The sequence below is a fragment of the Zingiber officinale genome, chromosome 4B, assembly GCF_018446385.1.
Source record: "Zingiber officinale cultivar Zhangliang chromosome 4B, Zo_v1.1, whole genome shotgun sequence".
NCBI lineage: Eukaryota > Viridiplantae > Streptophyta > Magnoliopsida > Zingiberales > Zingiberaceae > Zingiber > Zingiber officinale.
This window is the reverse complement of record NC_055993.1, coordinates 122,713,525-122,785,613: the sequence shown is the minus strand read 5'-3', so window position 1 is coordinate 122,785,613 and position 72,089 is coordinate 122,713,525. Positions and strand designations below refer to the sequence as shown.

Genomic DNA, 72,089 nt, shown 5'->3' with positions numbered 1-72,089 from the left:
GGTTAACCAAGCTGAGTCTTGGTTAGGGTTTAGATGTTTGACAATAAGATATTGATCGAAGAAGAGTCAAGTAGGTCAAGGTTGACCGGATACGTGACTGGGAAGTCCTAACTGGCATGTTAGGCAGAAGGAAATCCTGGTGAGTGAAGCCAGGTGAAAGTCCTAGTGAGTGAAGCTAGGCAGAAAGAAAGTCCTAGTGAGTGAAGCTAGGCAGAAGGAAATCCTGGTGAGTGAAGCCAGGTGAAAGTCCTAGTGAGTGAAGCTAGGCAGATGGAAAACCCTAGTGAGTGAAGCTAGGTGAAAGTCCTGGTGAGTGAAGCCAGGCAAGGAAGGAAATCCAGATGGATCAAGGATGATCGGACATCTGGTGTTGGGAGGTCCAAGTAGATCAAAGGGATTGACTGGATACTTGGCAAGGAAGGAAGTCCAGATGGGTCAAGGTTGACCAGACATCTGGTAGAAGTCCAAGTAGGTCAATGGAGTGACTTGGCACGACGAGTAAAAGTCCAAGTGGGTCAAAGGGATTGACCGGACACTTGGTGGGAAGTCCTGGCAGGTCAAGGGAGTGACCAGATGCGAGGCATGATGTACCAACAGGTCAAGGTTGACCGGATGTTGGTTAGGGAGGTTTGGGACTTGGTTTTGGGCAAAAACCAAGTGCTGGATCGATCCGTGGATCGATCCAGGATGTGGATCGATCAGTGGATCGATCCAGATACTTCCCAGCGAACAGAAAGCTTCTGGATCGATCCGTGGATCGATCCAGAGGTCCCGATCGATCAGCCGATCGATCGGGACGATGCTGCTTCGCGCGATAAGCGCTGGATCGATCCGTGGATCGATCCAGGCGCGTTTCCAGAGCACAGAGGCGCTCTGGATCGATCCGTGGATCGATCCAAAGCCTCCCCGATCGATTCGGAACATTTGAATCGATCGGGATCCGACCGTTGCGTCGGGTTTAAAGCCGCAGGCGAGCGTGGTCTTCGGCATCTCTTCACGAGCTCTTCTCAGATTCATTCCAGCTCCTCCACAGCTCTCTACAAGCACGTGATCGCCAGTTCTTGAAGGTTCTTGGAGGCTTTCCAAGTCAAGAGGCGGATCTATTGCAAGAGGAAGAAGTTAGGGTTAGGGTTTTTACTGCACATCTTGTAAGCTTTTGCTTAACTTGTATTTCCCTTTCTTCTTCTTGTATTGAGAGTGTTGTAGGGCTTCTCCGCCTTCGGTAGTTACCGAAAAGGAGTGTTTCATAGTGGAGGGTGTGTGCGTGGTGTGGATCCTTGGATTAGTCACCTCCTTTGGAGGTGGATACCAAGTAAAATCCTAGTGTTAGCGTGGTTGTATTTGTTTCTGTATTTTCCGCTGCACATCCAAGAAGAAACAAGCAACGCCAAGCAACGAAGCGCACCGAGCGAACGCGACGAGCTATTCACCCCCCCTCTAGCTACTTTTGGTCCTAACAGTTACCACCCCCTATGACCTAGGGTTACCACCCCCTAGGGTTTTACCTTGCCTAACCGCAGTTAGGACTTTCCTGAAACACTTAGCAAAAGCTGTCAGATAACAAAGCACCTTAACTTTGAATCCTTTGCCATTATCAAAACTTAGGTTCGATCGTCGGATGCTTCCCGCACCAACAATCTCCCCCTTTTTGATTATGGCAACACGTAATTCAAAGTTAAGAAAAACAACATCTGTAATAACTGCATAAAGTTAACCCAGCTAAAGTAAATAAACTTCAAATGAAATAACAGTTAAGCTGGAAACTTTGTACTTTGTAATATTAGACTCCCCCTTAATAAAAAGCCCTCCTTTTATTAAATACTTTGAATTTAACTTTAATTTACCTACTCTCTGCTTTGAATTTTCCTTTAACTTTAATTTACCTACTCTCCCCCTTTGCCATATATCAAAAATAAACCAGTTTGAAAGTAGATTTGTATTTTTCTGAAGGAAAATTTTCAAAGAGGGAAAAAGATAAATTTTCTTCTTAGCAAAAACGACTTAGCTTTTTGAATTTTGGAATTTGCCAAATTTGAAAATACTTAGCTATATATTCAGCTTCGAAATGATTTGTATTGAGAAAATATTTTGCCAAATAGCTAAGTTTAGAGTACAATCTAACTAAGTCTAGTTAAAATAGTCTTAAAATTAACTAAGTTTGAAAATATGAGTATTTGAATTTTCAATAAAAGGATTTGCTTAGAAGTTATAAAATATGAGGTCACTTAAAAAAATAACTTTAAAACGTTATAAAAAGATGACTAGATTTGAATACTCAATTACATGGACAAGTTTTTTGAAAAACTGTAATTAAGTTTTGAATACTCATTTTGAAGAAACTTTGATATTAAAGAAAAATATTTAGTTTTAGGACAGAGGAAGTAGCAGTAGTTTGTTTTCTAGTCCAAGCATGAGTCAAATTAAATTATTGAGTTTAATTTGATTAAGTATCAGAGCCTTAAAATAATCAGGTAAGGTAATTTGATTAGAACCTTAAAGTACAATCATGCTTAAAAAAAATTGAAACACACTTTTCCCAATTGTCTAACCTTTAGCTACTTGCTGATTGCCTAGAGGGCAGTAGCTTTCACATGGTTAGTCAAATTAAGTCCATTTGGTCTAGTTAGAGTTGGCTAGAGCTGGAAGACTTGACTTGATTATTATTTATGATGTGTTTAACGCCCAGACTCATATCGATGCACAAATATAAGCATTCCTGAGTCCAGGCTGTACCCTATGCATCTCACGCCATTCTAAGTTTGTCAAACACAAGCAAGGTATACCTAGGTGATTGTGAGATGCTCTGGCTTTAATGTAGGGGTACATGATATCTAGGGGAAAACCTAGGCGTAGTCCGAATTTTTGAAAATTCTAAGAAATTGGAATTTTGAAATAAGTATTTTCCTAGAATTTAAAAGTAAATGATAAACCAAAAATAAAAAAAATTGTCTATTCTACCCAACACATTCCTATTTGTCTTCTAAGTGAGCTGAACTCAAGTTCAGGTAAGGGTTTTGTAAAGATGTCAGCTAGATTTGATTTTGACTCAACATAGTTGAGTATAATATCACCCTTAGCTACATGATCTCTTACAAAATGGTGCTTCACTTCTATATGTTTAGTCCTTGAGTGATGAATTGGGTTTTTTGTTAAATTTATGGAACTTATATTATCAATTGAGATTTTTGTGTTATGATAGTTCAGTTGATAGTCTTTAAGAGTGTGCATCATCCAAAGCAATTGAGATGTGCATTCACCTAAACCATTTTGTTGGGGGGGTTCTAGGACATGAAAATTCATGTTGATATCCATTTATTTTACAAAATTGGGTAAATTTATGATTTTCAAATTCCCCTCCGTGATCACTTCTTATTCTTTTAATTTTAGTATTTTTTTCATTTTCTATTAATTTACAAAAGTTACTAAATATTTCATAGGTTTCATCTTTAGTTTTTAGGAATTTTACCCATGAAAATCTAGAGTAGTCATCAATTATTACTAAGCAATACTGGTTCTTGCTTAGTGACTTAGCTCCATGTGAATCAAATAAGTCAAGGTGAAGGAGCTCAAGTAAGGAGCTGGTTCTTTCAAGATTTGTTGATTTGTGTGTTGACTTAGTTTGTTTTCCTTGTTGACAAGCATTACAGATAGAATTTTCAATGAATTTTAGGTTTGGTAAACCTTTAACTAGACCATTATGACTCATTTTTGAAATGAGTCTAGTGTGAGTGTGACACAATCTTCTGTGCCACAAAGCAGTTTCCTCTTCTTGTGTTAGAAAACACTTTGTTGAGGATCTCGGTAGATTAATTGAATACATATTATTTATCCTAAGTCCCTTAAGTAAGATTTCAGGATTTTCAATGTTTTTAACTAAACACCTGGTTTTGTCAAAAGTTACTAAGTATCCGCTATCACACAATTGACTTATACTTAGTAAATTAAACTTGAAATTTTCAACTAAAAGGACTTTTCGAATAATAAAATCGGAGTTGAGTTCGATATTACCTCTTCCGATTACCTTAAGTTGACCTTCGTTACCGAATGCAACTGATCCTAAGTTCTTGTACGTGAGTTTAGTAAACTTCAATTTATCTCCAGTCATGTGTCTGGAGCAGCCACTATCCAACATCCATTGATCCAATTCCTACATAGGAAGTGGTTGTTTTAATGGATTTCACGATAGTTAAATTGAAGTAAACTTGTTAGAGATAAATTTTGAAGGAGTTTTGAAATTGAATTTTTAAAATAATTTTGAAATTTAAGTTTTTAAAAATAATTTTGAACTTTAAGTTTTTGAAATTGAGTTTTAAAATAATTTTGAGTTTTGAAATTGAGTTTTGAAATAATTTTGAAATTGAGTTTTAAAATAATTTTGAAATTGAGTTTTGAAAATAATTTTGAAATTGAGTTTGAAAATAATTTTGAAATTGAGTTTTAAAATAATTTTGAAATTGAGTTTTGAAATAATTTTGAAATTGAGTTTTGAAAATAATTTTGAAATTGAGTTTTGAAAATAATTTTGAAAGGATTTTGAAAGGATTTTTTTTTTCTTAAATAATTTTCAAATGAATTTTATTACTTAATCATCTCACCCGATCTAAATTTTCAATCAGGGAATCCTATGATTGATGTGAGATGATTTATTGTTAAATTCAGGAGTTTGGTTTAACTTTGTGTTAGATTCAGATTTGGCTTTAGGTTCAACAAGTAAGCATTCTTTGGATAAACTTCTGGGCTATGGTGAGTCACAAGGAGCTCATTAAAGTAACCATGCCTTCGAGATTTTCCAAATAGTCCTACCCATTGAACTTAATACCAATCCTTGGTCTAACTAGTCAGGATCCATTTAAGGGTAGCTTCGGTCAGTTCCACTTGGCCAAATGCACCAGGTCGAAGCTATATCTTCCTAGACATGCGATGCCCAAGCTTCCCTAACGTACTATCATCCAAAAACTTCACCAGTACTGTGGTTCAAGTTAACCTTAGTCCGTTTTAATCTAACCTTAATTACCCTGCCGGGTAATCTACTCTTGTTTTACCCATTTCGGGTAGATTAGATTCAGTTACCCTGCCGGGTAGTTTAGTTGGGGGTGCCAGCGAGTCTGGATCCTCCATCTTTATTTTAATTTAATTTCGAATCTTGAATTTATAACTTAATTTTGAAGTTAATTTTAATTTTGAGTTTTGAATTTATAATTTAATTTTGAATTTCAATTTCGAATCTTGAATTTAACTTTAATTTTTAATTTCAATTTCGAATTTAATTTTGAATTTAATTTTTAATTTCAATTTCGAATTTTGAATTTAAATTTAATTTTTAATTTCAATTTCGAATTTCGAATTTAATTTTAATTTTAATTTCGAATTTTGAATTTTAATTTTAATTTTAATTTCGAATTTTGAATTTTGAATTTTGAATTTAATTTTTAATTTTAATTTCGAATTTTGAATTTAATTTTTAATTTCGAATTTTGAATTTAACTTTAATTTCAATTTAGAATTTAGAATTTTAAATTTTTAGGATTATTTTTCTTTTTGCTCCCCCTGGATCATGGCCTCGATATGGTCTATCGAGGTAGTATATTTGATCCTTCGGAACCCAATATTGGCCAAGTCCAACTTGATTGACCAAGTTAGACTTGGAGACCCATGCTTGGACTGATTTAATACTTTGTTTGTTTATTAGTGATAAATAAGATCTATATTTACTTTTGTATCCCAACCCAGTTCTGTTGTAGACGGTTCTTTGTGTCCCAAGAATCAAGTCCAAATTCTTGGAGCCCAAAGTAAACCGTTCTAAGGTATTTTCTAAATCTTTAACCTGATTTGTTAAACTTGAATTTCCTTCCTCAAGTTTTTGAACTTGAGTTGGAAATTCAGTTTGACTCTGGTCAGGTAAGGGTTTGGTGTTAGCCACTTCTTTAAGGACACTTACTTCCTTTAGAAGTGACTTAACTTTCAGGTTTGACTTAGCTAATTTGCGCAATAAATAGCTAACTAAAATGTTCAACCGGGAGATACTTACAGCGGGGTCTGGTCCTTCGAAAACGGATACGGATCCGTGGCTTTGCTCGGACTCTGCCTCAGACTCGCTCTCGCATCCGTATTCGACGACTTGGTCCCGGGCCATTAATGCGAGTAGACTCGTTTGTTCGAGCTCGTCGTCGTCGTCCTCCGATGAAGATTCGTCCCATGTTGCCTTAAGGACCTTTTTCCTTCTTTGCTTTTTGACCTCCTTCAGGTTAGGGCAGTTGGATTTGATGTGCCCTCTTTGGTTACACCCGTAGCATGTAACTTCAAACTTCATCTTTGTATTTTGTGGGCCTTCCTTTGATTTTACTGCCTTCTTTAGATCCCTTTTGTCGAATCCTTTCATCTTGTAGAGCTTCTTCACGAGGTTTACCAGCTCGGTTGTAATGTCACCTTCTTCATCGTCAGAGTCTGGTTCAGCTTCCGATGTTGGTTCGGTTCTCCGTCGTGGTCTCGGTTCCCGGGTTCGGCTTGTACCTGCAACCAACGCAATACCTTTCTCGGTAGGCTGTGCATTAGTCTGCTCATGAAGTTCAAATTCACTAAAAAGTTCATCTAGTTTTAAAGAAGATAAATCCTTGGAAACTTTGTAGGCATCTACCATTGATGCCCACAATGTATTCCTTGGAAACGAGTTTAGCGCATACCTTATTACGTCCCGATTTTCTATCTTCTGGCCAATTCCGTGAAGAGAGTTAAGGATGTCTTGTATTCTCGCGTGAAGAGAACTCGCCGTTTCGCCTTCCTGCATTTTTATATTATATAATTTATTAAGTAAAAGATCTCTTTTACTTACCTTGGTGTCGTCAGTGCCTTTGTGGAGTTCGATTAGCTTTTCCCAGAGCTCCTTTGCAGAGGAGAACGGGCCAACTCTGTTGAGTTCTTCCTTGGTAAGACCACACTGGAGGGTGCAGGTAGCTTTGGCGTCGGCTTCCACCTTTTTTATTAGAGAAGCGTCCTCGCAGGGTGTAGTTTTGCCGTCGTCATCGACTGGCAGTTTCAGTCCCGTCTTTATGATCATCCACGTTTCGAATTGTATCTTTAGATACGTTTCCATTCTTCCCTTCCAGTAGCCAAAATCCTCTCCGGAGAATAGCGGGGGGCGTACAGTGTTGAAACCCTCTTGTTGGGCCATTTATAATATGTAACAAAAGAAAACAACAGAATATGTTCCAAGACTAAGTCTTGGATTAGTAGTGCTGGAATAAAGAATAATAAAAACGAACTCGAGTGGTGTTACACCTACTTCGAGCAAAAGTCGATTCGAGGGAAATAAAAATTAGAATATAGCTATAAGGCTAAATTCTAATTCGACTCCGAAAATGAAAACAAAAACTGCGAAAAATTTGTTTTGAAAGGTGGTTGCACCAATTCAAAACGACCCCGCTCTGATACCAATTGTTGGATCGAGACGCGCTAGAGGGGGGGTGAATAGCGCTCGTGGCTATTTGTTCGATTATCGGAATCGTAAAACGTTCGTAGAGTAATTAAAGCAGCGGAATAAAGGAAACAAACACAAGAACACAGTTGTTTACTTCGTTCGGAGCCTAGGTCGACTCCTACTCGAAGGCCCGCGATCCTTGATCGCTTTCCGTGGGCAACAACTATAATTTCGTATGAATATTACAGATTAATTACAAAATGTAACTGCAATTAAAATTATACCGACAACAGTAGTAGAAAAGAAATCTGAGCTCCTGGTCGTCGGAATGTTGCAACAGCACTTCGGAAGCAGCACTTGAGCAGAACACAGCAGAATGGAAGCTTGGAAGTTGTATATTGAAGTTGCTGGTCGAGACCCCTTATAAAGGGGGTTCAAGGCGCCTTATACTGTTCACCAAGGCGCCTTGAACGAGCCGAGTCACCCGCGTGGATCAGCACGGACCTGGTCGAACTCTATCTGGTTCAAGGCGCCTTCAGCCTATCCAAGGCGCCTTCAACCTCCGGGCGCCTTGAACTCCATTCAAGGCGCCTCAATCTGCTGCGCTCTTTTCTGGCTCGCACCGAGGCGCCTCAAGCTCCATGGAGGCGCCTCGACTGTTCATCCGAGGTCTTTTTCCACTTTGGTCCCTGCAAGATATGTTAATCCCAAAAATATCCTGCAGCCAAAGTTAAAACAGTGATATAAGTATTGAAATATTTGACAGTCTCTGGACTGTCTTTCAGGTTTCCTCCGGAAACCCTAGGTCGACTCGACGCCTACTGTTCCCTCGAGGCGTCCTCACCTACTCCACTCAGGAGATTTACCTGTTGCCAGTACGATCCTCCAGATCGACTGGACTTTTGCTCGGCACTCGATGCTTCCGGACTTTCTGCTGAACATCCGCTTCACCGGCCAGTTCAGACTTTCACCTGGTTCGCGACACCAGGACTTTCCACCTAGGGTTACCACCCCCTAGGACTTTTGCCTGAAGTCATCGACCTGCCAAGACTTTCCGCATAGGGTTACCACCCCCTATGACCTAGGGTTACCACCCCCTAGGGTTTTACCTTGCCTAACCGCAGTTAGGACTTTCCTGAAACACTCAGCAAAAGCTGTTAGATAACAAAGCACCTTAACTTTGAATCCTTTGCCATTATCAAAACTTAGGTTCGATCGTCGGATGCTTCCCGCACCAACACCCTGGACCAAGGAAACAGTAACCGTCAGGCTACCGTTGCGAGAGAATAAAATCTTATCCTCTTGGAGGCACCCCCAAGTAATGGTAACATTTTTCCATGGGCTATAAAAAATCTCCTAGAGTTGAAAAATGAACAACAACTGAACTACAAGAATTGTATTTACTTCCTAGTCTTTCTTTTGAGCTGTTAACATCTGTAAGAGGTTACTCCACCTTCAACAAAGGAGATCTTCTAGTGGAACACTTTTAAAGTTTTGGATTAACAACCACTTAAGTTGCAATCAAGTAAATCGCTTTGCCTCTTCTTTATTAATTGTTCAGTTTTTAATTATTTCTTAATTATTTAGGTTGTAGCACCGTAGCAATGAGCATTTGGATGATTACTCAGGAAAGAATGGTTCCCATAAACATTGTTGCATGATGTAGCATTACTATAGCTACTGTAACAGTGAGTATTTCATTCCAAAAACACCATAGCAGTGCTGTAGCTACTGTAGTAGTGAGAATTTGGTTCCAGAAATATTGTAACATTACTATAACAGTGTTGTACTGTAGCATTTTGAGCACTTAGATTGCTCGAGAAATTAGAATAGTTTCCCAAACATTGTAGTAATACTATTACTGTAGCATTACTGTAACATCTAAGAATGTGATTGTTCAGGAGAATACTCCAGCGACTCGAGATGCTCGGGAATAAATATGGATGTCATTAGTAGATATGGTGAGAAATGTTGATTCAGAGTCTCCTATATGAAGTTATAGGTCCGTGTCAATTGGAGCAAAGTATGAAATTTTCTAAACCTTCGGAGCAATGCTGAGAATCTTTTACGATGATAACAGAGGACATCCTTGAACTCCAAGGAACTATAGAAACTTACAAGAGCTGGAATAATTCCAACCCTAGTCCTAATACACGTAGACGAAGTTATAATTGCATACCAACTAGCACAGATATGGTGCTGATTTTCGAAGACCAATACCATAGCGGTGCCTGTCTTCAGAAACCATTACCACAATGTTGGATGTGGGTTCAAGGGCCACAGTGGAAGTCAAAGTCAAAGGTCAACAACCAAGCGACGAAGGGATGAACAGAGGGCACCGATCAGAGTTGAATGGACGGAAGCGCTTCCGATCAGGTGAAGCAGATCTGAGGACCGACCCTCAACTGGCTCGGTCAATATTCTGGACGGCCGACGCTCCACATCATGCAGCAACACCAAGAACATAGGGCGTTGTTCTGACAAAGAGTGATAGCTACCGGCACGACCACCATAGAGAAGGTCGTTTGAGACCGAGCGGGCGAAGAATCCCAAGCTGAGCGGCCTCCCCGCTCGACTGTATACGAGAGGAGAAGACTAGGCCGAGCAAACTTCTCTATCAGCCGAATGCAACCAAAAGATCTGTCCCCATATCCTTTTGGTAGGTTGTACTGCCGATGTTGAGGATGATCTACAGGAGGATCGTACGGCGGAAGCTTCCACTGTCACTTCAGAGATATGCTCGACTTATTAAGGTATTGTGTCAGGGACATTTTACTGACAAGTCTTTTCAGGAAAATTTTGAGAAGCGTGCTCGCCTTGGGAAGTGTGCACGCGTGCTACAGGCACTCTATATAAAGGGGGTCCAAGCATCGGCGGAGGTACGCAACGTCTACTATTTGTGCTACATTGCTCGTTCCTATTGTTTCGTTTCATACTTCATCACCAGTGACAGACTTGAGCGTCAGAGGGCCAACGTCGAGGACCCCTTCCTGGCTCAGCACTAACGACGTCTATTTTATAGGGTAGGTCGGAGTCCGTGATCAGTCAGCAGGAGCACCACATCCCCAGTTTACCATCTCCCCGACTTTCGGACAGGATCATATTGGTGCCATCTGTGGGAGCGTAGCCTGCATCTAAAGGGAGAAGATGGAGGACGTTGGACGACTCACCATGGTGACACTTACAAAGGAGGAGCTTAACCTGCTCATATAAGCCCGAGCGGCGAAGATAGTCAAGCAACAGCAACAACAGGCTTTAGCCGAATGACAGGCACAATAGCCTGCGACATCCGCAGTAGGCGGATGAGTGGCACAAGAAGACCGAATGGAACAAGTTTCCGTCTGGGGATAGGACTGAAGGCCGACCGACACATATGGGGAAGGGCCTCATGTGCCGATCCCGTTTCATCACACGCTCTTCCAAACGCCCTTGGAAGAGCAGGCTCAGGCGAATCAGGAGCGGGGGTCATCGTCAGATGACACGCCAGTTTGGGACATATGGAAGGGCAAAGTACCAAGAAACAATGATTCGCCTGAGCGGATCAACCAACAATTCTCTCAAGAGATCTTACGAGATCCCTTGCCTAGGCGCTATACCCAATTGGCGATCGGAGAATACAATGGGGCGACCGATCCAGATGACTATCTGGATAAATTTGACAATGCCACCACACTTCACCAGTACATAGATGGGGTGAAGTATTGAGTCTTCCTCACCGCCTTCTCCAGATCGACGTAACGGTGGTTCAGAAGACTACCGGATGGCTCAATACGCAACTTCAAGGACTTTCGAGCTGCGTTTCTTTGCCAACAGCTGACACCATCAAAAGACGAGCGTTAGTCTTTTTGCCCTGAAGCAAGGACCTAAGGAAGTGCTTCGAGCCTACATCAAACGCTTCAATCAGGTGGCCATGGATATTCCATCAATTTCTTCCGAGATGCTGATGAACTCCTTCACCCAAGGACTTGTCGGGGGGAGTTCGTCCGGTCGCTCATCAGGAAGCCGCCCAGGGACTTCGACCACCTACTCAAGAAGGCCACCGAGTATGTAAACGTCGAAGAAGCCCAAGCGGCACGGAAGAAGGAGGCGCCGATTGAACCCGCAACGATAGCCGAACAACGAACACCGAGCAACCACCAACTACCCAGAGGACCAAGGGCGGAGGAAGAGCGGCCGCAGGAGCACAGAACGCATGCCATTTAGCACGTAGCGGCTAGTCACCCTAAAACCTTAAAAGGCAGAATGTGGACTCTATTATTTTGCTCTTTACACCAGTCGGTGACCCACAATACGTGGGACTGTTATGAATTGATGCCTACAGATAACAGGCCTGTTTCGAGGGGATACCACCGTCGATCCCCATCTCCTGATCGGCGCCATAGACATCGGTCAGTCAGGCGAACGGATGGAGGGAGGACGACGACTGAGTCACGCTGTCTTCAATCCCTGGGAAGAAACAACCAGAGTTTGAGTCAAGCCCCTATCGAACGAAATAGGCACTCAACTAGGGAGGAAGAGAATAGAAGCAATATTACCAGGGGAGAGATTGGGTTAGCGCCAGATGGTCGATCGGCGATGCACGGAAGATCTACACATGGAGGACAAAGGTGGAAGGCGTCTCAAGTGGCCAGGAAGCACAAAATCATCTTCAACCTTACATAGCAGGATGAGAGGTGCACAAATGAAATTAGATGTGGATGTATGCTCTTTTGAATGCATGATTAAAATAAATAAAAGTGCTCCATACTTTGGGTAGAACGACACGTCAAATCGTTGAGTGACGACGTTAAACCCCTGTCTTCACCGACGGTCGAGGGGTGACCTTAAACCCTATTCTTCACCGACGGTCGAGCAGCGACCTTAAACCCCTGTCTTCACCGACGATCGAGCGGCAACCTTAAATCTTGTCTACGCCAAATCGTCAAGCAACGACGTTAAACCTGTTGGATCGGATGAGTGCGATAGAGGGGGTGAATATCGCGCTTTTAAAAGTTTTCTTTTACTCGTTAAAGACAAAGTCGTGCAGCAAAAAAGTAGAGAACAATTCGGTTACTTGGTTCAGAGCCTATGTCGACTCCTACTCCAAGGCCCGCGATTCTAGACCATACCGATAAGCAATCCACTAAAACCCTTCTTTCCGAAAACCTCAGAAAGAAGTAGTACGTACAATATGCAAGATAGTAACACGCTACTATCTTGTAAGAGTTAAAGTACAATGCAAGTATGAATAAATGTACCGACAATAATAAAGAATGAAGCTTTGGTCGACACTTTTGGATGGAGCAGCTTGTGAGTTGTAGAACAATAGCACGATCAGCAGAAGCTTGCACGGTGATTAATTTCGAACCAAACAATGTTGTATTCAGCCTCAGACCTCGAGCTCTCTTGTATAAGAATCGTCGATGTTCGTGTTAGAATGTATACTAAAAGTCTAGCTTTTTGTATAAATATTTATTTTGAAATAAGAATCACATTGGCCAAATATCTACATTTATGCTAAGTGTAGTTGTTCATTTAATTTATATTGAAGATAACATGGTGTGTGGTGTCACACAGAAGATCATGTTATCAGTTCCTTATAAATTATAAATAGTAGCTCACAACCAAGATGGAATGGGACAAACCATTGGAGTGGTTGTAGTGTAATTTGATATTAGTTTATCTTGACTATAAAATTACACTAGTACACTATGAGTGTATTGAGTAGGACCATTTGAGGTAGATTCTTTTTATACTGACTATATAAAAGAATAAAACATATGTTATTATGGAAGTGCGTACTCTTAATCATGATATAATAACAAGCACGTATACTTAATATTTATTTCTTTAATTTATCAAAGGGTGAGATTTAGTTCGTTAAATCAATAGGCCCGATAAGTTGGGAAGTGATATTATTTATATGGTGTGTTGTTGATTATAGAATGAAACTGTGTCCTAATAATCTAGGTTGGTGATGTCCTCTTGAGGAGCTCATAAGGATTGTCATGTAAACCCTGCAGGTGGACTTAGTCCGATATGACAATAAGGTTGAGTGGTACTACTCTTGGAGCTATATATTGATTAAGTGAGTTGTCAGTAACTCATTTAATTGGTGGGCATTCGATATCTTAAACACAGGGAGACTAATGCACTCATGATAAGAAGGAGCCCATATTGTAATATGGGATTGGTACGGTAGTGCAATAATAACTCTTTAGTGATATGAGTTATTATTGATGAACTTGAGTTGGGTGTTCGGGATGAACACGGGAAGCTCAAGCTCATCGGGAGACCAAAACCAATTCCTCCTCTTGGTCCCTGTTGTAGCCTCTTATTTATAAAGTCTTATATCCACTTAAAGCTCAGCTTCTTATCCATCTTGATGTGGTCGGCCAAGCCAAGCTTGGAGCCCAAGCTAGGGCCGGCCAAGCCAAAGATTGGAGCCAAGTTGTGGCCGGCCAAGCTTGGAGCCCAAGCTAGGTGGCCGACTACATAAAATATAAAAGGGTATTTTAAAATTTAAAATTTTTCCTTTTGTGGAAGCCATGGTTTTAAAAGAGAGTTTTTAAATTTTAAAATATTTACTTTTATAGTTTTCTACAAAGGATCAAGAGAAGGAGAGGTTTGATATCTTTCCTTATTTGTAGTTAAAAGGAAGATTTTAATTTTTGATAAACTTTCCTTTTTTGTAACCATCCACATATTTTAAAAGAGATATTTTAATTTATAAAATTTTCCTTTTATAACCAACAAGAGATTGAAAAGAGAAATTTTTTTTAATAAAAAATTTATTACCGGAAACAAATAAGGAAGTTTTAATTTTATGTTTAAAACTTTCTTTGTTTGGAGCACATGTGTAGGGCCGGCCATGACAAGCATTAAAGGAAGTTTTAATTTTTGGTTTTAGAACTTTCCTTTTTAGTCATTGGCAAGGAGTATAAGAAAGTTTTAATTATGTTTAAAACTTTCCTTTTTTGTCAAGACCAAGGATTATAAAAGAGATGGAGGGGGTGCCTCATGAGACAACACATCTTCTATTCCTCTCTTCCAATCCTTTGGTGGCCAACCATTTTCCTTTTCTCTTCTCCTTTTGTTTTCTCTCTTGGAGGTCGGCGGCATCAAGCATTGCTTTCTCTTGGTGGCCGGTTGCTTGAAGGAGAAGAATAAGAGAAGGAAGCTCTCGTGTCTAGCATCCCTTGGAGGTTAGTTGGTGGCCAAATCTTGGAAGCAAAGGAAGAAGCTTGGGTGGATTTCATCTTGGAAGATCGTCGCCCACATGACGTCCAAGAGAAGAAGAGGAATACAACAGAAGATCAAGAGGTCTATAAGCTACAAAAAGGTATAACTAATTATTTGTTTCCGCATCATGACTAGTTCATCTTTTTGTATAGTGTTGGTGCAATATCCCTTAGGTCAAGGTTGACTGGTTTGACCAAGCTTGAGTCTTGGTCATAGTTTCGATGTTTGACAATACATGTAGACACATGGGCAATGCAGGTGCAGTTGTGTTGGAGCAATCCCGATGGTCCACGGGGCCATGTGTTTTGGTGTTTGGACAAAGGGTTTAAGTTAGGTTCACCCTTGTATTTGATATGTGTATTTGAGTTGTGCAGGTTTGCAGGATACACATGTGACTCAGGTTGATGGCTTCGGGTCCAGTGAAGGATGGAGCATCCGAGGGACCGTGGACAAGACAGCGAGGACAAGAGCCAAGGGAAGCGACTTCGAGGCATACGCGAAGGATGGCATTGGGGACGAGCCGCGGGCTTGAATGCATCCGAGGGACGAGAGCCAAAGGAAGTAGGCTTGAAGGCAAAGGTCAAAGCCGCAAGGAAGAATCAAGTGAGTCATAAGGGTGAGGGTACGAGTGCAGAGATTGTACCGGGAGTAAAATCCTAGTTTTAGGGTTTCTTGTGGCGATCTTGTAAGCGTTCTTATGAGCGATCGTGGCGCTCATGTGATCTTATGTGATCGTTGCATGTTTGGCGATCGTTGGTTGATCGTGACCAGTCATTGGCGTGACAGTGTGGAATCGAGCCGCTGGGATGTCACGATCGAATTTCCACAGAGGGCAGTCGACTGCATGTTTTAGCAGTCGACTGGTAGGCGGGGTTTTCCAACCCGTGGCCTATAAAACCAAAGCTTGGGAGCTTGGTTTGAGTTGACGAAATTAGTGGTGGGTAACCTCTAATTAGTAGTCAACTAGTGCCCTAGCAATCCAAGTGCTCTTGATCGAGTTGTGGTGAGGTTTCTCCACCGACAAGGAGGATTGTGCTAGCCGGAGTTTCCGGGGATTAATCCACCGACGGATTGAGGGATCGTCCACCTTACGGACAGCCGTGGAGTAGGAGCTTTATCTCCGAACCACGTAAATCGGCGTGTGTTGGTTTGTTTGCTCTTTCTTATTCTTGTCTTTAGTTTAGCTTGTTTGTTTTGTATTTCCGCTGCGCAAGCTAACATCGTAGGAGAAGCGATCATTTGGGGGTGCCGTCTATCCAACCCCCCTTCAAGCCGGCCCACCGATCCCTTACAAGTGGTATCAGAGCGAGGCCGCTCTCCATTGGACTAATCGCCAAGGAAGCAAAGATGATCGGCTTGATTGAACCGCCAAAATTTGAAGGAGGAAGCCTTGGGGACATCACGTATTGGATGATGAAGATGGAGATCTTCTTCAATACGGATTGGGACATCATGATGATTATCAAGGACCCATTTGAAGTCCCAAGAGACAAGAAGGGAAAAAGACTCCGACCACGACATTGGACGGAAGAGCAAACCTCACGATCGGAGGCAAACTCAAAGGTAATATCAATCTTAATAGATATATTGCCGTCTAATGTGATAAATGGTGTAGGTGAGTATAAGAACGCCCACGAGTTGTGGAGCAAAATAAAGAAGGTTCAATGGGAAGAACTCATACCTACACAAGAAGAAGAAGAAAAAGAAAAATCCGAAGAAACGGATGTAGAAGCTCAAGTAGAGGAAGATCAACAAGAAGTTGAGAAATGTTCAACATCCGAGGAGGAGAAGAAAGATGAAGTGGTTCAAGAGGAGAAGAAGGACCATTTGGATGTGGAGACCAATTCAACATCAAAAGAGGAAGAGGAAGTGAATTCGGTCACATCCAAGGAGAAGGAGGATGAAGAAAGGCCATCCACAAGTGTGGATGAGGAAGATGAGGCATCATCAACATCCTCAAGAAGTGAAGAAAAATCCAAGACAAGTGAAGAGGATGAAGAAGAGGTCTTGGAAGTGGCCAACATAGCAAGCACCTCCACCGAAGTGAAGTCAAAGGACAACATAATATGCTTCGGGTGCAATGAGAAGGGACACTACAAGAATAGATGTCCTATGGGTAAGAAGAAGGTAAATCCTAAACCCAATCAAGTTATTTTAAATTCTAATGTGGATTGTAGGAATGAAGAAGTCCAAAAGAAGAAGATGCGCATCATATGCTTCACGTGTGGAGAGAAGGGTCACTACCACACCAAATGCCCCAAAAAGGGAGAGTTCAAGAAGTTGGAGCATCTAAAGAAATGGGAGAAGAAGAAGAAGAGCTCAAATCAAGGGGGAGCTTCAAGGGTAAGGGAGGTATACCCTAATTTGAAGTGTAATTCAAATTCAAATTCTTATGTTCCCATGCATGTTAGGAAAAATAATGTTAATCATTATATGCCCATGCAAAATTTTGGTTTCAAATATCATGATAGGAGTAGGGAAATTGTAGATCAAAACCCTAGGAAATCTATGCATGAAAAATCTAGAAACAATAGACCTAGGGAGACCCAAGGCATTAATCCCAAGAAGGGGAGACACATGCCTAGGAAGGGTAGGTCTAGGAATGTCCAATTTGGACAAATTAACTCTAGGGTTAGAAACCTAGAGAAGGAGAATCAAGCTTTAAGGGGAAAGCTTGATAAGTTGGAACAATTCCTTAAGAGATTCAATGTTGGATCTAAGGAATTAAGGATGATGTTGGGTAGCCAAAGACCCAATAATGATAGATCGGGCTTGGGATACCGATCTAGTCCCTCCAAGGCCAATGAGAGTTCATATGCTAGGGTGGCAAATGATCATGGCAAGGGAGAGGTCTCCAAGGCTAAGGGAAAGTCTTATGCTAGGGTTGCATATGACTATAGCAAGGAGAAGTCAATTAATGGCAAGGGAAAGTCATTTAATGGTAAGGAGAAATTAACCAAGGACAAAGTGTCCAAGGTTAAGAAAGTTAGATTTGTAGGCCAAGTTTCACCGGGGTGGACCGATGTGGCCTAGCCATTGTGGATGAGTCACCTAGGGAGGTGACTAAGGTTAAGAGCTCTAGGGGAGCTCAAAGAGTCAATTTGGGACCCATGGCCAATGGATCTCAAGGGGGTTTTACTTGGGAGTCTAGACAAGCCATGGAATGTGCCAAGTGGTTTGGAGACGGACTTGAGTCTCAAACCTAGGGTTTTGGCACAATTAGTTTATGTTTCATGCAAGAAATATGACAATTGGAGTCATATAGCATGAAAATTGGTTTTGGATGTATAAATGCCATATAAACCAATGCTAGGGATGCATTGTGGGTTAATATGGGCAAATACATCAAGAGGAAGCCAAAACTAGGACTTTAGGTCAAGGTTCAATTGAACTTTTTAGCTAGTTTTATGTTTTGTGTCAATCTTGGGATTGGTGATAGATATATTTTTATATATATTTTTCCCAAGTAGATATTGATATAATAGACCTCTCCACAAAATTTGGGGATTTTTGGAGGTCTGTGGAATTTCTGGCGCATTTCTGAAGTTGGCCAGAAAAGGTTGATTTTTTCATGAATAGTGTACCAGTCGACTGGTAATACTGTTCACGAGCACAGAATGCCTCTGTAAGCTCGTTTTCATGGGGGCAGTCGACTGGTACTTCTTGCAGTCGACTGATACCAGTCTGAAAGTGTTTTCAGCACTAGATTTTGACCGGGTCAGCTCATATAGATGTATGGGATCCATGGGTGATACATACATGAGTTTAGGGTCATTTGGATGACAAGTTTTCAATAATTGGGATATTGTTGGAGAACTTTTTGGATGTTAGGCAAAGGGGGAGAAGTAAGGTTTAGTTAGGAAAACCTGAAAGTACCTTTGTGTAGGGGAGCCTTGGGATAGGTTCTTAAAAAGCCCGTTGTAAAAATCCTAGCTCAATGGAGAGCTTAGGTAAAGGGGGAGCCTTGGGATAGGTCCTTCAAAAGCCTTATGTGGAAAATCCTAGCTCAATGGGAGCTTAGGTGTAGGGGGAGCCTTGGGATAGGTTCTTAAAAAGCCCTGTGCATTGTTTCGGCGGTTGCCAAGTGTGTAGCCTTGGCAACGTAAGTCCATTCGGCGGAGTAAGTCCAAGTGTGTAGCCTTGGCATCGTAAGTCCATTGTATTAGCATGTTTATTTGCTATTTGTTTTCCCTAACTTAAACGTATTGCCAAACACCAAAAAGGGGAAGATTGTTGGAGCAATCCAGGTCCACGGGACCATGTGTTTTAGTGTTTGGACAAAGGGTTTAAGTTAGGTTCACTTGTATTTGATATGTGTATTTGAGTTGTGCGGGTTTGCGGGATACACATGTGACTCAGAGTTGATGGCTTGGGTCCGGTGAAGGATGGAGCATCAGGGGACCGTGGACAAGACAATGAGGACAAGAGCCAAGGGAAGCGACTTGAGGATACGCGAAGGATGGCATTGGGGACGAGCAGCGGGCTTGAATGCATCAGGGGCGAGAGCCAAAGGAAGTAGGCTTGAAGGCAAAGGTCAAAGGCTGCAAGGAAGAATCAAGTGAGTCATAAGGGTGAGGGCACGAGTAGAGATTGTACTCGGGTAAAATCCTAGTTTTTAGGGTTTCTTGTGGCGATCTTGTAAGCGTTCTTGTAGCGATCTGTGGCGCTCTTGTGATCTTGTAGCAGTCGACTGCATGTTTTGGCAGTCGACTGGTTCAGTCGACTGACCCAGTCGACTGGCAGCGAACAGAAAGTGTGGAATCGAGCCGTTGGGATGTAACGGTCGAATTTCCACAGAGGGCAGTCGACTGCATGTTTTAGCAGTCGACTGGTAGGCGGGGTTTTCCAACCCGTGGCCTATAAAACCAAAGCTTGGGAGCTTGGTTTGAGTTGACGAAATTAGTGGTGGGTAACCTCTAATTAGTAGTCAACTAGTGCCCTAGCAATCCAAGTGCTCTTGATCGAGTTGTGGTGAGGTTTCTCCACCGACAAGGAGGATTGTGCTAGCCGGAGTTTCCGGGGATTAATCCACCGACGGATTGAGGGATCGTCCACCTTACGGACAGCCGTGGAGTAGGAGCTTTATCTCCGAACCACGTAAATCGACGTGTGTTGGTTTGTTTGCTCTTTCTTATTCTTGTCTTTAGTTTAGCTTGTTTGTTTTGTATTTCCGCTGCGCAAGCTAACATCGTAGGAGAAGCGATCATTTGGGGGTGCCGTCTATCCAACCCCCCTTCAAGCCGGCCCACCGATCCCTTACAAGTTGTTCATATGGGAAGATTCTGATCAGGGACTGATCAGTGTGAATGAAGAAGAGTCAAGTAGGTCAAGTGACCGGATACCTGACTGGAAGGAAATCCTGGTGAGTGAAGCCAGGTGAAAGTCCTAGTGAGTGAAGCTAGACAGAATGGAAAACCCTGGTGAGTGAAGCCAGGTGAAAGTCCTAGTGAGTGAAGCTAGGCAGAAGGAAATCCTGGTGAGTGAAGCCAGGTGAAAGTCCTAGTGAGTGAAGCTAGGCAGATGGAAAACCCTAGTGAGTGAAGCTAGGTGAAAGCCCTGGTGAGTGAAGCCAGGCAAGGGAAACTCCAGATGGATCAAGGATGATTAGACATCTGGTGTTGGGAAGTCCAAGTAGGTCAAAGGATTGACTGGATACTTGGCACGAAGAGAAAAATCCAAGTGGGTCAAAGGGATTGACCGGACACTTGGTGGGGAGTTCTGGCAGGTCAAGGGAGTGACCAGATGCTAGGTATGATGTACCAACAGGTCAAGGTTGACCGGATGTTGGTTTGAGAGGCTTGGGACTTGGTTTTGGGCAAAAACCAGGAGCTGGATCGATCCAGACATTTCCTAGCGAACAGAGAGCCTCTGAATCGATCAGTGGATCGATCTAGAGGTCTAAATCGATCAGCCGATCGATTGGGACGCTGCTGCTTCACGCGATAAGCGCTGGATCAATCCGTGGATCGATCCAGGTGTTTTTCCAGAGCACAGAGGCGCTCTGGATCGATCCGTGAATCGATCCAAAGCCTCCCCGATCGATTGGGAGTTTTCGAATCGATCGGGATCTGACTGTTGCGTCGTATTTGAGCTGCAGGCGGGCGTCTCCTTCAGCACTTCTTCTCCGATTCATTTCAGATCTTCACCAGCTCTTCTCAAGCTCGAGATCGCCAGTTCTTGAAGGTTCTTGGAAGTTCTTCCAAGTCAAGAGGCGGATCAAAGCAAGGAGAAGAAACTAGGGTTAGGGTTTTTGCACTCATTGTAAGCTTGTGAGCTTGTATTTCATTACCTTTCCCTTTCTTCTTGTATTGAGTCTTGTAGGGCTTCTCCGCCCTTGGTAGTTACCTTAAAGGAGAGTTTTATTAGTGGAGGGCGTGTGTGTAGGTGTGAATCCTTGGACTAGTCACCTCTTGTGAGGTGGATACCAAGTAAACCAACCGTGTTAGCGTTGTGTGATTTGTTTCTGTATTTTCCGCTGCACATCTTCGAAGAAACAAGCAACGACGAGCATCTAGCACGCGACGAGCTATTCCCCCCCCCCCCCCCCCCCTCTAGCTACTTTTCGGTCCCAACATATAGATCTTGAAAAACCAAACACAAGAGGTTATCGGTTTTAGGTTATCGTTTTGTTATCGATTTTATTTTTCGATTTCATGTTTTGATAATATGCTTCTATTGAGGTCTCTGTAGTTAAACCTAGTTTACTGTAAGAAGTTAAATATCCGATTTCTTTGAAAGGCTTTGTCTAGGAAGTGGTGGATGATCTCATACCCAAGAAGGCCTAGTGCCTCGTCATGTTTAACTTGGAAGCCGATCTTTGAAATAGTTATTTAATTAACGTCTATAATATGGTTTAACTTAGGAAGATCATATCGGTTAAACTTGGAGTAAAAATGTTAAGTATCGTTTCAAATCCAAGTTTAACTTCTGAAGGAAACTTTGGATTAATAATGTTAAGCATCGTTTGCAATCCAAATTTAACTTCAGTAGAGCACATGGGTAGCTAGGATAGTTCTATGCTTGTATAAATTTTTGTACATGGGAACTAGAACGGTATTCCGAGTAGCAACCAACAGTTCGGTCGACCGATCCTCAGGTTCGGTCGACCGAACCAGCTTCCTTCCTTTCTGGCTGAGATCCGACGCTGATTCGATCTTCGGCAATTAATGACCATTAAGGGTTTGGTCGATCGATCCCTTTGTTCGGTCGACCGAACAGGCTCCTTCCCTATTCGTCGAGATTTGCCGAGATGCACTTTTACTGTGCCATTAATGTTGATTGTTCGGTCGATCGATCCCATGGTTCGGTCGACCGATCAGTGTAGTTTCCTTCTTCTTCTAATCATTGTTGATTGAATTGATCTATGCTGAGTCAACCTTATTCGGTAGACCGATCCCTGGTTTCGATCGACCGATAAGGTCATAACCTGCAGAACAGTGTTAGACAATATAATCTTGTAAAATAGATGTTAGCACAGTTATATAAAATACATGAGTAGTAATAATCGACAATTCAACTATCTTGATCTCAACTTGGAAACATTCTCGCTTTCTTCAGTTGGAGCAGCAACCTTAGGTTGTTCCCTTCAGGAACTCAACCTCACTGTCGCTCCTCCAGTTATTTACCTCAACCTACCTGCCAAACATTGATCCTTCAAATCTTGTTTGGATTTTTCACTTAGTCTTGACCGGCTCGCTAAGACTTTTCTCTTGATCTTCAGTCCTCCAGACCTCTCGATCACACCGCCAAGCGTCTGGTCCTCTTGACCCACTTGGACTTTCACCTGGGTTCCACGATCTGCTAAGACTTCTTCTGCTTAGCCTTCAACTAGGTCTTTCCCGGTTGAGAAAACAGCCTGCACACTTGGTCAACTTGTTAGATCACAACAAGACTTAACTTGAACCTTTGACAATATCAAAACTTAGGTTTAATTCTGGTGCAACCTGCACCAACAATTTCCCCCGTTTTGATGTTTGACAACCAAGGTTCAAAGTTAAGTTAAGTTATATAGAAATAAATAAACAGGAATTTCCAATCTCCCCCTGAGTTGATCAAAAATAGGGGAAGCTTACAAACAGACAAAATAAGTAAAGCACAAACTAATTTTTGAAACTAGTTACTTAAAAAATTTGACTTTAAATCTTGAATCACATAATTGACTTATACTAAGCAAATTATAATGAAAATGTTCAACAAGTAAGACCTTTTTAATTGATATATTCGATTGTAATTGAATTTCACCTGTACCGATTACCTTTAGTTTACCATTGTTTTCAAAGGCAACTGACCCTAAGCTTTTGAATTTGATATTGGTAAATTCGTGTTGATCCACAGTCATGTGTCTGGAGCAGTTGCTGTCCAAGATCCATTTATCCAGAGCTTTGGATTCCTACACGAAACGTAGGATTTAAACCAAAATTTGGTTAAAGGATAAATTTAATTATGTGGGTAAATTTTAAGATCTTAGTTATAGTGTTGATTTAGTTGAATTTTGTTTAAGTTAAAATAATTAAATTTCAAAATAATTAAGTTTTAATTAAGTTTTGAAATTTTAATTAAGTTTTAAAGTAAATTTTAATTAAGTTTTTAATTAAGTTTTAAAATAAATTTTAATTAAGTTTTAAAATATTTGATTAAGTTTGAAATTATTTGATTGATTTTAGAAATTATTGATTTTTGAAAGGTTATTGAACTCATGTTAGATTTAAACTTAGCTTTGGGTTAATCAAGCAAACTTTCTAAGGATAAGTTTTCATTTCAGTGGTGAGGCATATGACCTTCTTGTGTATCAACGGTGGACCACTTGCTGAATACTTTCCAAACTGTTCCTGCCCAAAAAACTTAATACTAAGTTTTGGTCTAACTAGCCCATGTTTGATTGGGGTAGCTTTGGTCATAGCCGCTAAGTCTAGTGCACCAGGTAGAATACACATGCCTTCAACAAAGCTTCTTTGACGTACTATCATCCCAATCCATTGCGATGCTATGTTGTAGGGTTTGGTAAACCTTTTTAACTAACTGTTCTAAGCAGAAAGTAAACCTAATTCTAAATGTATAAGATTAATTAATCAAGTTGGTTTAATTGTTTTTCTAATTGCTCCTCCTGAGTCATAGCTTAGATATGATCTATCTAAGTAATGAATTTGACTTTTAGGGATCAAGTAGAGATTTGGTTTAATTGGTTTGGTTAAATATTTTATTTGGACCTATGCTTGGACTTGACTTTTGACATTTTGACTAATTAAGGACAGATATGGTTTATTTGTTTGATTTGGTTTACAGCCAAGACCCGATTTGTTGTATTCGACTCGTTGCGATCCAAGTACCATATTTAGACACTTGGATCCCATTTCGAACTTTACCAACGTTTTCTTGAGTCGCTCGACTTGACCCTTCAAGTTGGAATTTTCTTCCTCAAGTTTTTCAACTTGAGTTGAAGTTTCGACTTGAACTTAGTTAGTCAAATCACTCAAGTTAACTTGCTTCTTAAGGTGGTCTATTTCCTTAAGTAACAAGTTTTTTTATTTTTCAGATTTTGACAATTTTTAAATAAGCATTTAACTACTTTAAGCAAGTTAGACTTTGAATAAATTATTACCATATTTGGACCTTCGGAAATGGATGCGGATTCATGGCTTCTCTCGGACTCGATGTCGATCTCGAACTCGTACTCTTCATCAGACTTGGAATCTTCATTTCTTGCCATAAATACAAGATTGCTCGAATGCTTTGTTTGCTCCGTGTTAGATTCATCGGAAGAAGTCTCGTCCTATATCGCTTGGAGGGCTTTCTTTCTTCTTGTCAACTTGGGCCTTTCTTCCTTCTAATTTGGGCATTCATTTTTGAAATGCCCCTTCTTGTTGCATCCGTAACAAATCATTTCTGATTTGTTTTGCATCTGGTTAAGTGGTGTCTTCTTGGTACTTCTTCTGGATTTCTTCTTCGTCAGCAATCTCCGGACCATGTTGACTAGTTCTTCTTCATTTGTTGAGTCAGAGTCTGACTCACTTTCTGACTCGATCTTTGTTTTTGATTTGGTTTCCTTGCTTAGACCTGCATACAAAGCGACTCCTTTCTCGACATGGCTTATGTTAGATTGTTCGTGTAATTCTAATTTACAAAATAACTCATCTAACTTAAGAATTGAAAGATCCTTAGAAACTTTGTAAGCATCTATAATTGATGCCCACAAAGCATTCCGCGGAAAAGCATTTAATGCGTACCTTATTGTGTCATGGTTTTTCAGGTTGTGTCTGATCAAATGGAGGTCGTTGAGAATGTCCTTTAGTCGAGCATGTAGTTGCGAAGTCGTCTCTCCGGGAGCATTTTAATATTAAATAAATTGTTTAAAAGTAGGTCCCTTTTATTTACCTTAGTCTCGTGAATCCTTTCGTGTAGTTTTACTAGGCAGTCCTATAGTTCCGTAGCATTGTCGTAGGGGTCGACTCGGTTCAACTCCTCCATTGTGAGCCCACACTAAATGGTGTTGATCACCTTGAAGTTTAGCTATACCTTCTTGTTTGTTGGAGGAGTCCACTCTTCAGGCTCTAGTGGCATTCCATCTTTTGTGGGAGGTGTGTAGCCTTTCAGTATTGTGAACCAAAGCTCAATATCGGACTTAAGGTTAGCATTCCATTATGTTCTTCCAATAGCTAAAGTTCTCCCCTTTGAAGAGAGGAGGCCTGACGGTACTGTATCCTTCTTGGTAGGAGTTTGACATCCTTGAATCAAAAAAGATAACAACCAAATTTCCAAGACTTTTGTCTTGGGATTAGCAGTGCTGAAAAAAAATAAGAGAATGAAAGAAAAATCAAAAAGAAGAAGAAAAAGAATAAATGAAAGAAAAGTTTTAAAAGGTGCTTTGAAAAATGATTAAGTAATTTCAGAGCTTATTTGGCTCTGATACTAATTGTTGGATCAGATGAGTGCGATACAGAGGGGGGGGTGTGAATATCGTGCTTTTAAAAATTTTCTTTTACTCGTTAAAGACAAAGTTGTGCAGCGAAAAAATAGAGAATAATTCTGTTACATGGTTCAAAGCCTAGGTCGACTCCTACTCCAAGACCTGCGATCCTTGACCGCACCGATGGGCAATCCACTAAAACCCTTCTTTCCGAAAATCTCGGAAAGAAGTAGTGCATACAATATGCAAGATAGTAACACCCTACTATCTTGTAAGAGTTAAAGTACAATGCAAGTATGAATAAATGTACCGACAATAATAAAGAATGAAGCTTTGGTCGGCACTTCTGGATGGAGCAGCTTGCGAGTCGTAGAACAGTAGCACGATCAACAAAAGCTTGCACGACAATTAATTTCGAACCAAACAGTGTTGTATTCAGCCTTAGACCTCGAGCTCTCTTTTATAAGAATCGTCGATGTTCGATCGACCGATCCTCAGGTTCGGTCGACCGAACTAGCTTCCTTCCTTTCTGGCTGAGATCCGATGCTGATTCAATCTTCGACAATTAATGACCATTAAGAGTTTGATCGACCGATCCCTTTGTTCGGTCGACCGAACATGCTCCTTCCCTATTTATCAAGATTTGCCGAGATGTGCTTTTACTGCACCATTAATGTTGATTGTTCGGTCGACCGATCCCATGGTTCGGTCGACCGATCATTGTAGTTTCCTTCTTCTTTTGATTGTTGTTGATTAAACTGATCTGTGCTTAGTCAACCTTATTCGATCGATCGATCCCTAGTTTCGGTCGACCGAAAAGGCCGTAACCTGCAAAACAGTGTTAGACAATATAATCCTGCAAAATAGATGTTAGCACAGTTATATAAAATACATGAGTAGTAATAATCGATAGTTCAACTGTCTTGATTTTAACTTCAAAATCTTCCTGATTTCTTCAGTTGGATCAGCGACCTTAGGTTGTTCCCTTCAGGAACCCAACCTCACTGTCGCTCCTCCAGTTATTTACCTCAACCTACCTGCCAAACATCGATCTTCCAGATCTTGTTTAAACTTTTCACTTAGCATTGATCAGCTCACCAGGACTTTTTCTTGATCTTCGGTCCTCCAGACCTCTTGATCACATCGCCAAGCGTCAGGTCCTCTCGGCCCACTTAGACTTTCACCTGGGTTTCACAATCTGCTAAGACTTCTTACGCTTAGCCTTCAACTAGGTCTTTCCCGATTGAGTAAACAGCCTGCACACTTGGTCAACTTGTTAGATCACAACAAAACTTAACTTGAACCTTTGACAACATCAAAACTTAGGTTTGATTCTAGTGCAACTTGCACCAACAAAACCCCTGTCTTCACCGAAGGTCAAGCGGCTACCTTAAACCCTAGTCTTCACCGACGGTTGAGCGGCGACCTTAAACCCTTGTCTTCACCAATGGTCGAGCGACAACCTTAAACCTTTGTCTACGCCAAATCGTCGAGCGGCGATGTTAAACCCTTGTCCTCACCGACGGTCGAGAGGCGACCTTAAATCCTTATTTTCACCGACGGTCGAGCGACGACCTTAAACCTCTGTCTTCACCAACGGTCGAGCGGCGACCTTAAACCCTTGTCTTCACCGACGGTCGAGTTGCAACCTTTAACCCCTGTCTTAACCGACGGTCGAGCGATGACCTTAAACCCTTGTCTACACCAAATCGTCGAGTGAACGACATTAAACCCTTGTCTTCACTGACGGTTGAGCGGCGACCTTAAACCCTTGTCTTCACCGACGGTCGAGCGGAGACCTTAAACCATTATCTTCATCGATGGCCTAGCGGTGACCTTAAACCCCTGTCTTCACCGATAGTCGAGCAGCGACCTTAAACCCTTATCTACGTTGAATCGTCGAGCGGCGACATTAAATCCTTGTCTTCATCGACGGTCGAGCAGCGACCTTATACCCTGGCCTTCGTAAAATCATCTGACAGACGTTAAACAAATATCTTCATCAACGGTCGAATGACGACCTTAAACCTGGGTCTTGATTAAGCCGCCGGACAGAAGCGATGAGCGGCAGACTATTAGCAAGCAAACCCACAATGGCTAAGTCCTCAAAATAGAGGGATCGATCGAGAATATTTTTATAGCAATCGGAAGATCGCGGAGTAGCGATAAGCAGTAAGTATTCCCGCTCGAGACTTTACAGATCCGTCGGCTCGAATGCAATCAATTCATAGAAAAGCAACTCTGAAAATAGAGTGGATTGATCAGATAAACAGGCAAGTCGCTGCCAATCAGATAAAAGTTTACGCATTGTTTAAAGAAACAAATGTAAAACTAGAAGATAACGCTGAGCTAAATGGGAAGAACATTCATTGATACTTGAAAGGATTATAGAGAACTCTCAACCTCACTCAAGGTAATCTAAGATGTCATCGAGCAGTGTCTCAGTCAACTTGTCCCGACTAATGACGTTGCTTGTTAGAGCGGCAGAGAAATAGCCACCCTCCCGGAGCTGATTGATCGTTCTGTCGATCGCCAGGTCGAAAAGACGAAGAGCCCGATCGGTGACCTTATCATTAAACGTGTCCGAGCGGATGTAGTTGTTCTTCATCACTTCAAAATGACTCGACTCGATGTCTTGGTATGTCTTCAAGGTCGCTCGGGAGCTCGGGAGGTGTCTAGCTCGGCCTTTGCAGTGGCCAACTCCTCATCCTTGGCCTTCAACTGATCTTGCTGTTTGGCCTCCTCAGCCGACCAGCTCTTCCGTTCAGCGACCAAAAAGTGTTCGGCGTCTTTATGTTTTTTAGCGAGGGCCCGGGCCTCTTTGTTCTTCAGGTCTAGATCTTCGATGGCCCGAAGCTTCCTCGCATTGGCCGATTCTATCTTGGCGTCAAAAGTGTCGACCTACTTATTTAGCCAAGTAATGAGGGCATCCTGCTGAGTGTTTTTTCCTTTCTTCGCCTTCAGTAGCTTGGCACTCTCGTGCAGATCGGCTTTTAACTTAGCTGACTCAACAGTCAGCTGGTCTACTAGGGCCTCGGAGGTCGCTGCTTGCTCGCTCAGAGCACGTAGTTGTTGGACTTCATGTTCCAAGTGAGCAAGCCGATGGCACACAGCTATGCTCTCCACCCAGAACTACAAGAACAAAGGAATTATTAATGATGAATGATTAAAAATTAGTTAAACAAGCAGGCTTACCCTAGTAGCCATTCAGAGATGGTTGTCAGCAAGCTGACCTGGTGAAATGACCGCCGCACGAGCTCGAGTGTCGGCCCATTTGTCTGTGAAAGAGGCCCCTGGATCTTCACTTGGTGCCCAGAGGCGAGGGTCGTCGGATCGCTCGTGCCGAGATACTCGACGGACGGCAGGTGAAGGATTGTTGTAATCAACCTTTGGTTGACCGAACCAGAGGGGATCGAAGACGATCGGCCCTTAGCTCGAGCTGCTCGGGCCGACTGGATGCTAGATGCCTCTGCCACCAGGCGCAGCGCAGGTGGAAGGAAGGCCACCGGAGGAGCACAAAGCGCTTGTGAAGGAGAGGCAGCCAAGGAAGGCGTCCGATCGGAAGAGGGGGCTTTGAGGGCTGGCTTTGCGGCAACGGTCTTGGATGGGCCACCCCGCTCGGAGGGTCGGCGCGAGCTTGTTCGGGCGTAAGACCGGGCCGCTGAAGTGGCCGAGAGGGAAGCCATCTCCGTGTGGCGCCTCTTCCACGTTATCAGAGCCTCCCCTGAGGAGGTCGACTCTGATGATACCACTACGGGGGCACCGAAGGTTGCTCCACAGGAAGGACTGGAGCAGTAGCCCTGCTTCCAGCCGACTGGGACTCCCCCTCCTCGCCGATCGACGTTGTGACTGCTTCACTCTTGTCGGTCGGATTGGTCTCAGTGTCGATTGGCTCCAGGCCGTGGGTCTCCAGTTCGGCCACCGCCACTGCATTAATTTCGGCGTTGGCTAGCTTAGCCTTTCCGGCTAGACGAGCGCGTAGCATGACTTCGGCTGCAAAAGAGGAAAAGAAATCAGTTAGCATTAAAGAAAAGGGTGAAGAAGTAGCATACCTAGGCTAAACGGGAGCGGGTGCGGATCAGACTCAAGACGAAGATGTATAGGGCACCCTCCAACTGCAACTTATGGATGTCATATTTTTGACCAGCAAAGCTAGATGCTACGTGAAGGAAGTCCGAGCAGTTCTTGTAGTTTTTGAGCTTGGGCTGGGTCGGCACTTCCAGCTGCCATCCGGTCGAGAAGTCAGGCCGTTCGGGAAGACGCATGAAGAAGAAATATTCCCTCCAATGCTTGTTGGAAGTTAGCATTTTATCAAAGCAAACTAAGCCCACTCGAGCTTGGAAAAGAAAAGTTCCCGACTCGGAAAGTTTGGGATAATAGAAATAATGGAAGAGCCGGGGAGGAATACTGTGCAGGTGGAACATAATGACTGCCCTGCACAACAGCCGAAAGGAGTTCGGTACCAGTTGGTGAAGGGAAATGTGAAAATACTTGCAAATAACAGAAAAAAATAGGTGGATCAGAAATCTGAGACCGACAGTAAATTGGTCTCGGAAAAAGAAAATGCATCGGAAGAGGAAGGAACGATAGTTTTATGATCGGAGGAAAAATCTATTAGTAATAGCCATAGAACCAATTATGAGATAATTATAAAAGGCTCCTTTTTATATCATATTTCATTATTAATAAAAGGCAAAGTTGGTTATTATATTTATTTCAGTTTAGTGTCGATTGAATAAGTATAATAATATCCTTGGGTAGTAGGTTCTTATCTACAGGCTATATTAATTGATTGAATTGATAGTGAGATATGTAGATATATATAGAATACTACTCTAAACTATTCCTAGTCAAACATTAATATATAAGGACAATATTAATGCATTGAGACTAACATGTAGATCAACGGATGACTTAATCTCACAAGTCATGAATATGAGATATCAAGTTGACACATGGGTATGTATTAGAGAATATATACTGAATGACCCTCCATGAGAATGTTTCATGGATCGTTATATGAGTGTCATAAACATTCTCATGTGACTATTGGTATGAATAGTCCTTAGACCTAAAGTCACTACGGTTCCCTACATTACTTTGGTATCGGCAAACGTCACTTGTAACAAGGTGGACTATAAAGTCGATCACTATGTATGCAATAAGTTATGCGGAGGGATGTGAGTGATTTAGATGGGATCTATCCCTTTATATGACGGAAGCGATATCTGTGGGCCCCTTGATTAGTAGGATATAAGAATGCATGGTCATGCTCAAATGAGTCAATATGCAATATTGAGCTTATTTCATTGAGTGTATCTACTTAGAAATCAAGAAACACAAAGATTGATAAGAGAATGACACGTTCTATGCCTTATTGATTAATCTAAATATCAAGGATAGAAGGATTGAGTCATACAAGATAATAGGCACGGAAAGGTTAGGTCGGATCTCGACATTCTCGTCATTTGAGTAGCAATGATGCATTGCTAGATGTCACTCATTTCTTATGTATCTAAAATGGTCTTAGATACATTGCCAACGTTACGAGAGCCTATTGGGTCACACACAAAGAACATGTTGATTTGGAGATGGATATGAGGTTAAGTTTAATCCGAATTATACACATTGAGTTAGACTCGAATGAATTCGGATTAGACTTATTGAGTAATGGGTTAGACTCATTAGTTTATTGGGTTAATGGCTTATTGGGTTAATGGTTAATTCAATATTCTAAATTCAACCCATTAAAATTAATGAATATTAATAGAGATTAATATATCATTAATCAAAAGGAAGATCAAGAGACAAACATTTTTGTATTCATTGGATGAATACAAAAAGTCATTTGTAAAAGTAACCTTTAGGTGAAGTAACCTTTTTGGTAAAGTGATCTTTTGGTGAAGTAACCTATTTGATAAAGTAAGCCTTTTGTGAAGTCACTATATATAGATGAAGTGACCTTTTGGGTGAGGGTGATTTTCTTGGTTTTTGCTCTTCTTCCTCTTCTTCTCTTGCCCAAAAACAACCTTCTTGGTTTTTGTCCTCGTGTATTAGGACTAGGATTAGACACTATATGTACCATCTACACACTCCACACTTTCATCTCATTGTAAAATTTTAGAAATTGAAATCGTCTAGATTAACTCATTGATGGACTTAGAGAACTCTTATTGGACTTATTCTAATTCCTGTAGGTTTCTAAAGTTCCCTTGAGTCCAAGGGTGTTCTTTGTAATCATCGTAAATGATTCTCAATATTGCTCAAAAGGTTTAGAAAGTTTTAGACATTTTGTCAATTGACACGTGCCTATAACTTCATGTTGGAGACTCATAACTAAGATTTCTCACAATATCTACCTTCTACACATTCTACACTTTCATCTAATTACAAAAACTCATAAATTCAAATCACCTAGGTCTATCAATGTGTTTTGGTCAAAACTCATTGATAGTCCTAGAGAGCTCTGATCAGATTCATTCTAACTCCTGTAGGTTTTTACAATGTCTTAAAGTCCAAGGGTGCCCTCCGTTATCATTGTAAAAGATTCTCAGTATTGCTCAAAAGGTTAAGAAAGTTTCATATTTTGTGCCAATTAGCATGAATCTATAACTTCATATAGGTGACTCGGGACCGGGATTTCTCACTATATCTCCTTTCTACATATTCACCTCTTTCATCTCATTTTAAGTTTTCAGAAATTCGAGTCCCTTAGGTCCATCAATAAGTTTTGATCAAAATCTATTCATGGATCTAGAGGACTCTGATCGAATTAATTTCAACTCCTATGTATTTATTAGGTGAAATCGAGTCTATATAAACCCTCGTTTACTATTTTAAGACCCTTCCAATAATGCTCAAAATGATTTAAAGTTTTCATTACACTGTGGTGTCGGTTTTCGGAAAGCTAACACCACAGCAATATTGGTATTTAAGTTGTGGTGTTGATTCTTGAAGACCAACACCAAAAGTAATTTTTATTAATAAAATCATATTTATTTTATTTGATTTTTTTATTTATAATTATATATTAAAATATAAAAGATATTAAAAAAATAGGGAAAAAATATTTTTGATGTTTTATTAATTTTCTTTTATATTTAATTAAATTTTATTAAAGTTTTAAAAATAAAAAAAAATATATAGAATGCTGATTAAAGTTAAATTAATTTTAAAGGAACATGAGAGGAAAAATAAGAGAGAGAATAAAGAAGAAATTAAATGCTGTATACAAATGAGAAAGAAGAAATAGATAATAAAAATCTCTAATTATATTAGAGGTGTAAAATTGAAATTAAGTGCGTAAAATAAAGCTTAAGTATGTCTTTTGTGTAAAACTAAATTTGAAGTGCAAATTTAAAAATTTATAGGAAATAAAAAACAATCAGGATCTGAATCCAGGTCCGGGTCCGGATCCGGATCTGCAAGCCCGCGTCTCTCAACAGGATCCTAATCGCACAAGCGTTCAGTAATGTTCCAGGTGGATTTCTAGCACCACAAATAAGATCGACTCAAAGTTGCATCCGACTGGACCCCACTTCCCTGCCTCAATTCCCTCCCAAATTCTACGCAGACGGAACCGAAAACCAAACCAGGAAAAAGCAAAGCGAGGTCCACAAGGACAATGAACAATGGCTTAATTAATTAATTCTGTGGATAACAACATAGACATTAGGGGAAAGGCAATACATTTTAAAAAACAATAGAAAAACGGGAAGAGTTTTTTTTTTGCACCACGATCCATTACTCTTCACGGAAACGTGCTTTTGTTCGCGAACAAGATCACACAGCACCGCGATGGATCTTGATTTCCATCTCGATTCCTAGTCCCAACCGTTTAACCGGTCAAGCCGTGACTTTATTTTTATTCCTTCTCCCAATCTAATTCTTCATCTCTCATTCTTATTATTATTTATCTTTATTATTATCTTCATTGTTGTTTTTATTCGTTTCTATCATCCATCTCGTCTTTCTCCTCATCCTCTCCTTTTTTTTTTCATCCTCTCCTGCAAATCTCGGCCACAAAACAAAGTGTTAAGTTACCCCGATTGAAACTATGTCAATCAACTATGAAAAAAGTCAGAAAAATTCACTAGAATGAACTTCAAGAGATGACAATAGAAGATGCTTTTCTACTTGACCACGCTCAATCTAACTCAGTTCTTGACCGAGGACTCTTTCAAACGTGTTGAGGATATTGATACACAAACCATCAGTGGGCATGAACTCATTTTGAGTTCCTTTGCCGAAACTACATCCTCAATTGTCTTGTCGACTCATTGTACGCTGTGTATAGCATGAATATAACGACTAAGGAGCTGTGGGAGTCCCTGGACAAGAACTACAAGGAGGATGCAGAGGCCAAGAAGTTTATCGTGGGTTGATTCCTGGATTACAAGATGGTTGACTCCAAGACGATGATCAGCAAAGTCCAAGAACTTCAAGTGATCTTGCATGAGATCCATTCAGAAGGGATGATTCTGAGTGAAATCTTTCAGGTAGCTGCTAGCATTGAGTAGCTGCCTCCCTGCTGGAAGGGTTTCAAGAACTACCTGAAACACAAGCGAAAGGAGATGAATGTGGAGGAACTCATTATTAGACTTCGTATCGAAGAAGATAACAAGAGTTCAGAGAGGAAGTTGTTCTCTCAAGCTACTATAAAAGTCAACGTGGTCGAGCACGGTCAAAACTTGAAACGGAAGAACCCTAAGTCTTCCAAAATGGGACCTAGAGGAGGCATCAACAAAAAGAAGTTCTCTGGGAAGTGATTCAACCGTGACCGAGTCAGTCACAAAGCTTCGAAGTGCAGAAAGCTGAAGAAGCAGGAGGTCAATTTGAACGAGGGACCAGAAATGGACGACCTTTGCGCCTTAGTCTCTAAATTGAACCTGGTAGATTTAAACCTGTGGCAATGGTGGATTGATACTGGGGCCACCAGACATGTTTGTTGTAATAAAGAGATACTCCACAACTTTGCAGATGTCAATGGAGACAAGCTGTTCATGGGGAACTCAGCGACCTCGGACATCATGGGCCAAGGAAAAATGGCGCTGAAGATGACCTCAAGCAAGGACCTTACTTTGAACAATATGTTGTATGTTCCCAAGATTCGGAAGAATCTAATATCCAGATCATTATTAAGCAAGCATGACTTTCACATTGTCTTTGAATCAGACAGAGTTGTATTGTCAAAGAATGGAATGTTTGTTGGAATAGACTATGTATCTGATGTGTTGTTCAAGTTTAATGTAATGGCCATTAGACATAAAATAAATAAAAATAAAAGCTCTTCCACTTATATGCTTGAGTCTTCTTGTTTGTGGCATGGTAGACTAGAACATGTTAACTACGATATGTTGCATAGATTAATAAACATGCACAGCATAACTACATTCCACTTTGACCCAAAACACAAGTGTGATATTTGTGTTGAAACAAAAATGGCAAGGTCATCCCTTTAACATGTTGAGAGAAGCAATGAACCACTCGGGCTAATTCATACAGATGTGTGCGAACTCAAAGGTACTCCAACACATTGTGGGAACAAATACTTCATCACTTTTATATATGATAACACAAAATATTGTTGTGTATATCTTCTCAAAAGTAAGGATGAAGCAATAAAGAAATTTTCTCCCTATAAGAATGAGATTGAAAACTAACTCAATAGAAAGATTATGTTGGTACCCCAAGGTAGTTTTGATGTGATCAACCAAGTTAGGTTAGGTCATATTGTGTTTAACCCTGTGTCTAGTGTAAGGAACTTAGGAGCACAGGACGTCGAGCAAAAGACGCAGCAAGTAAGAAGGACGGCACAGGAGAGAGCTGACAGGCTCAGTGCGTCTGAGGGATGAGGTGCTGTGGAAGAGTATGTGGGCGGATGAGAAGGAGGCGTGTGGCCTTTCCGAGGGACGAGAAGCCGGAGCGGAAGCTTGCTTGAGAAGGCTGGAAGTTGGGTTCGGGTGCGCCCTATTCCGGATGGCCGAAATCACCCAAGCGAGCGGAGTCGGAGCGGAAGACCTAGACCGAGGCGAGCGGAACCGGAGCAGAAGGTCCGGACAGAAAAAGTCAATTGTGTTGACTTTCCTGGTCCGAGCGCTCAGACCAGTCCAGGTGCTCGAACCAGGTTCGGGGCGCACGGAATCAAAGTTTTTGCTAAAACGACGTGGCGAGCACCGTTGCGTCAAGGATAAAGTTTTATCTCATTCTAAGCACCTGGAACCCTTCCAGATGCCGCGAGCAAGGCTATATAAGCAGCCCTGCTCCTAGAAGCTAACAACAACAAGAAATCTAGAGTAACAACACTTGTGCTTAAATTTGTTAAAGTTTAGCTTTGTTTTGTGCTGTAAGAGGCTTCTCCGCTCAGAGGAGATTTTAGTGCGCTTTTTCATCTACCTTGAATTAACAATCTCCCCAGTTGTAACCAAGTAAATCTGCTGAGCCTCGTCTTTCTAGTTTATTTCTTTCTATGTTTATGCAAGTGTTAATTTCTATTATAAAGCAATAAGTCGAGAAAGGTTTCTTTGCTTGATTTGTGCAGAGGCCATTCACCCCCCTCTAGCCGGCCACCAAAGGTCTTAACAAGTGGTATCAGAGCGAGTTTGCTTCAGGAGGACTAACCGTCGAACGAAGCACATGAGATGGCCGGACTGAGCATCTGGCCACCAAAATTCAAGGGGGAATTCGCCAGCTGGAAAAAGAAAATGGAAGTATTCTTTAAAATCGACTTTGAATTGATTTTAATAATGAAATTTGGTTTTGTAGCACCTGAAGGCAAGGAAGAATACCAGTGGACGAAGAAGGAGCAGGCCAACTTCGTGGCAAACAACAATGCAGAGTTCCATCTACTGAGCCTATTACTACCATAAGAAGTCAACCGGATCGGCCTACGATTCAGCAAAGAAGCTTTGGGAGAAATTCCTTGAGCTACACGAAGGGATGTCCAAAGCCAAGCTCGTAAGACGGGATCTGCTAAGGAACCGTTAAGTAACATCAAATTAGAAGCAGAAGAAATCGTTGCACATCTTCACTTGAGAATGAAGGAACTCATCACCGGACTCATGAATCTCGTAGAAAAGGTAAGCAACCGAGATTCGCTAAGGTACGCACTTAATGCATTTCCTAAAACTACAGAGTGAGCATCATTAGTAGATGCTTACTATATATCTAAAGATTTAGAATCTGTTACCTTAGAGGAAATGCTTTCAACTTTTGAAATCCATGAAACAAGATGTGCAGATTCAAAGAAGGAGTCAAAGCACAACATTGCCTTTAAGGCAAAAATGAACGAACGGGACTCAGAATCTTCTCTCGATGATGAAGAAACAACAATGATGGTAAAAAGATTCAGAAAATTAGTTTAAGTTAAAAAATCTAATCAAGTGCAGGGTAGAAAGAAAAGAACAATCAGATGCTACCACTGCAATGAAGAAGGGCACGTTAAAGACAACTACCCTAAGTTAAAGATCATGGATAAGGACAGGGACAAGGATAAGAAGCCCGTTCAAACAAACAAATACAAGACCCTTAAAGCGACATGGGATGAAACATCGTTCGAATCAGAGGTCGAAGCCTTCTCCGGACTTGCGTTAATGGCAAGTCATCAAGAAGATGAAAACGAAGCAAGCTCATCCGAAATGAGTATCGAGAGTATCGACGAAGGGGGAGCGACATCGGAAGAAAACAACAGTTCATAGGGAGCTACGGATAATGAGATCGACAAGGTAAGTCAGGTATAATCTCTTCCTCCCAATAAGTTATTTAAATTTGTTAAATTATTAACTAAAGACTGTTGCAAACTAGAAAAAAAAATAATTAAAATTAATTCTAGCCAAATCTTGTCTATTAGAAGATTTTGAAAAATGATAAATTGAAAGTACAAGTAGAAGACTTAAAAAATCGTGCATGCTTAAATATTAAAAATCAAAATATTAGGAAATATAATAATTTGAACCGATATATTAATTACCACGAGGGTCAAATTCAGAAAATTTCTCAAAAATATATTCCTGAGAGATTTTTAATCAACCAAGTTGGAAGGAACCTATATTGGGTTCCAAAATCTCATATAAATTAAAATTTTAATTGGACTTAGGGCTTTCAGAGAGAAAATTAAATATTTAATTTCCTTAAAAGACTTTGACTAGAAAGTAATTGTTTCTCCAATAACCAAAAATACCTAGTGGCTCGCCACAGTTTGGAAGGCAATTAATGAAATAAAATATTTAATTGGCTAACTGATAAAGTATTTAATGATGATTAAATAATACTTTAAATAGAAGTCAGAATAATAACTCAAACATTTTTTTAAAAAAAAATTAAACTTAGAATTTTTTTTTTTGGAAAAACTTAAAGTTTTTTTCTCTCGCAATTTTTTTTTGATATCACCTTTCCTTTATTAAATTTTTGAAAAGTATCTTTTTTAAAATTCAAAATTTTTTTAAGGACTTCAACTTTCTTATAGTTACCCTCAGATGTTTTGAGGTACCCCATTTTTATGTGATCAAAGGGAGAAAATGGAAAATTAAGTCTAGGGGAAGGTAGTTTAAAATGTTAAAATTTAGTTTAAAATGTTAAATTTTTTTACTTTCTTGTATAATTGTAAATTTATTGTTTTTACTTTATGATTAGTTTACCCTAACTTAACTTGGGTTGCTCACATCAAAAAGGGGGAGATTGTTGGTACCCCAAGATAGTTTTGATGTGATCAACCAAGTTACGTTAGGTCCTGTTGTGTTTAAGCCTGTATCTAAGTGTACAGGAATTTAGGAGCACAGGACGTCAAGCAAAAGACACGCCTAGCAAGAAGGATGACACGGGAGAGAGCTGACGGGCTCAAGACGAGGTGCTGCGGAAGAGTATGTGAGCAGACGAGATGGAGGTGTGCGGCGTTTCCGAGGGATGAGAAGCCGGAGTGGAAGCTTGCTCGAGAAGGCCGAAAGTTAGGTTCGGATGAGCCCTATTTTGGATGGTTGAAATCACCCAAGTGAGCGGAGTCGGAGCGGAAGACCTGGACCGAGGCGAGCGGAACCGGAGTAGAAGGCCAAGACCGAAAAAGTCAATTGTGTTGACTTTCCTGGTCTGGGCGCCCGGACCAGGTTCGGGGCGTCCGGAATCGCAGTTTTAGCTAAAACGACGTGGCGAACACAGTTGTGTCAAGGATAAAGTTTTATCCCATTTCAGGCGCCTCGAGCAGGGCTATATAATCAACCATGCTCCCAGAAGCTAACAACAATAAGAAATCTAGAGTAACAACACTTGTGCTTAAGTTTGTTAAAGTTTAGCTTTGTTTTGTGAGTTTTGAATGTTGTAAGAGGCTTCTCCGCCCAGAGGAGATTTTAGTGCGCTTTTTCATCTATCTTGGATTAACAATTTCCCCGATTGTAGCCAAGTAAATCTGCTGAGCCTCATCTTTCTAGTTTATTTCTTTCTATGTTTATGCAAGTGTTAATTTCTATTATAAAGCTATAAGTCGAGAAAAAATTTTTTGCTTGATTTGTGCAGGGGCTATTCACCCCCACTCTAGCCGGCCGCCAAGGGTCCTTACAGATTAAGACGGCTCGAAGTGACTAAGGCGGTGAATATGTATCACCGTTCGTTGAGTTGTGTGCTGAATATGAAATCAGACACGAAATAATAGCTCCTTATACTTCTCAACAAAATGGAATTGCTGAGCGTAAAATCAAACTCTAAAGGAGATGATGAATACTCTTTTATTAAGCTCCAGACTGCCAGAGTTCATATGGGGGAAAACTATGTTAACAGCTATTTATCTTTTAAATAAGGTGCCCCGTAAGAAAATAGATAAGAGCCCTTATGAGTTGTGGAATGAAAGACAACTGTCCTACAAATATTTATGAATGTGCGGGTGTCTTGCGAAAGTGTTGGTGCCTAATCCGAAAATGATTAATATATGATTAAAGACTGTTGATTGCATATTTATTGGATATGCACATAACAACAGTGCATATCAATTTTTTGTGTATAAGTCACAAATACCGGATATAAACAAGAACTCAATAATAGAATCGGGAAATACCTCGTTCTTCGAGCATGTGTTTCCGTATAAGACCTGAGAGGATTCTAGCTCCTGAAAATGAGCATATGAAATACAAGGCGAAGAAGATGATGATGAACCAATCGATATTGAGCCTAGATGGAGCAAAAGAGCTTGGGTGGAAAAATCCTACGGGTCAGATTTTATTACTTTCATGTTGGAAAGTGAGCCCCGAAGTTATTCTGAAGTCGTAAGCTCTTCTGACGGACCTCACTGGAGAGACACAATTGCATCTGAAATAGAATCTATCTTGTAAAATCATACTTGAAAACTTATGGATCTTCCTCTGGGAAGTAAACCACTAGGTTGTAAGTGGATCTTCAAGAAGAAATGAAGTCAAATGACACAATTAATAAGTATAAGGCCAGATTAGTAATCAAAGGATACCGACAACGAGAATGGCTTGATTACTTTGATACATATTCTCTAGTGTTGAGAATAACTTCTATTAGAGTATTGTTGGTCATTAGCGCTCTATGAAATCTTGAAATATATCAGATGGATGTAAAGTTAGCCTTTCTATTTAGAAGAGGAAATCTACATAGAGCAATCTGAAGGGTTTTCTGTGCTAGGACAAAAAAAAATAAGGTTTGTAGATTGGTGAAGGAACCAAGGAGCCACACTTGAAGTTCTGCCGCAGTGGTAATCAGTCCATAGTCTTACCCAAGCCTGAGCGAGGGTGCCAGAATAAGCAAGTACATAGCCTAAAAGGAAACGTCGAACGACGAAGCAAAAAAAAACAAAAAAGAGGCCTACAAGCAAATATTCGCCGAATGGGTGATTATCCATTAACACTTAAAAGAGGTTTTAACACGAGAAGGGGCAATACAAAAAGATGCACGCTCGACCTCACTCCAGGTAATCCAGCACCTCGTCAAGCAACGACCCGGTAAGTTTGTCCAGACTGATGACATTGCTAGTCATCACAGTTGGAAGGTAGTCGTCGTCCTTCAGCTGGTCGATTGTCTCATCGATAGTGAGAATGAAGAGGCACAGTGCACGGTCGGAGAGCCGATCGTTGAAGGCGTCTGAGCGGAGATAGCCCCTCTTCATGATCTCAAATCTGCTCGACTCTGCATCTTGATAAGCTTTCATAGCCGCTCGGGAGGCCTCCAACACGTCCTTCATGGTAGCTAGTTCGACGTCTTTCCGAAATCTGGTCTTGCATTGTAGCTTTCTCCGCCTACCGGCTCTCCCACTCGGCGGTCAAGACTTCTTCAGCATCCTTCAATTTCTGGGCTAGGACCCGGGCTTTCTTGTTTTTCAGCTCCAAGTCTTCAATGGCTCGGAGTTTCCTTGTGTTGGCCGAGTGGATCTTCGCCTCGAAGGTGCTAACCTGTTTATTAAACTGAGCCAATTGAGTGGCCTGCTCTGTGCTCTTACCCCTTTTGACCTCCAACAACTCGGTGAACTTCTGTAGATCTGCCTTTAGTTGCGCTGATTCAACGGTCAACTGCTCCAGGTGCTCTGTAGAGACTGCGGACTAACTGCTCAGGCACGCAGTTACTGGACTTCGTGCTCCAGCAAGATAAGCCTTTGGCACATGGCTAGGTTCTCGATCCAGTACTACAAAAGCTAGGGGTTAATAAAAGCAGAGCAAATAATAGACAAGGTAAGTTACTTAGCCTAGTGGTCATCTGGGTATGGCTGTTGGCAAGCTCTCCTAGGGAAACGACCGCCGCGCGGGAACGGGCATCGGCCCACACTTGTGCCAACGACCCTTGGATCCTGATTTGGTGCTCGAGAGTGTGGTCCTTGGCATCGGCCGAGCAACCAAATTCTTCATTGGCCAGATGTATGACGGCCGATATCTGCCTCTAGCCGCTCAACCTGGACGGCTCAGAAGTGGTCTTTCCTTTGGATCTTGGAAGAGGAGCCGACCGGATCGAAGACACCTTAACAACCAGTATAAGAGAGGTAGGGGCAAGTATGTGATCGGGGGTGCACATATTGTCCCCGCTGGCAGTCTCGATAAAGAGGGAGTTCAGTAGGAGGAGACAGAAGTTGGGAGCGCGTCTCCGGTTGCCTCGTGCAGAGCAGGGGAGGAGGCCTCACCCCGCTCGTAGGACGGGCGCGAGCTGGCTGGAACCAAGATCTGTCGAGCAGAAGTAGCAGAACCAGATGGCACCTCTTGTGTCGGATCAAGGGCTCACCAAAGGTGGACGACTCCGAGGCAACAACGATGGGCGTGGGTGATGGCTGCTCGGAGAGAGAATCCACCGCAGAAGTGGTCGCCCCACTAGCCGTTGTCCGACTTGCCCCGTCTTCACTAGCCATTGCTCCCACCTCGCCCGCCTTACTGAGCGGGTCCTCTTGAGAGTCGACTGGCTACAAACCGAGGTTCTCCAGCTCGACCACGACTGCAGTGTTTATCTCTGCGTCTGCAAGTTTGGACTTGTCGGCCAGACGTACGCGCAACATGATGCGAGCTGTAAAAGAAGAAGAAAAATCAGTCAGATTCAAAGGCTGGGAGAAGAAAGAGCATACCTAGACTGGTCGGAAACTTCGTGCGGATCGGGCTCAAGCCGAATACATAAAGGATGCCCTCCAATAGCAACTTGTGAATATAATACTTCTGACCGGCCAAACTTGAGAATGCTTGGAGGAAGTATGATCGGCTTTTGTATTTTCGGAGCATGGGCGGGTTTGCTACTTCTAGCTGCCAGCTGGTCGGGAAATCTAGCTGCTCGGGAAAGTGAACGAAGAAGTAGTAATCTCTCCAATGCTTGTTGAAGGACGACATCTTATCGAAGAAGACTAAGTCCACTCGGGCTTGGAAGAGAAAAGTCCTCGGCTCGGACAATTTTAGATAATAAAAATAATGGAAAAGCCAAGGAGTCAGAGGAATGTCATACAAGCGGAACAAGACGACAACCCTGCACAGCAGCCGAAAGGAGTTCGACACCAACTGATTAAGAGTGATACGAAAATATTTATAGACTGTGGGAAAAAAGGGTGGATCGGGAACAACAAACCGGCGGTGAATTGGTCGCTAAAAAAATAGACAAAACCCGGTGGTGGCTCATGTGGCCGATCGAAAGCAAAAGGAAGAACAATTTGATTCCCGGATGGGAATTCGTATGCAGCTTTCAAACTCTCAGCATCGTCCCCGTCGAACCTAGACTCGGTGGAGGTGTACCAGAGCCCAAGGACGAAGACGGGAGGCTGTGAGGAGCTCGCCATCGAGAACGAAGAGGTTGGTGAAAAAACAACAGAGGGATTTGATTGAAAGGACGAAAAAACTTACGGAGAGGATCGCCGGAGAAGGGGAGGAAGCAGAGCATCACCGAGAAGTTCGAAGATGAAAACACACGAAGCGAGGGAGACTGCAACGCACGCGAGGTTTATAAACCTCGTGGCAGAGCGCCGAGAGTCGTTTAATCCAGGGTTACACAAAACTAGGAGTAGATCCAGCCGTCAAATTTGAAGCGCCAAAGGTCACATCGCCAGCAGATATCTGTCTGTCACGTCAAGCGTGCGACAGCAGAGGATGGGACACGTGGTGCCCAGACATCGAAGGACATTTAATGATGCACAATTAAGAGGTATGGACGCATTCATGGCCATAATGGTCAGAATTTGCACCACCCTCTAGAAATTTGGGTGACGTCAACCTAAATCGCACTCGTCCGAGGCAGCGCAAGAGGAGAAAAGTTTTCGCCATGTGTTGCCGCCCATTGTCCCTATCAGCACCAAGAATCGGTCCTATAGCCGAACGGTCTACGCTCCATTAGCCTCAATCATGCCTCGGGAAATAGTTATAGGTCTATCCTATCAAAAATGAAGTCGGACGACGTGATCTCTCGAGCCGATCAGAGACTAGGGAATGAGCATAGTCCGATCGGACATGGAAGTCGTCGGAAACACAACTTGTCCAAATTAGTAGAAGTCGTCAATTTGGGGTGAAATTGGATTGGCTCGCCCCTCTAAACAATTTAAGTGGATTAAGCCCACTACCCATATGGGTCGGTCCGCAACGGATTTGGGTTAACCCGCAAATTAAGAAACACATATAAATCAAGTTTTATACTAATTTATTATTTTTTTATTATAATTTGAAAATAAAAATAATACTTTTCATCATATATAAGTACTCATTTATGTCTATTTACATTTAAAATATCTATTTTTGAATACATTTGATTGATAAAATTTTTTCGAAGTAAAATATTGAAGATATAATTTTTTTTTTAATTTTATTTAAAAAATTTTATGGGTCCATAGGTTGACCCACCTAATCCGGTAATCCGCCTTGAATTGAATTAGAAAGAAGATTTCTCAATCTGCTAAGATGACGGATCAGTCCATTCGCACCGCCAAATTGATGGATCATAACAGATGGACCCATCCCATCACGGATTGACCTGTCTTATAGCTGGCAATCCACTCAAGTCTAATCTTTGAATATACAAGGTATTCTTCAAGGTTGAAGAGAAATCCCTTCCTCCACTAGGTCAAACATAAGCGAGATATGAACCCAACCACCAGCCAAGAGATGAGACGTCCCCCTGGGTCATAGTGCCTATCTAACGCTATTCAAAAAGGACGATGATACTCAGCGAGGAGGAAGAAGGAGAAGAAGTAGAAGTTGGCCAACATTATTGCTTGCAAATTGTGATTTGGCAGCGTGCTCCATTTGCAATCTACCTGTCATTTTCATGGGTCACAGCTGAAAGTGTCTGCGAGGGGAGACCACATTGGCATGCTTCAACTTGTAAAGTGTAGGTATAGTGAAGACCAGAGGGCTCAATGCATCGTCAGAGAGTGATAAGCTTACTTTTAAAGCAAGGCAATGAAACGGATATCTAGAACTTTTCAAATCACAATGTCAGGAACGAGTTTAAATTACAGTAGGGATCTAGATCAAAAATAAGTTAGATCAAGCAGAGGAAAAGGATCTAGAAGATTCAAAGCGAGAATTTGTTGAAGTGTTGTGGTCGCAAAACTAGAGGCACAGATGTTTGGCTGTTGCTGCAGTATAGAACTACAGTCATATGACTTTGAATGAGTCATAAAATGATGAAGGCTAATGGTTGCAGTTTAAGAAATGCACTAATAAGGTGATAATGATCATGACTAACACTGAAAAACTACAGTAATCAAAATAAATTTAGAGAGAGAGAGCTTTTGGGCACTTGACAAAAATACTCTGCTCGTCAACAAAAAGTGCCCAAAAGGATCAAGAGCTTGGACAAAGGTTATGGTCTCAACATCTCAAGATTTTTATAATTTGCAATCTTCCTTCCGAAGAGGTAAAATATATTTGCTAAATCCTTTATAAGGGTGGTGAAACTTGTGATAGCTTGTGAAATTACAACACTTTTAACATTATTAATGCTATAACAGACATTTTTATGAATGTTTCATTAGAACTCTCTTTATATGCGCATCTGCATCAATATATTTCTATCATAATTATATAATCAAATTATTAGATATATGTATCGACCAAGAGAGTCAAAATTACACAAGACTACTAAGTGCAACAAAGAGTGTCAAAATTTATGATACTCAGAAAACACTGATATACCAGTAAAGTATAACAATGAGAGAGTTAGAGATCCAATCTAAACTAATAGTGATCCTAAAACTCATCAAGATTTTGCACAAAACAATTTCATTTTTTTTTCACTGATCTTCAATTCTTTAACAGTTATACCAACTTTGCTTTGTTAACAGCCCATAACAGAACAACTCAATTCCGGTACTCATTTCCAGCAATTAACTCTTCTTGCATACAACTAACTATATAGTTGGAAAATTTCATCTCCAAGTGCTCATAATTCATCCTTAAGCTCCCATACAGAATTGATGAGCGTGTAGCATTCCATTAGCCATAAACAATCACTAGAAATCATCCATCATTATCAGTCATAAATTTCCAAGAATAAAGTGACTGCTAGTGAACAAAATATTCACTTCCCAAATCAAAACTCGGTAACCAAATCCTGCAGAAACCCAACTCCCAATTGTTATATCTTTGTTTATCTCATCATCTTATACACATTCTCTTCCCCCACACTTAATCTTTGACTGTCCCGGCAAAATAACTCATCAAGTCAATCACCAAAATTTTCAAGGAGAAGATGACACAAAAAGTAATATATGAATTCAGAATATTTTGTGGAACATAGAATATACTGTTTATCATCTTAATGCATGCCAATGTTACTATGGTTTCAAAGAGGAGCAAAGCAAATTCTAAGTTTAAGATGCATGAGTATCATCACTCTTAAACAAAATCAATACTAGGCTTGAAGAAGTACTAGGGATTTTTTTCTAATTCATACTCAACCAACCAAGACAAAATCCACCACCATACTCGGCGGCGGCGGGGTTGACGGGATCGGCGGCGGCGGGATGGAGGGGTTGACGGGATCAGCGGCGGAGGTTGTTGGCGGAGACGACGACGGGGTCGGCGGGGGGGTTATTGAGGTCGTCGACGGAGTCGGCGGCGGGGACGACGGCGGACGACGCGGCGGCAGATGGATCGCCGAGGGGGTCGTCAGCTTCCGCCGCGTCGTCGGCTGCGTAGGCCGCTGCGGAAGCTGCATAGGCCGCGGCGGAAGCTGCATAGGCCGAGGCGGAAGCTGCATAGACCGCCGCTGCAGTTTTGTGGCCGGCGGGACCGTCAGGTACGTAGCGCGCGGCGGTGGTTGAGTAACTCGCGGCGGCGTTTGAGTAGCTCGCGGCGATGGCTGCGTAGGTCGCGGCGGGTCGGCTGCTGCGATCCATGTTGGTGGACTAGGGTCGGAAGGAATCAAGGAAGGGGTTTAAATAGTTAAGTGGCATAGGGTTTGCAAAGGAATGCAATAATAGAAATTTAAATTGTTTGGTTAATGGATTTGAGGATAATAATTTTGGAATCATATCTCTGTGAGACTTTGAATTGAATTGATTCTTATCTCTTACGCGTCTTAATTAAATTAAAGTCATAAAATAAATTAATAAGGTTAATTAAATCCAAATTCTTAAATTAAATTTACAATATATTAATTTTAAAAAACTTTTAAAAATCCTTTTAGAAATTATTTTAAAAACATTTTAATAATTCTTTTTAAATCCTTTTAAAAATTATTTTAAAAACCTTTTTAAAATAATTTTGAAAAAAAAACTTTTAAAAATTATTTTAAACCCCTTTTAAAAAAATTTTAAACCCCTTTTAAAATCTTTCAAAATTATTTTTAAAACCTTTAAAAAATCCTTTTAGAAAATTATTTTAAACCTCCTTTAAAATTTATTAAAACACTCAATAAAATACTCAACTAAATACAATAATATGTTTCTGAGTTATTGGGAATAGTAAATAAAAAATAATTATAAAATACCATAGAAGCAATTTTGGAGACAAAATGTATAGAAATCTTATAGAAATATTATTATTTGTTTTAATGGTAAATTTGGTATTTGTTGCATTTGTATTTACAACTCTTTGACAAACCAAACAAATCAAATAACAATATTGAAATGATTAAACTCAAACTCATTCTCATTCTATTCTACTATCAAATTTATTCTTATTCTTATTTCTACACTCAAACTAAACGCCACATTAATTTTATTTTTTGAATATGGTACAGGTAGATATTGAAGTAAAGAACAACATAAAAATAATAGAGAAAAATAAAATCGAATGTGATGTGACAAAATTATGCTGCTCCCATGTGTTTCGCGAGATTAAAGTTCGTATTGAGTTGATGACTCCCAAATAGTCAACTTAGTCTAAACGAGACTTAAGTTTGACTCGACTCTTTGATTCAGTTTTGGGTCTCAACAACCTCTTCCAATCTTAGCTCCTGACCTTGACACAGACAGCAGCCTCTCTCTCGGCTCCTGACCTCAATACAGGTATCTACCTTGGGTCTCAGCAACCTCTCTTAGTCTCATCTTTTGATCTCAATGTAGCATTCGCCCTAGTTTGGTCTTAGATTTCAACGACCTCTCCTTGTCTCAAGACCATGTTTCAGGTCTATGTCTTAGGATCACGTCTCAAGATCATGTCTTAGGATCACGTATCAAGATCATTTCTTAGGATCATATCTCAAGTACATGTCTCAGGATCATGTCTCAAGCTAAGACCACCCTGACATCTCTCGATTCCGACAACCGACACTATCTATCTTCAAGGCCACTTCCCATTGACTTCTCCCTTTCTTAACCTCAAAACGAGTCTACACTCTATACTTTTGGAACCCAAGTTAGTTTTGATGTGATTAATCAGGTTAAGTTAGGTTTTATATATTTGATTCTTGTGTCTAATTATGCAGGAGCTTAGGAACACAAGAAGTCGAGCGGAAGACACAACTAGCGAGAAGGATAGCACAGGAAGCGAGTCAACGGTCTCGCCGTCTCGATGCATCCAAGGGATGAGGTGCTGCTAAAGAGTATGCCAGTAGACGAGAAGGACGCGTGTGGAGGACCAAGGGAAGAGAAGCTAGAGAGAAAGGCTATCGAAGAGAAGGCCGGAAGATGGGTCCAAGTGAGTCTAATTCCGGATGACCGAAATCCCCCAAGCGATTAGAGCATCGGAAGAACAAACAGAGTCATTTTGCTACTACCAGACGCCTAGATTGGGTCTAGGTGTCTGGACTCTAGGCGCCCCGCCTGGGATGAACGACCCAGGCGCCTTCATTTCCTTGGAGGTGCCTTAGCACCTTCATTTCATTTCCTTGAGGCGCCCTAGCGCCTCTTGTGGGAGGTGCCTCCAACACTTAGAGGCGCCCTGGACCAAGCAAATACTAGCCGTTAGGCTACCGTTCTGAGAGGATAAAATCTTATCCTCTTGGAGGCACCCTGGATCTTTTTGGAGGCACCCCCAAGTAACGATAATATTTTTTCAGGGGCTATAAAAAGATCTCTGGAGCTAGAAAATGAACAACAACTGTATTCACTTCCTAGTCTTTCTTTTGAGTTGTCAATGTCTGTAAGAGACTACTCTACCTTCAACAAAGGAGATCTTCTAATGGAACACTTTCAAAGTCTTAGATTAACAACCACCTAAATTGTAACTAAGTAAATCACTTTGCCTCTTCTTTATTAATTATTTAATTTTTAATTATTGCTTAAATTATTTAGGCTGTAGCACTGTAGCAGTGAGTATTTGGATGATTACTCGGGAAATAATGGTTTCCAGAAACACTGCAGCATGATGTAGCATTACTATAGCTACTGTAACAGTGAGTATTTCATTCCAAAAATACCATAGCAGTGTTGTAGCTACTGTAGTAGTGAGCATTTGGTTCCAGAAATACTATAGCATTACTATAGCAGTGTTGTATTGTAGCATTTTGAGCACTTAGATTGCTCGGGAAATTAGAATGGTTTCCCAAACATTGTAACAATACTATTATTATAGCATCACTATAACATCTAAGAATGTGATTGCTCAGGAGAATACTCTAGCGACTTGAGATACTCAGGAATAAATCTAGATACCATCAGTAGATATGGTGAGAAATGTTGATTTAGAGTCTCCTACATAAAGTTATAGGTCCGTGTCAATTGGCACAAAGTATGAAACTTTCTAAACCTTTTGAGCAATACTGAGAATATTTTACGATGATAATGGATGACATCCTTGGACTAAAAGGGACTATAGAAACTTACAAGTGCTGGAATAATTCCAATCCTAATCCTAATACACATAGACGAAGTTATAATTGCATACCAACTAGCATAGACTATGGTGTTGATTTTTAAAAATCAATACCATAGTGGTGTTGGTCCTCAAAAACCATTACCACAATGTCGGATGTGGATGAAGCATGTGAGAAGTGGTGGCCTGCTCGATGGCGTTCTTAGTTACGGAGAGGAGCACGACGATGAGCTTTTGCATATGAAAAACATGTGTCATTGCTTAAACAACCTATTCGTTCATTAAGATTGAATCGTATCAAATATTCATATCTATTTACATTTTTTATCTAAAATAAATTATGATGTTCATCTCTTTCAAGTTTATAGCTAGAAGAAAAAAATGGAGGCGAGGGGATCGTTGAGTGGTACACTTACTTTCTATTTCTTGGATCTGGCAGACGATATAGCGGTGGTAGCGCTTTTTATTCTTCCCACTAGTCTGCTACTATGACGGAGTGGAGGCACTATTGCAGAACCTTGTCAACGTGCACCTCTCCGCAGCTTAGAATACCATCAAGCAGGCCGCCACTTCTCACATACTTCACCCATAACCAACATTATGGTGTTGGTTTCTGAAGACCATAGTCTGAGCTAGTTGGCACACACTGATAATTTCACCTACGTGCATTAGGACTAGGATTAGACACCATATATACCATCTACACACTCCACATTTCCATCTAATTGTAAAATTTTGGAAATCGAAGTCGTCTAGATTAACTCATTAATAGACGTAGAGAACTCTTATTGGACTTATTTCAATTCCTATAGGTTTTTAAAGTTCCCTTGAGTCCAAGGGTGTCCTCTGTAATCATCGTAAACGATTCTCAACATTGCTTAAAAGGCTTAGAAAGTTCCAGACTTCGTGTCAATTGACACGTGCCTATAACTTCATATTGAAGACTAATAACTAAGATTTCTCACCATATCTACCTTCTACACACTCTACACTTTTATCTCATTACAAAAATTCAGAAATTCAAATCATCTAGCTCTATCAATGTATTTTTGTCAAAACTCATTGATGGTCCTAGAGAGCTCTAACCGGATTCATTCTAACTTCTATAGGCTTCTACAACGCCTTAAAGTCTAAATGTGCCCTTCGTTATCATTGTAAAAGATTCTTAGTATTGCTTCGAAGGTTTAGAAAGTTACATATTTTGTGCCAATTAGTATGGATCTATAACTTTGTGTAGGAGATTTGGGACCAGGATTCTCATCGTATCTCCCTTCTACACACTCACCTCTTTCATCTCATTTTAAGTTTTCAGAAATTCGAGTTTATTAGGTCCATCAATGAGTTTTGGTCAAGATCTATTGATGGATCTAGAGGAACTAACTTCAACTCCTATGTATTTATTAGGTGAAATCAAGTCTAAATAAATCCTCATTTATTGTTTTAAGACCCTTCCAATAATGCTCGAAATGATTTGAAATTTTTATTACGGTGGTGTAGGTTTTCAGAAAACTAACACCATAACAATGTTGGTATTTAAGTTGCGGTACTGATTCCTGAAAACTAACATCAAAATAATTTTTATTTTATTTTATTTTATTGTTATTTTTATTAATAAAATCATATTTATTTTATTTGATTTTATTTTTATTTATAATTATATATTAAAATATAAAAGATATTAAAAAATAGGAAAAAAATTTGATGTTTTATTAATTTTCTTTTATATTTCATTAATTTTCATTAAAGTTTTAAAAATAAGAATAAATATAGAATGCCGACTAAAGTTTAAATTAATTTTAGGGGAAATGGAAGAGAACTACAAGCCCGCGTCTCTCAACCGGATCCTAATTGTATAAGCGGTCCGCAACATTCTATGTGGATTTCCAATACCACAAATAAGGTTGACTCAGAGTTGCATCCGGCCGGGCCCCACTTCCCTGCCTCGATTCCTATCAAATTCTACACAGACGAACCGAAAACCAAATTCAAGAAAAAGCAAAGCGAAGCCACAAGAACCATGAACGATGGTTTAATTAATTAATTATGTGGATAACAACATAGAAATTAGGGGAAAGGCAATAAATTTCAAAGAAAAAAAAAAGCCAGAAAAGGGGAAAAGCGGAAAGAGATTTTTTTTTGCACCGTGATTCATTACTCTTCACGAAAACGTGCTTTTGTTCGCGAACAAAAAAACACAGCACTGTGATAGATCTCGATTTCGATCTCAATTCCTGATCCCAACCGTTCAACCGATCAAACCGTGACTTTATTTTTATTCCTTCTGCCAATCCAATTCTTTGTCTCCCGTTCTTATTATTATCTTTATTATTATCTTCTTCAATTTGTTGTTTTTATTCGTATCTCTCATCCATCTAGTCTTTCCCCTCTTCCTCTTCCTCTTCCTCTTCCTCTCCCTCTTTTGTTTTTAATCCTTTTTGCTGTTTTTGTTGTCATCCTCTCCAACAAATCTCGGCCAGAGAACAAACTATTAAAGTGCAACAAACTCAACACCTAAAGACTCTCTTCACCCCGATTGAAACGGTATCAATCAACTATGGGAAAAAGTCAGAAAAATTTACTGGAGTGAATTTCAAGATGTAACAGTAGAAGATATTTTTCTACTTAATGTCAATATGCTTGGAAGCATTACTTGACTTGTTGTTCTTAGAAAAGAATACGGCAGCTTGGTTGTCGTAGAATATTTTCAGTAGTCTGGACATAGAATTCGCCACTTGAAGTATATGATAAAATTTTTAATCTATATAGCATAGCATGACACTTCATAACAGGCTATAAATTCCGCTTCTATGGTAGAAGCTGTAATAATTTGCTTTGTACTTTTCCACGAAATAGGTTCTCTAGATAACATAAAACATATCCAGATGTAGATTTTCTAATATCGAGGCATCCTGCATAGTCAGAATCAGAATATCCAATGGACTCGAGAAAATCTGATCTCCTATAAATGAACATGAAATTTTTTGTACCTTGTAAATATTGCATAACTTTCTTAGCATTCTTCCAATGATCCATTCCTGAATTAATTTGGTATCGACCAACATGCCAACAATATATGCGATATCTGGACGTGTACACACTTGAGTATACATTAGACTTCCTATACAGCAAATGCGTAAGAAAATTATTCCATCTCATTAAGCGTCAACGGGGTTCTAGGACACTGTGATAAACTGAATCTGTCGCCTTTATAGACCGGTGCAACTATGGAAGAACAATTATGCATGTTGAATCTTTTTAGAACCTTTTCAATATAGGCTCTTTGAGATAGACCCAACATACCATAAGATCTATCTTAATGAATTTCAATGTCTATAATATAAGAGGCTTCATCGAGATCTTTCATATCAAATTTACTTGATAGAAAATCTTTTGTATGAATATTTGCTCCAATAGATCTTGGAGTTAATTTTCACGGGTGTAAAAATATCTCATTGAGTACTTAACTTCTTCATGCAAATAGTCGCTCTGTTAAGTTGAAATAATATTCTCCATAATTTATCTGTCTATATCTGAGACTAATGATACTGGACCATTTGCGATGAGCGACATTACCTTTCCTCCAATGTATAAAAATGAATCAACATTTGAACGGAGAAAGCTTGGGATATACTAATTGACAAGTCAAACTAGCCGTATATTGGTTGAATATCTATCCAATATTAGAGTACATAAGTATACTAACAACAGCTTTAGTCATCTGATATTGGAATCATTAAATGGGCATTATCAGAATTTTCAAGAGAATTATAAGACTATTATTATTGTTTTTACAACATCTTCCTATTCTCAGGGTTTCATAGATTCAATAGATTTTTATTTGAGAGGAGTGCAGGTCTGATCCCATTGTACAACCAGATGGAATTGATACCTACTGTTTTTTTCCTCGCTTGGATTAACTGATTAGTTCAATTTTAATTACTATGCATATGATATACAGTTCTAACCATATCAGTAAGATGTCAAACCTTTGGATAAAGAGACAACATTTATAGACTTTGCTCCTACGGTATTACTGGACAAGCCATAAAAATTTCTACAAAAACCTGCCACACTCCTACCAGCAATTTAGTATAAGAGTCTCTTTAGCTCCTTGTTAAATACAATTAAGATGTGATAATTAATTGTAAATTTATATCCATTTTATCATCTGTTGATGATTGATGTTATTGAAATAAAGATGCACCGACATTAGTTGACTTTGGAAGTGGTTGGCATTGGGTTTTGAGTTTTTTTTTTTTTTTTTTGAAATATTGGATGATAATTCTGACATCTGATGCTGTTTCACTAGATGAACAGAGGGCAAGTATGTCAACAAAATAGTACGTACCATTTGCTACCCACTTTTCCATAGAAAGGAATAGCGGGGCCGATTCGTGATTAGAATTGAATGTGAGGTTCCTAGAACAGGTTTCAGCAGATTCCTAGGCGTGGCCCATTCTCAGATTTTCCAGGTTTCCATTTAAAGTAGGTGGAGACCAGATCCTGATAAAAAAAAAAAATCTAAAGATGGACTGTTTTTAATGATGGCCGGATCATGATATCTTATTATTCAAATATTCTCCATCAAATTATAATTTATATCGAAATGGACGATCAAAGACCGCTCCCCACTTAGCACCTGATAACTTGGACACTTGTCCATTTCTGATGGTCTCCAAACGAACTCCGGCCGTCCGTCCTGATCCAAATTATAATCTGAAGAGGGACGATGAACTTAAGAAAGGATCGTAATTAATTGTAATCGGATTATGATGACGATCCAATTATAATTACGAATAATCCTTCTTCTGATCTATTTTTTTACCATAATTAGAAATGGTCCATACCAGGAGATATGCTCCAAGTGTCGGGTCCATGGAGATTTCCAAAATGGTGCAACAGAATGAGAAAAACACAGATGCCCTAAATAAATAAAAATAACATATTTACATAGCTCGAACGCCCTTCCATAGCTCGTGTAATTTTATTTCAAAATTATCTTAAGAGTTAACTTTCACAATGCGTAAAAACTGACAGGTAGAAATTAGTAGATAACTGTGACACATGATAGAAGTTATATATTAATTTTTATACGTTAGATTATAATTAAATTATATTCATTTGAAATAATGAGTGTTATAAAATCCTATCATAAAACTAGTTAATTCCTAGGTAGTTGAATGATCAAATAATGTATATTATAGAAGTTAGCAATTAATTTTTATAACAGGTAAAAACTACCTATTAACTTCTATAATTATAAAAACTAATTGTTATTTTCTACACAGTTAAATTATTATTTTAATACAAGAATATTTTAGACAAATCATTTTAAAATATCAACTTTAATAGAAATTACTCCGCCACAAAATATCTTTAAACAAAATTACATTAACTTATAACAAAATACTCAAAATAATTTTAGTTTAATAATTTTGATCAAATTAAAAACGTTATAATTAATATACGAGTATTTTTTTATCAATATTAAAATAATTCTAACTATAATTATTTCATAATTTTGAGTGTATGAAAGTAATTTTGGATGAAACTACTATAACAATGAAAAAAAAGACATTTTCAAAATATAATATACTATTTTAAATTTTTTTTCATGGGACCCTTTTAGATGATAATGAAAATAAAAGGGACTTCTGATTTTGACCTTAAAAAATCATACCATTCTTTCACATTATCACATGCGAAAAAAATATCTTTTATATATATATAACGAATGATCAAATATTTAACTTATAAATTCTATGGAGAGATATTCTATCCATTGTTAAAACTACAAAAATGTTTCCTGAATTAATCTTGCTAACACACGAGAGGTTAACCTGTTGAGCACTTCGGGTAGAATCTTAGCTGAAATGCCTGGTAGCAAAGGAAGAAGCTCTCGGATATAAGAAATATCAAGATCCTGCAAAAATCGTAAATATAATTTAGCAAAGTAAATGCAATCTATTAACTAGTGTGTTTCATATAAACGAAGAAAATTATATATGTAAAAAAATCATAGAAAAATAATTTAAACTATTTTCCACAAATAATCTTTCTTTTATTGAAAAGCAGCCTTTTGTTAAATCAGAGACTAATAATAAACTGGGATTAGCCTTGTTTGGACGAAAGGCTGAAAAGGGTGTAGAGCAAACATCCATATTAACCTGATTAACTATCCCGAGTGTAATCTTCTGCTCGAACCCTATCCATTTATGTAAACAAACATCCAGTCTAGTATACTTGACTTGTGCATTCAGTACCGCTATCTGAACCCGACAAACATATGAACAAGTCATAATGCCTATTCCAAGCACCGATTGCCTTCGCTAAGCATGATTTGTTCTTGTAGTTCCTGATGTGAGAACCTTACTAACCTTTTCGACATTGCTTAGAATTGCTCAGTCGTCTGTAATGATAGGTAGCAATGGCACAAGCCTCCTAGCAACAATACTGAAAACTCTATGGATTCCCTGAGTTTTTCTAGTATACTTGACTCGTGCATTCTGCCATCTGAACCCAACAAAGATATCAAGAAGTCACAATGCCTATTCCGAGTAGCGATTGCCTTCGCTAAGCATGATTTGTTCTTGTAGTTCCTGATGTGAGAACCTTACTAACCTTTTCGACATTGCTTAGAATTGCTCAGTCGTCTGTAATGATAGGCAGCAATGGCACAAGCCTCCTAGTAACAATACTGAAAACTCTATGGATTCCCTGAGTTTTTCTAGTATACTTGACTCGTGCATTCAGTACTGCTATCTGAACCCAACAAAGATATCAAGAAGTCACAATGCCTATTCCGAGTACCGATTGCCTTCGCTAAGCATGATTTGTTCTTGTAGTTCCTGATGTAAGAACCTTAATGACCTTTTCGACATTGCTTAGAATTGCTCAGTCCTCTGTGATGATAGGCAACAATGGCACAAGCCTCCTAGCAACAATACTGAAAACTCTAATGGATACCCTGAGGACTGAGTTTGTCTAGTATACTTGACTCATGCATTCAGTACCTGCTATCTGAACCCGACAAACATATCAAGAAGTCACAATGCCTATTCCAAGTACCGATTGCCTTCGCTAAGCATGATTTGCTCTTGTTGTTCCTGATGTGAGACCTTTTCGACATTGCTTAGAATTGCTCGGTCCTCTGTGATGATAGGCAACAATGGCACAAGCCTCCTAGCAACAATATTAAAACTCTAATGGATACCCTAAGTTTGTCTATTATACTTGACTCGTGCATTCAGTACCGCTATCTGAACCCGACAAACATATCAAGAAATCATGATGCCTATTCCAACCAACTATAAGCGAATACTAACTCGACTAGTATATAAAACACTATTATGTGCCTAGTATAATGTGTGTGCCCGCAACTATAAGCGAATACTAACTCGACTTGCATAAAAAACACTATTATGTGGACCCAATTACTAGAGATAGAGATTTGACTTCAAACGATAGAGTAACCATGAATAACCACGCTAAGTGTTTGCTTGAGTTCCTCAAATTTAGATAAAAGGCAAATGCTGGAAGTGTTAGGATAGTTGAAACCTGATTTGTCCTTGAAGTTCCTGATGTCAAAAACTTGCCGACTTTTTCGACATTGTCTAGTATGGCTCTGTCCTCCTCTGTGATCGTAGGCAGCAACGCCACAGGCCTTCTAGCAATCATACTAAAGATTGGGACTGAATTCCCAATTCCTAGAGTTGCAGCGATCTGGACCAACTGCTCTCGGGAGACTGCATCAATTGCTTTAACAACCTACACAAGATTGACAAAACAGTTCAAATTGAAAGCTAGTGTACTAATAGATGATACAATGAGAAAAAATGTATTCAAAATGATATCAGCATCTTCAAACACAACAAATAAATTTAATAGATATAAGTATTGTATCTATTTAGAGTGGAAGGTGGAAGGCGTAGAGGAAGATCAACGAAAATATTAGTAAAGTGAATTTAATTATTAATGAATTAGTTGATTTCAATATTACTAGTGATAATGGCTGTCAATGTAGAGCTAAGATTCATACATCTGATCTGAAATAGTTGGATAAACACAACTTGATGGCATGGACAATCACATGAATGTTAAAACAAGCTTCACCAATTAAAAGTAGAGAAGTATAGCATTCAAGAAACCTAGGAAGCCAACATATTAGCAAGGAGCAATGATCTAAAACAATACTACTCGAGACATAAGTATGGTCATCATATATTTGACTCGAAAAGATGCTTTGAGTAACATGGATTGATTAGTTTCAGTGAAGTCTACCTCATCTAGAATGAACTCTCTGAAGAAATTGCCTTTATCGGATAGCAAAAATATAAGAGAAGCCCTTGTTTTGACAGGCTGTGCTGGTTGAGACACAGCCGATGGAAATATTGGTACAAGGAAACCTGATTGATCCTGCAAAGAACCAAGACCTGCCATATTTCCATTTAGGTTCTCACCACCACCACTTTTTGCAGCGCTGATGAAATTCTCAAAGGCTTGCATGACATCGATGAATCTCTCTGCATTGAAGACTCCACGTTTACCATATATCATATATCGCAGTGCCTTCTTTAACCTTGGCGACTCATCTGTTAAAAGTCTCTGCTCCAATAAAAATGAAAAACAAATTTAATAAGCTGAACTCTCCACAGTTGTATTAAACAACAAAATTAAATCACAAAAGAATGTCGTTCAGGAAGCACAGATTCAACCTATCACCAGATATTGCCATATAGAAAGTAATGCCGAAATAGATAGACAAGATTATATACCTGAGCTAGATATGGATATGCTTCATCTACAATTGCAAAATCAGGATTTCCAACCAGGGCAATCCCTTCTAGTACTCCAATTGCTCTAATAATTAGAGCAAAATATGGCGGTATTCTGAAAGGGTAATCAAAAGTAATTTGAGCCAAATCTGATGCAAATTCCTGAAAGTTAAAGTTTTTTGCACCCCCTCCTTCAAGGGCCTGATCAAAAACTTTGGCAAGCACTGGCAAGATTGGCTCCAAATTGACCCCCTCAGGAATGAAATCAAGCTTTACGAAGTCTTTGACGATTTCATCATAGTCACGATGAATCAGATGTGCTATTGCTTCAATTATACCATACTTCTGGTCATCAGTCAACCTTGTCACAAGGCCTGATAGATCAAAGTCAATGTATCAATTTTTCCCAATTATGGGAAAGGATATTAAAAACAAATCAAAAGCAGGTCCAACCGAAAAAAAAAAGGCTAAGAAAAGTTGCAGATGACTGCAAAACCAAGTGAATGTGATCGATCAGAACAAAATTGAAACCCCAAAGATTTGGACTCATCGATATCATAACTCTCAATGTGTTTGTATCCCTAGAACATGTGCTTATCAATAAACCTAATGATTATGTTTCTTATACTAGTCATAAGGAAGTTACTATACCAATGATATGGTACAAGAATATCTAGAAAACTTCCAATCTAGAATAGAAGATTACCAAAGTCAAGTATAGCCAACTTCCCATCTGATGTACGAATCATATTCCCAGGATGAGGATCAGCATGAAAGAAGCCAGTATCAAGCAACTGCCGATCAACATAGCAGTTTATCAATTAAATGCATAACCTATTGAACCATCTACCATATCTCAAACTATCATACAGGCCATAAACTAACCTGCTTTAGGTAGCAAATAACTCCAACACTAACCAGTTCTCCAACATCAGTCTCAGTACTTTGAGATAGTTTTTCTCCTTCTATCCATTGGGTAGTAAGTACCTTCCTCGACGTGTATTTATGGTGAGTCTTTGGTATGACCACCTGAAAAACTAAAAGCATTAAGATCAACTAACCACGTGTTGATTGAGCAATTTGTTGGCAACTGGTAAAAATTTAAAAATACATTTTTTTAGTAATAATTAAGGCATTAGAAAGCACTGCTTCTGTAAGAAAGAATTGAGCAAAAGTATTTCAGACCAACAAACTGAAAAATATTCATCAGTGACGGTATAAATGTTTAAACAAGAGGCTTGGCACCAACAAAAAATAACAAATATAATAAAGATACTATAAATATCTTCTTGAGGCAAATGTCAGAACTTCCACATTATGATCTTTGCACAGATTGGGCTTCTAGGCAGGTCCCAGCCCTACCAGCGGGAGACTGAATACAATGAATGAAGAAATGAAATATGACATGGAAAGATAGGTATGAAGGGGCTGCTCCTTCTTTTGCAATAGTACATTGATGAAAGTGAAAAAAAACTAAGATGGAGAAAATAATTTTGGAGCTAAATATGAATTCATATTTTTGTGCAGGGGATTCTTCACGCAACTCAATCAAGTAAATGCAACAAGGTACCTGAGGAAGATCTTCTTTCATCATTTCAGCAAAGCGAGTGCCATTTTCTCCCTCATTCACATAATCAAGCTCTTCAAAGAAGCGAGCGGCCCATTCATCAACCAAACCAACAACATCAAGAGAAACCTGAAGGTTAAAAGAAAAGGTAAATACAGTATAATTTCCATGTTTAAAATGAAGCAACCTGAATAGCCACCTAGTTACCTGAGGAAATCTTCGCAAAAACAATCCCAATTTGCGTATAATGAAGAGATCTACAGTAACAGTTTCCAAAACAAAAGGCCTTTGTACTTTGACAGCCACCAAATCGCCAGTTTCTTTCAAGCGGCCCTTGTATACTTGCCCCAATGATGCTGCATAATCCCATTACCATATGATAGTTCAATACCATATGTGAAAATGAAGATAAAAGAAAAAGGGTATTGCTACAAAAATTCTTCTCTAGAAAGACAGGAAATTTTGAAAAGGAAACAAAAAAAAAAAATCAAAGCTTTACATTACCAGCAGCAATTGGAGATGAAGTCAGTTCAGAGTAGATGTTATACCAAGGCTGGCCAAGTTCTTCTTCGATTAGTGCCATTGCTACATCATCAGGAAATGAAGGAACCTGAAATGTCAAAAAGAAATATTAGTTTTAGAAAGTCGAGTAAAAAAAATAAAGATATCCAATTATCCATATAAAGGTATCATGAAATATTGGAACAGCTTCGGAAAACAATATTACCGTGAAAACCACAATGTATACCATATAGTTCAAAATGCTCTTGGGAAATAAAACATAAAGTAATTATACAAACTGAGAAGAAAAATGCTATTGAAATATATATGTGTAAATTTTATAACATCTACTGGTACAGATACTAAGCACAAGGTGTCAATGTTCTGGTCCATGATATTTATGAAAGCCAGAATGAATATAACTACATTACCTTATCACATAGCTTTTGCAGTTCAGTCATCGCAGCAGGAGATAATATATCTGGTCGAATACTCAAAGCTTGCCCAAGTTTTATATAAGCTGGGCCCAAAGATGTCACTATTTCTCTTAATTCAATAGCTCGAGCGACCTCATTCTGACAAGGGAAAAAAACATGAAATGTTTCAGAAACAAACAGTTGATTCAAAAATGGTGCTTTCTGTGCAAGTACTGAAAACATGCACCAAGGAAGTCAAATGAAACGTTTAGATTTGTCAATGGCTTTACCTCTTTGATTTTCTTGTTAATCAAATCTGAAGCTATGTGAGACAGAAAACCACCGGCCACAGATAGAAGCTGCACGATGCGTGTGGCAACTGCTCTAGGGCGCTTGCCCCAGTAGGACGATATAATGTCGGGATCATACACAAGTGGCAATGCTTCACCATTGGTTACATCTGGTACCTAAACAAATAAAACAATAGCTGTTAAAATAATTTCACTGCCATCTCAGTATCTTAAAGAATATAGTTTGATGTTTTTGTCAAGAAGTCCACATGTCTTGACTAAAAGAGAAGTAACAACTTGAGGGTCATTCCTTAAGGATGAAATTGGACTATCCTTGGAGATTAAACAACTTGAAAAAGTACTTCTTTTCTTTTTCTATGGACAATTATAGTCAGAAGAATAAGAAGAAAATGTCAGAAAGGCAGTTTATGGTGAAATTCTACACCATATATCACTTCTATCAGTGCATAGAAATCATAATTTGTTGCTGGTCCAAGGTATCTACAAATCACACACATCTACGATGATCAGAATCACTTGTATCTTGATACTTTTATCAAATTGTATCCCTCCGTTGAGCTCTAAGCAAGCCTACCTCACTCCTAATTTCAAATCAATCATCATCATTGATGTTCACAAAAGAAGACCGAACTAAGGCAAATCTCAAAGTGTCGGCCATAGAAAACGCACCTCAACTAATTGAAGCCTGATGTTCTCGTCAGCAAACTGCACATCGGTGAGATTTTGACCTCGGAGTCCTCTCATCAGAGTGGCCAATTGCTCGTCCTCCTCCATTTCCTTCCTCACCTTTTTGATCTCCTCCGATACGTTGCCGAACCTCTACCAATCCCCATCAAAAAACCACAGCCAATCCTCAATCTCCGCGATGTAAAATTAATAAACACAAAAAGTTGAAATCATCTTACATTCGAGGCGACGCCACTGACTGAACCGAGCGAGACGGAACTGGAAGGAGTAGAAGACGAAGAGGAAGGCTTCGTAGCCACGGCGAAGACTCCGAAACGGGGAAGCCCAGATTTGAGATGAACCGGTCGATGTTGGCAGGTCCTCCGATGCTGAAAGGCCGCCGACGACGACGGTAAGCAGCGGAAGGGATCGATCCCGCAACCGGAGAGTTGAATCGACACCTCCATCTGAGAAATCCAAGCTCTCTCTCTCGATCTCTCTCGGAGAAGACAACGTCGGCGGTGCTTCCACCGCAAAGCTAAAGCATCGGTTCGTGCTAACGCAATGGAGCAAGTGCTGAAGCAATACTTTGTCCCGCCGGAACACTTACACTATAACCGCTCCGACCAAAAAGGGCGCTTTTTAAATTTCTATTGTTTACTTCGAGTTGAAGAAGGGAAAAAGAAAAGAATTTCATCGACGGCGGTCATGCCAAAACCGTGTGAGGTGGTCGCGTCATGTAAGGTTGCCCACGTTGATTGCATAGGGCCACATAGGTTTATTGTAAGTAGGGAGGTAAATAAATCAAACGGTTCATGAGTTATTTAGAGTTAGTTTCGGTAAAAAATTTGTTCAAGTTTATTCGTTTATCTTATCGAGCCGAGCTTGAATTCAATTTCGAGCTCGACAGTTTTATCGAACTTAGCTCGAGCTTAAGGATATTCGGCTCGTGAGCTCGCGAGCATGTTTATTTATAGGCTCGCGAGCCAAAAAAGCGAGCCTTAAACCAAGCCAAAAAAATAAGCTCTAAAACGAACTTAAAATGAACTTTAAAATGAGGCAAAAAACGAGCTCTAAAACGAGTCAAAAATTAGCTCTAAACGAGCCCGAAAACGAGTTAGGCTCGTTAACTTTGATAATCGAACTAATAACAAGCTGAGCTCGAACTGTTCACGAGTTTGATAATTTTTAAACGAACCGAGCTCGAGCCTTGTGATAAAAGCTCGATTCGAGCTCGAGCCCGAATGTAACTTAAACGAGTCGAGCTCGAGCCTAATATATTTGGCTCGATTTGAGTTGTTTACATCCCTACTCGTAAGAGTGAAATCGAGTTGAGCTGAATTAAATTCTTGAATATTTAAATTTAATTTATGTCCAACTCATATTTTATTTAACAAATATATTCATAGTTTACAAGTTTATTTAAATTTTTATAGAGTCGGGTTTAATAAATGTAAATTATAAATTTAAATATTCATTAAAAATATAATTATATATTTAAAGAAAATTATAATATTTTTATTAAAATTTATAATTTATTCTAATGAATAAATTTAATATATTTGTCTATATTTTTCATAAATAAAATATAAAATTTATAAATTTAATATCAAAATTATTATTTTTTTCATTTTAAAGTTGATTCATAATATTCCTAATTAACATGTTCACGAGCTAATAAGTCGAGTATTGTGAAACATAAGCTTGGTTTATTTATTTTAACAAATCTTATTAAATAAGTTCAAATAAATTTTTATCAAATCGAGATTCGAATAATTTATAAGCGGCTTAATTTATTTACACCCCTAACCTCTCACATAATAAATTTAAAAAAAAAAATGTGAGAAATGAAAGAAAATTAGTTCTATTCTCTTCAATGTTTAATTTGGACGGATAAAAAAAATATCTTAAATTTATCTGCCAATTATTTTATAATAAATGAATAGTAAAAATATCGAGTAGTCTATTATTCTCTTAAAATGAAAAAAAAAATCTTAGTAAATTTTTTTCTCATCCATCTAAATAATCAGCAGGGATCCTCTGATCCACAAATTATGAATCAGAGAATTCGTCCTCCTAAATAATCAGTTTGGATCCTCTGTCCCCATTTCTCTTTGTCCCCGTGTCCCACTGTCGATTGGACGGGCCAGATTACATCTCAAGGATGTCTTGCACATCACGAGGATACTGCACACATCTTAAAGATACCATGATGCATTGAAATATAATCTGGCCTGTCCAATCGACAGTGGAATATGGGGAGAGAGAAATAGAGAGGATCCGAACTAATGGACAAAAAAAGTTTTTTTTAATCTACATAGATGCCGATTAATATGCATAAAATTTGGAGTTGTCTTTTAAGATATTCATTTTATTTAAGATTCACATAAATATTATTTTTTTTAAAAAAAATATTAAAATATAACCCTACCTATTATTTGATATCTAAACAGATTCTTTATTTTTGGCCGATTTAATCCCTTCAAAGTTGGAGTTATTTTGTAGCTAGATAAAAGTAATTTTAAAATGAAACAAAAAAAAGTATTTATGATATTCAATTATAAGTTAAATATTACTTTGATAAATTTTAAAAAGAGAGATATTCTTTTAATTATATGAATAAAAAATGGTGCTTTTTGATTATTATTTTTTACATACTCGGTGTTGAATAGGTTTTCGTAGAGATTCCTCGGGAGTAGAATACCGCTAGGCAGATCCGACGGTTAATAGGAAAAGTATCAATCCGTGTTTCCACTCTACGGCAACAACCTTGTCCGGATGTTCAAGGCCCAAACTTGCGGCCTTCGCTATTTCTATTTTTTGTCGGAATTATATCGAAAACAAAATTTTTGAATTATATTTGATATTTCCTCTCCTTTATTTTATGTGAACGGAACACGTGCCACGTGGCCTTGTCCCATGGGAAACACATGGAGAAGCGTAAGTTGACTTGATTGACGACTTAAGTGGGGGCCACGTTGGCAAGAGGACCTCCACTGTTCTTGTTTCTTAGTTTGCTGACGCTGGAATTCAATGGCGGACCCGAGTTAGCGCCTACATTAATGAAAATTAATAATTTTTATCTATTTTATAAATGGGAACATTAATTTCCATCATATATTAAAAGGGTTCCTCTTCTAGTCCATAAAATCTCCTTTGCTTGGAAAATATAAAAAATTATTATTTAAAAAAACTCTTTATAATTTTTTCTCAACCCTATTAGAATGAATTCAAAATTTATATATAGTATTTATACATTCTTATATGTAGCAGAAAATTAAAATTTTCTTTTATGATTTAATAATTAAATCAAAAGAGTGTTTGCATGATTTTTTTTTAAAAAACTATAAGCATGATATTTAATTTAAGCATGTATTATAATTTAAATATACAAATAATATCCATAATGCATATCTAAGATAAACTATCATGTATTATAATTTAAATATACAAATAATATCCATAATGTATATCTAAGATAAATTATCAAAATGATTGATTCATCTAATATCAATTTTATTTTTTTATTTAGACATATAAAAATATTTAATTAGATCATTCAAACATAACCTAAATAATACTATTAACTTAAGCATCAATAAGCATAACCTAAATAATACTATTAACTTAAGCATCAATAAACATATGAATCAAAACATAAGTAAAAACATACTTGAGAGTGACCTTTGTTTGGAGATAACACCAACTATTCCAGATTTAATGAAATAGCTCTTTGACGTTTAACTCGTGCTTCCTCCATCTAACCCGGTCCATGATTAGAGTCATCTTTCCAACACTTAATCGTACTAGAGATCAAGTGTCGTCGAGAAGATAAAGAGTGTTCGTCAAAAATGAGGAAGAGTTGCCGAATTTTTCCTTCACAAGATGTTGTCCAAAGAGCCCTCAAGAGAGGAGGGGTTGCATCTTTCAAAATTGCAAGGTAGTGGCCGATAACAATGCTTCTCAATAGGAGAAGCGATGACAAGGAGATTAATCCTTCTCGATGGAAGTAGGAATCTTCTATCTTCTACCTTTGAGAAGAAGTTGCTATCGAAATTCTACATGGAGAAAGAGAGGAAGTGGTTGTCTGAATTCTCTAAAGGTAAGGCGAAGAGGTAGCTATTGAAATTTTCATGGAGAATTAGAGGTAGCAATGTTGGAAGGGAAAGTTGAAAAAAATAGCATCCGAAATAAAGCGGAGGAAGGAATTATTGCATAGCAATAACCCAGATGATTCGAATCTGGTTCTCTCTGATATCCAGAGCCGAATATGTGGAATCGAGAAAGCCGTTGCTGAGCAGGGCTTCTGTCAAGTCATGAAAGCTAACTGCCAGGATAAAATCAAATTTGCACCAGGTCAAAATGATCGAACAAGCATTCCGAGCTATACAGTTAGAGAGTTAAAAAAAGAAGTGGTAGAAGCAAGGTTCTTTCTGCATGTTAAGTAACCAAGAGACATGAACTCATCTGGCATTTTGGAAGGCCATTGCTCAGATCCCAGTGACTCAGATTTTGAAGATGAGTCACCGGGTTTTATTGACGAAAATCCCATTTCAGTGAAGTTCCTGGCTTCTCTAGATCTTGAGCAATGTGAGCCTAGCAATAATGTTGTGAATTTGGCATCTGAGCATGTGACAGTACAAGCATCTGCAGCAGTATATGCTTCAAAGAATACGGCCAGTGGACTTTCCAAAAGGGAAACTGAATTCAAAGAATTCTTCGACATGGAGAAGAAACCTGCATTGGTGTTGCATGAACAAACCGAGGGACCTTACAAAGATCAGTTATGTGAGATAGGGCAGAAGCCTTCGACCGGTGGATGGGCGTGCCCAACAATTTGTGGAGTGATTGTTGGATAATCCGTGCACCGGGTATAGATGGATGTTCTGGGAAATATGTCGTAGCAGCTTCAGCTGGGAATGCTACTGAATCTAGATTTTGTTCATGGGACGATTATTATACAAGACTACAAGAGGTAGACAAGCATTTTGCATTGGAGATACAATGAATAGTTCCCCATTGCCATGGTCATCTACGATGCCTCCTGGTTTGATAAATAATGCTGGCTTAAGGTGGAGTAATTTGTGTGCGACATCAACTGTTGGACAACAACAGTGTGGTACAAGCTAAGCCTTGTGGTCCTCTCCTCCTCTCTACTGCTACCAGGCAGAAATCTGTGAATGCTTATGATATTCGAGACGGTGAATTAGTGACAAAGTGGGAGAGTAGCAGTCCTGTGACGAGGATGGACTACTCAAGCCCTTTGCAATGGCGAAGTAGAGGAAATGTGATTATTCTGGATCGAGAGTTCTTGTAATATCAAGAGACCGCCCTGCCTCCTGGAGTTTTGTATCGTGATTAGGATGAATATCTGCTATGTTAGTTTGATCTTCAGTTGTTCTATGAGTGTTTTATTTCGAATGTTTCCATATGTACTCCAAGAATCTAATTCCATACTCCAAAATATTTTTGGAATTATTTCCACCTCGAACACAAATTACTTGGTAACTCAACTCATGCATAGCCGTAAAATTATTTGTCCCGTTGACTCGGTAGATAATTTCTCAACCGCTCTTTCTCCCACTCTTCGCGCCGTGACATTAAAAGTACTAGTTCCCACAAACTAAAATAGCAACAAATAATAAAAAATAAAAAACAAAAATCCTTCAATTAATTTGCCTTCTCTTTAATTTAATCACTTAATCTCTTCCTCTAGCAAATCTTTCAGCTTGTTTGAGAAGAGAGATGCCACATTGTGTATTCCATTCTTTCTATATCCAATTATTTTCCATTCATTCTAATTGCCAATTATCTAACAAGCTGGATTATAAGTTTTCTTTTGAAGAAATAAATTAAATTGGATTCGAAAAGGTAAAAGTTTGTCGCTCATTTTAGCGATAATCTTGTTTTTTATTCTTCGTTATCGATCTTCATTTGTTGTGTTTTTTATGGTTAATTGTGTTTAGGCGACATGGGGACCGGGATGAAGATGAAGAATCTCTTCAAGGGTCTTCGCTACCTTTCTCAAATATTTGGTATGTGTTCGTTCGTTGTATTTTTCTAATTCTCGGATCATGCTAATGGAGGACACAAAAGAATTAGAATTAACGGGACGTAATTATAATTACTTTATTTTATTTTATTCAGGATTCTACCTTTTTTTTCCCCTTCTTCCTCTTTTCTTCCCAATTTTTTTCCCATTAATAATTTCTTTCCTTCCTTAATACGCAGAGTCTAAAAGTAAAAGGATTTTAAATTTATATAATTGTTTGAAGCACTATTTTAAATTCTAAGATTATTATAAATATATTTTATAATAGATAAAATTTTACTTAAAGAAATTATTGTATAATAGAAATGAATAAAAATAGGCATTTATAATTAATGAGTATTATTATTATTATTTTGATGATTTGAAGTGATAAATTATGTATGCAGTGCCTGAGGAAGAGGAGGAGGAAATGCAAATTGGTCATCCAACAGATGTCAAACACGTGGCGCATATTGGCTGTGATGGCCAGTCTATTAACAATTCTCCTAGTTGGGTATGTTTTAAGAATCCGTATAATTATTATTTTTTTCCTATTTTTAAATTTTAGCAATAATTTCCTTTTTAAAATCAGAGATATTTATTATTTTTATTTGATCAAAAATTTTAAAAACCCAACTAATTATTAAGAGTTTAAAAATTATCAAAATAGCATACCTTTTGTTTGATTAGAATCCTTTTAAATTTAAGAGTCCGCGCGTTGTCTCAATTTCCAAATCTCTCTATAAATATCTACCAACATCCGATAACGATTGACCTTACTTTTTCAATTTTAAAATTTATTTTTCTAAATTTCTATCAAACATCCTGTCATTGTTAACTTATCTAAACTTTTCATTCCCTAAGAACCCTCACTTCCTTTTAATGTCACTATTCCTCCCCACATTCATAGTTCAAAGTACTTTGATACCACTTATTTAAATAAAATAATTGATATATTTTCATAATAATATTATAATATGAACTTTAGATTTAATCCCTCATAAATTTATTTTATGGCTCTATCTAAAACATCTTATATAAATATCTTGTCTTCTAAATTCGTCATGTTGGTGTGATTTTAAATTTGAAAATATTATAGAAATTTCTTTTTTTCTATGCTAGAAGAAAAAAAAAAGTTGTCTAGATGTAATGTAACTTTACCGTATTTTTCTTCATCCTCCGCCGTATGATCATGATCCGACGATCTAACGGACGTCTTCCATCGCCTCTTCCAGATGACTGAGTTCCGGTCCACGGCGACTTCCTCCGCCGCCGCCGCCGCTGCCCAAAGCAACTCCGTATCAGGTTCATTTCTACTCTTTTATCGCACACAAACTGTTCGAGCAATGTCATCGCCTTATCTCACCTCGCTTTCGCCGGCAGATCCCCACTCCATCGAAGCCCCGCCTCAGGAGCGCTCCCCCGGAGGAAATGGAGGATCCGACCGGAAGCCTCGCCGCCCACAGCGGAACGTCGGTGCCGACATCCGGTCGAGGGACGCGACGTCGGGTGAGGGGGCCAAACCCGAGCGGAAGCACCGGACCGCCACGGCGTCAGCCGCCGAAAGCGCTGAGGATGCCGCAGTCGTCCCCAGGAATCCGCAACGCCGCAAGCCCAAGGGGGCTCCCTCCTCCTCCTCCTCCTCGGTCTCCCAGAACGGTGGGTCGACGCGGTCGAAGGCGGCCCGATGTGCCGAATCCAGATCCGATGCAGCGAAGGCGGCGATAGAGGAGGGCGAAGGAGAAGGAGGAGAAGAGCAATAAGGCTTCGAGCGCCCTTTCGACGGTAGTAAGAAGAAGAGATCGGGAAAATGATGAGGATGAGATAGAAGTTACTGGACGAAATGGCAGGGAGCAATTTGTAGGAATTAGGTGTGCTAATTTGGAAAAAAAAAAATTGATCACAGTTTTTTTTTTTTGTTGTAAAATTATTCACTTATAAAGGATTGTAAATCAATCAAACAAGTGTGACGAGTTTACTTATATTCGTTTAATATAATATAATCAATTAAATGAATAATAAATTAGAACTAAATGAATATATATTAACGGTTCATGAATAATATTATTTAGAAAAAAGATGATATCATTTACCTTAAATGATTCGGCCTTATGGTAAAATATAATTATATAGATAGATAAATTAAGAAAAACATTTTATTTTAATCCTTTGCATTGGGAGGTCATGAACTATATTTATCAATAAATCTTTCATTATACAATAAATAAATAAATAAATTTTTAAAATAAAAAATAAACTTTATTATCAAATTTAAAATTATAAACTTTTCAAGCAATCAAATAAATTTAATTAGAAACTCAAAAATATCTAAATCAACCAAACTGAAACTCATAAAAAATAAAAAACAAATGAAACTAAATTAGAATAATTATTTTAACCATTTAGTTCAGTTTAGACTAAGCTTTAATTATCATTAAATTTTACTCCGCTAGACTAGTTTACAATCCTACACTTATTAAATATTGTTTCCCTCTGTTTTATAAGTTAATAAAATAGCAAAATTCAAAAGAGATTTTTTTTTTCCCGTTAAATTATTCTAAAACTTCCATGAAAAGTTCCAACTTTACCATCAGTCCCTATATTAAAGAATATTCGTTTCAACTTATCAATCCACATCAATTCACTTAATTCACTATCTATACATAATCTTATATAATTATACCCAATTAAATTATACATATACTTGATTTCAAATATTTTATACCTAATAAAGTCATGTATATATATATATAGGTCTAGCTCATGAAACACGTGTGCAAAGTCACTAGTATATATAAATGATGCTGAATAATGCTCAGGTAAAAAATACTATATTTTAGTTTAAATGATGTTGCATTTAAAAGTAATTATATCTCATTATGGACTTTTTTATCTATATTTTGTCATGTACATAAAAAATATGTGCACATGAATGATACTAATTTAAGAGAAATTATACCTCATTATGAATTTCTTGTATTTGTATTTTATCATATATCTAAAAATTATGTGCATGTATAAGAGATTTGAGTTTAAATGATGCTAAATTTATGAGGAATTATATCTTATTTTGTAGGAATAATACCTCCTTTTTGACTTTTTTGCATTTATACGTTGTAATAGTCCCTAAAAATGTGTTTACAAATAGTGAATTAGGTGAATTTGTGTAGATTAAGAAGTCGAAATAAATATTCTCAAATATAGGAATCGATGGAAAAGTTGAAATTTTAGGATAATTCACCTTTTTTAAAAATTTATATTAGTATATTTCTCATTGCAAACATATTTTTATTTTAAGCTAGAATAATTTTAAAGCTATTTTTAAAATATTATAGCTATACGTTTTTAAAGCTCCACAATGATTTTGATTAAAATTATTTTAATAATATTTAATTAAGTTAATTAATTTTAATTAAATTGAAATAGTTTTAATTAATATTTTATCAATTTTGGAAATGTTAAAATAGATGTAATTATAATTATTTAATAATTTTAAGATATGAGATATCATTTTAATAATAATAAAAATAAAGCTATTGACTTTTTAAAGATCATTTTAACATTTGGGGCCTTCAAATAGGTACAATCACAAAGTATTTCAATAGATTTTTGGAAAATTTTCATTCATTCCCAAAGACAAAAATTCCTACAAATGTTTTTAAGATCAACCAAATATTTCTATGTTTTCATTTCTTTTATTTCATTAGGCAAATGAATAGACTATCACGGATTGACACAGTATTTACATATGGTATTATAGTAATAAATTATGAGATTAATTTTTAATGGGTACAAAATATATTATGGGTCATTTGACTCATGCAAAGGTCACTATGTTTTAAATCGTCAATTTAAGTTGGATTTGTCGGGTTAACTCATCCTGTCAAATAATTTAAAGAGGTTAGGTTAGAATTTTATCAACCAAGTCTATCATGAGTTGACTCGCCTAAGATGGCCCACGACGAGTTTGGATTAACCCACGGGTTGAGAAACACGTGTAAGTCAAATTTTATGTCAATTTATTTTTTTTATTTATTATAATTTTGAAATAAAAATAGTACTTTTAGATGAAACATTTAAGAAGTAAATGTTGAATATATGATTTTTTTTATTTTAAATTTTTTATGGATCCACAAGTTAAGTTATCTAATTCGTAATTTATCTTGGATTAGATTGAATTGAGGATTTCTCAATCCGCTAAGACGACCAACTGGCTTATCCCGTTCCATCATAAGGCAATCCGTCTAACCACGTACTAACCTATCTGACAATTTTTATTGAACGAAGTTCGCCATAATTTATTTTCTTTCCAAATAATATAGGATAATTTTGAAGGATTTTCGAGTGAGGGTTACCATTTTTTATGACAATTCAATAAGTTGATGGTGTAAGATAGTTAAAAGTTTAGAAAAGGATTTTAATAATATTAAATATATTTTCAAAAAGAAGTGCACTCCAGTATCAATATAAAATGTTCCTCGATTATTTTCTTAAAAAATTGCATTTCACTTCTTTTTCCTTAAAATCCTTTATAAAAACAAATAAATATAATTGCAAAACAAATAATAAGATTGATGGCCACTTTATACATTTATAAGTGAAAAATAATTTTATCAGTTAAAAAATTACAAATA

The 72,089-nt window shown here is 38.9% G+C and overlaps 2 protein-coding genes across 2 annotated transcripts; one reads left to right on the top strand and one right to left on the bottom strand.

The window, feature by feature from the left end:
- Positions 1-54,889: 54,889 nt before the first annotated feature.
- LOC121976359 (uncharacterized protein sll0005-like) lies at positions 54,890-62,039 on the bottom strand. The gene is made up of 13 exons (XM_042528489.1): positions 61,664-62,039; positions 61,428-61,577; positions 60,738-60,914; positions 60,463-60,606; positions 60,035-60,140; positions 59,738-59,886; positions 59,534-59,659; positions 58,849-58,992; positions 58,670-58,757; positions 57,964-58,337; positions 57,470-57,793; positions 56,747-56,956; positions 54,890-55,112 (listed from the first exon to the last, which is right to left on the bottom strand). The coding sequence occupies exons 1-13, from the start codon at positions 61,889-61,891 to the stop codon at positions 54,981-54,983; spliced, it is 2,352 nt and encodes a 783-aa protein (XP_042384423.1). The 5' UTR covers positions 61,892-62,039; the 3' UTR covers positions 54,890-54,980.
- Positions 62,040-67,395: 5,356 nt separating this feature from the next.
- On the top strand, positions 67,396-69,218 carry LOC121978627 (CRIB domain-containing protein RIC7-like). The gene is made up of 3 exons (XM_042530948.1): positions 67,396-67,459; positions 67,863-67,969; positions 68,691-69,218. The coding sequence occupies exons 1-3, from the start codon at positions 67,396-67,398 to the stop codon at positions 69,216-69,218; spliced, it is 699 nt and encodes a 232-aa protein (XP_042386882.1).
- Positions 69,219-72,089: the final 2,871 nt, after the last annotated feature.

Excerpts from the sequence above, each read along its gene's own strand:
- LOC121976359 (XM_042528489.1), bottom strand. The coding sequence starts at position 61,891 with ATGGAGGTGTCGATTCAACTCTCCGGTTGCGGGATCGATCCCTTCCGC. Across the intron at positions 60,915-61,427 it reads TCAGGCTTCAATTAGTTGAG|GTACCAGATGTAACCAATGG; the intron begins GTGCGTTTTCTA and ends TTATTTGTTTAG. Across the intron at positions 59,660-59,737 it reads TTTTGCGAAGATTTCCTCAG|GTTTCTCTTGATGTTGTTGG; the intron begins GTAACTAGGTGG and ends TTTAACCTTCAG.
- LOC121978627 (XM_042530948.1), top strand. The coding sequence starts at position 67,396 with ATGGGGACCGGGATGAAGATGAAGAATCTCTTCAAGGGTCTTCGCTAC. Across the intron at positions 67,460-67,862 it reads CTACCTTTCTCAAATATTTG|TGCCTGAGGAAGAGGAGGAG; the intron begins GTATGTGTTCGT and ends TTATGTATGCAG. Across the intron at positions 67,970-68,690 it reads TTAACAATTCTCCTAGTTGG|ATGACTGAGTTCCGGTCCAC; the intron begins GTATGTTTTAAG and ends CGCCTCTTCCAG.